Here is a 70,874-nt window from a genome sequence, read left to right as displayed (position 1 = left end):
AGCCTGTGGTTGACCAATTAGAATAATTGGGCCAATGGCTAAATAACAAGTATCCTATTTCAGGTTGGACCAATGAGAACATGCCACACATGAGGTCAGGACTGACATTCCTAACAGATGTTGAACTGAAAATGATTTCCATTGATAATTCCCTATTGACCGTTAGTACTCTATTGACATTTAGTACTCTTGACCTCACGTCCTCTGTGTTGTGTATTTATCTTTGAAATATTCTTACAGCACCGTTTGTCACCGTTATAGTGCAATTAATGTATTTTTTAGTATTGTGTTGTGTTATGTTGTGTAGTGTCTTTGCTGGCATGCATCTAAAAAAATTATTTCGTTTGGCCCACCAAGATTTATCACCACTGTATGGTTCACAGCAGCATCACCCTCTAAAATATATTTTGTTAAGTTATTTTTTGTGTTTGTGTGTTTGTGGTATATTGCCAATATACCATGGCTAAGGGCTATATCTAGGAACCCCTCGTTGCGCCGTGCGTAAGAAGTGTCCCTAGGGCCTTATTGCTTAAATGTACTATTATGATTTTACGCCAAAGTAAGTTCTGAAAAATCTGATATTGACAAGATCAGAGATGTACTGTATGTAACAAATGCATCCCTAATATACAGTAAACATGTATCCAAAATGAATTTGCTGCTGTCTTTTTGATGGGGGGTTTCACACTACTTTACTAACATGTAATTTGTCAGCACAGTAACATATACCATTTATCCAAAGTAAGTCGATACATTTTCATATGTTACCACAGTGGGAATTGAACCCACAACTCCAGTGTCACTAGTGCCATATACTTACTAACTGTGCCACCCAGAACCACTACAATAAATTAGTACAGTACAATACTTTTAAATACAATACATGATTACAATACAGGTGGAAGGTGTATGATTTCCATCCCCATGAGCTTGCAACCCCCTCTTAGGACATGAATGAAGCATGCGACGTCAGGCTTGGATTCGCAATGCAACAAAAATATCCTCAAATGCAACAATGAGGACATTTACTGCAATGTTATTGAGAAACTATGGCCAAATGCTCAAGACAGGCTTGATGCAAACTAGTGCCTGCCAAACATTATGTTTCTTTCATTCAATTAATTTGTTTATAGTACACCTATGTTGTAATTATATCTAAACATCAATACATCTATATTTTGTATTAATGATTGTGAAAGATGTCTTACAGTAAATTCTCTCTCTCTCTCTCTCTCTCTCTCTCTCTCTCTCTCTCTCTCTCTCTCTCTCTCTCTCTCTGTGCCTACATTTCACTTTGTCTGTTATCCTGTGAGTATGTGTTGTGGTGTATGACTGTTTGTTTGTTGGTGGGAAAAGGGGGTACAAAGCCAAGTTGCCCATGGGCATACATTACCCGTAGGAAGACCCCAGTTAGAACTGGGCGGACCACCCACTATATTTTAGTGGCTAGTTAGCTAGCTGTTCGTGAAGCAGGCTACACTAGCTTAGGGGTTTTTGGATATGTATTATTTATATCCTTGGGTCCAGCTCAGACCCTTTTTCCCACACCCCATTACCCTGTGTTTAAAATAAACCTGAAGTGTTTGAAGTATTTTAGTTCTCACTCCTTTTCACTGTTATGATTTGCATGAGATATGTTATGGGTCTCGTTTCCATCCCCCCTAGACTGCAGGGCCAAAGGGGTTCATAACAGAACTGGGGGCTCATCTGGGATCTGGCTTTACAGATACCAATGACGCTCGTGCAAATTATTGTGGTGGTATAGTTCAGTGTTGAGCGTCACAGCTGGGAATAGCTGATGTAGCATTCGCGTTTGCTATTTGTTGGCTCTTGTGTTTTAGTGGTAGTTCAAAATGGCTACTTTTGATTTGAAATCCTTTTTGGATAACCCTATGTGGGAGGGTTTTGACAAATGTCGTAGAGTTGATTTACTGACCTTGGCCGCAGAGTTTAGTTAAAGCTGAGGTTAAACAACTGGTGTTAAATGTTTTGTTGGAAGAGCAAGTGCTTGTGTTACAGCTGCCTGAGCCTACTACCCATGTAGAACGAGGGAGGAGCTAAAGCTCCAGCCACATGGCCCCGTTTTGATCCACTAAGCGTTACAGAGTCCAGGTTAAAATCCTTAGAGATACTGGTGCGGCGCAGTCGTTTATATTGTCTGATGTGTTACCCTTCTCCGACAATACCTACTGTGGTTCCAGTGTGTTAGTACAGGGTATTGAAATGGGTTTTGTCCCAGTGCCATTGAACTTTGTGAATGTACACTCTGAGTTAATCAGTGGAATATTCAGAGTGGGGGTACGTCCTATGTTGGCAGTAAAAGGTGTGACCTTTATAATGGGTAACGATATTGCCGGAGGAAAGGTGGTACCCGTATTGGATAAAAGTGACCACTCTCTCTCCAATGAGCTTGTGTTGGACCATTACGGAAGACAAAATTGGGTAACCATTTTCTGTTAATGGTTATGTGTATGGCAACAAGATACCCCGAGGCCATTCCTCTGCAAAGGACTACAGCTCCGGTAGTGAGTAAAGCCTTAATTAAATTATTCACGACATTCGGGTTACCTAAGGTGGTACACACTGATTAGGGTACCAATTTCCTATCAAAGCTCTTCAAGCAGGTGTTAAAGTCCTTGTCAATTACGCACCGTGTGGCAAGCGCATATCACCCAGAGTCTCAGGGTGCGCTTGAACGTTGGCATCAGACACTGAAGTCTATGCTACGTAAATATTGTTTGGAATCTGAGAAAGATTGGGATGAGGGAGTTCCTCTAGTTTTGTTTGCTGCTCGTGAAACTGTATAGGAGTCCCTAGGGTTCAGTCCGGCTGAACTAGTGTTTGGTCACACAGTGAGAGGACCAATGAAAGTCCTTAAAGAACAGTTTTTGTCCCAAGAGTTGTGTGTGTGGGAGATGAGAATGTGTTGGACTACGTTAGTCGCTTTCGTGAGCGCCTACACCAAGCCTGTGCTCTCGCAAAGGAAGCTCTGTCTTCCTCGCAGAGGAGTATGAAAAGACACTATGATAAAGAGGCTGTTTCTCGTCCACTACAGCCAGGTGACCAAGTACTGGTGTTATTACCTGTTCCAGGATCTTCACTGTCAGCTCCTTTCTCTGGTCCTTATTTCATTGAAAAGAAATTACATGAAACTGATTGTGCTTCAAACTCCTGATAGAAAACGCCAATCTAGTTTTTGCCACATGAACATGTTGAAAGCACACCAGACCCGACCCATCACCCAGTTAGATAGTTCAAAAACAGCGGCAGGTACTACTGTCTTCTGCTGCTATGATAGTGGGCTGTCATATTAATGATGTTGATGGAGATGGATTAGAGTTGCGCAATACTCAGCAGCAGTGCGTTAGATTGCCCAACTCAGAAATGCTGCTGTCTCTCCAGTCAGGTCTGGTTCATTTAACGGATGGACAGGCCGACGATATTGTGAGGCTTCTACACAGTTTTCCATGTCTCTTTAATGACGTTCCTACTCGCACAAACGTGTTGGAACATGACATTAATGTTGGAAATGCTGCCCCTATCAAGCAACAACCATATCGTGTCAACACTGCTAAGAGGAAGATAATGAGGGATGAGGTAAGATATTTGTTGGAGAATGACCTGGCTACGCCAAGTTCAAGCCCTTGGAGTTCTCCTTGCATTCTGGTTCCTAATCCTGATGGTGCATCCAGGTTATGTACGGATTATCGAAAGGTAAATTCTGTCACAATGCCAGATTCGTTCCCGTTACCCAGACTGGACAACAGTATCGACACTCTTGGTGCTGCTAAGTATGTAACTAAATTAGATCTTTTAAAAGGTTACTGGCAGGTTCCGTTAACCTCACGTGCTTCTGAGATTTCTGCCTTTGTTACCCCAGACAACTTCCTACAATACTCTGTCATGGCTTTTGGGATGTGGACTGCACCAGCCACTTTGCAACGACTGGTTAACTCCGTATTAGCTGGCGTTCCCGATTATAGTGCCTATCTTGATGATCTAGTGATTTATTCGTCTGAGTGGTCAGATCATGTTAAGTCTCTAAGGGTAGTATGTGAATGTTTGGCAGCTGCTTCTCTAACCCTGCACTTGGCAAAGTGCGAGTTTGGGAAGGCCACTGTTACCTATTAGGGCAAAGAGGTTGGCCATGGACAGGTGAGCCCTGTTGATGCCAAGGTCTTGGCTATAACTGCATTCTCCGCACCTACCACCAGACGAGAGCTACGCCGCTTTTTAGGGATGGTTGGCTACTACAGTAGCTTCTGTAAAAATGTATCTGCGGTAGTTGCTCCATTGACCGATTTGCTCAGTCCAGCTAGATCGTTTGAGTGGTCCTCTTATGTAATACCCCTGTACTTGCTGCTCCGGATTTTGAATGACCGTTTAAACTTGAGGTAGATGCTAGTGCCAGAGGTGCTGGTGCTGTTCTACTGCAGCAGGATAAGAGTGGAGTGGATCATCCTGTTTGTTATTTTTCTCGAAAGTGTAACAAATGTCAGGCTAACTATGCAACCATCGAACAAGAAGCTCTAGCTTTGTTGTTAGATCGGCAATACTTTGAAGTATATATTGGTTCCAGTGCCCTACCAATGATAGTATACACTGACCATAACCCCTTAGTGTTTCTAAGGGTATGTACAACCGTATGTACAACCAGAACCAGCGCCTTATGCGTTGTGCAAAATTGTGCACAACGCATAATTGTGCAAAATTATAATTTGGAGATCCGCCACAAAGAGGGTTCTGAAAATGTATTGGCAGATGCTTTGTCTCGTGTTTAAAAATTATTTTTGTATGTTTCGTAAGGTTGACTTTGCTTGTTAATCTTGTTGGGATTTGTTGTAAATACTTTGGTCGCAATCCTTATAGGGTTGCTCTTTTAAGGGTGGGAGTCTTACAGATATTTATTGTGTGTATATTTACTGTGTTTATTTGTTTTCTCTCCTTCTGCCCTAGTCACAGGTGGCAGTCGTCAGTCGCCAATCAGAAGACACACCTGCTCCTTTTCCCCTTACCCAATCACATCCCATTTTCCTTGGTTTAAAAACCCAGTCAGTTGTTTTCCCAAACATTCTCTCTCGAGATACATCTTTCTTTTGTTTTTGGTGCCTACATCTCACTTTGTCCTTTATCCTGTGAGTAGGTATTGTTGTGGTGTATGACTGTTTGTTTATTGGTGGGAAAAGGGGGTGCAAAGCCAAGTTGCCCATGGGCATACATTACCCGTAGGAAGACTTTGTCTAAGTACCCTAGTTAGAACTGGGTGGACCACCCACTGTATTTTATTGGCTAGTTAGCGAGCTGTTCGTGAAGCAGGCTAGACTAGCTTAGGGGTTTTTGGATATTTATTATTTCTTTCCTTGGGTCCAGCTCAGACCCTGTTTCCCACACCCCATTACCCTGTGTTTAAAATAAACCTGAAGTGTTTGACGGTAGGTTGAAGTTGTCTGGATTTATTTTAGTTTTCACTGTTCCTTTTCACTGTTATGATTTGCATGAGATATGTTACGGGTCTGGTTTCCATCCCCCCTAGACTGCAGGGCCAAAGGGGTTCGTAACAGGTTGTTTGGTGAAAGATGTCTCAACAAAATTAATGCCCAATAAAAGGTTTTGAACGTAAAACTTGCTGTATTACAAGTGTAACCTGTTTCGAGTTTTGTACTAAATTCACCACATACTTGTGAAATGGCACCAAAGCGATTGAAAAAACTGTAACACTCAGTGGGGGTGGCAGGTAGCCTAGTGGTTAAAGCATTGGGCCAGTAACCAAAAGATTGCTGGATTGTATCCCCGAGCTGACAAGGTGAAAATCTGTCGTTCTTCCCCTGAACAAGGCAGATAATCTCCAGTAGACTGTCATTGTAAATAAGAATTTGCTCTTAATTGACTTGCTTAGTTAAAGATTTTTTTACAAGAACCCCAGTGTTGGTGTTAATATCCAGAGTTTAGTATGATTGTCATTTTTACTCTGTGTTGAGTAAAACACTCAACCACATCCATCATTTTTCTCATTGCTCTAATTTGATTTGACTTACTAGAATCCCCCTTAGACGACGCCAATAGCTAGTCTCCGGGGTCCGACACATAATGAAAAATACATTACTTTACAAATGTAAAAACATTAACATGTAGTGTGTGTGTGCACATCTATCAGTTTCACATACATGTCAATACATACACACAAAAAGTAGGTCACATGGGGAAGAGGCCATGAGGTGTTGCTTTATTTCTTTTTGGAATCAGATTTGCTGAATGCGATGGAAGGTAGTTCCATACAATCATGTCCCTGTATAGTATTATTATAGACCCCTGGAAGAATGTCTGGAGTAAGTGTGTGTGTCACTGATGCGTGTAAGTTGACTATGCAAACAATTTGGAATTTCCAACACGTTAATGTTTCCTATAAAAACAAGCGAGGCAGTCTCTTAGCCAAGAAAGACTGGGATGCATAGTACTGATGTTAGCACTCTGATTACGATGAAGAGCAAAATGTTCCACTGTTAATGCCAGCTGCAGCTTAACTAAGTCCTTCTTTGCAGCACTTGACCATATAACTGGACAATAATCAAGATAGGTATGCTTTCACTAACAAATTAGACGTGTATGTGTGGGTGTGTGTGGGCACGGGATGAATATTGTAAATAAAGAATTTAAATTGATTTCTGCCCGAATGGGATTAGAAGTCACCACCATTGAACTATGAGACAACTGTTTTAGCAGACAAGCCACCAATAAGTCAGTGGTAGGGAAAAAAATACAAGTTGACAGGACCACCATTGTCATCGATTTCTTGTTACGATGCATATATAAACATATAATCCTCATAGCCTTCATGTTTATTTTTTTCTCGTAAAAGCACATAGATGTGTATGAAATGATAAGCAAAAACGTTGAATTTTGTCATAGCCTGAAATGTGCCTCACTTGCTTTGAATTTTGTGTAACGTCAGTAGTCTAGTCAAGGAAGCATCATGCAAAATACGCTACATGAACAAAAGTATGCGGACACCTGCTCTTCGAACATCTCATTCCAGAATCATGGGCATTATTATGGAGTTGGTCCCCCATTTGCTGCTATAACAGCCTGCACTCTTCTGGGAAAGCTTTTCATTAGATGTTGGAACATTTCTGCAGGGATTTGGTTCCATGCAGCCACAAGAGCATTAGTGAGGTTAGGCACTGATGTTGGGCGATTAGGCCTGGCTCGCAGTCATCGTTCCAATTCATCCCAACAGTGTTTGATGGGGTTGAGGTCAGGGCTCTGTGCAGGCCAGTCAAGTTCTTCCACACCGACTTCAACAAGCCATTTCTGTATGGACCTCGCTTTGTGCACAGGGGCATTGTCATGCTGAAACAGGAAAGAGCATTCCCCAAACTGTTGGCAGAAAGTTTGAAGCACAAAATCGTCTAGAATATCATTGTATGCTGTAAAGATTTCTCATCCACCAAACGTTACATTTGACACTATGCATTCGGGCAGGTAGCATTGTCCTGGCCTCTGCCAAACACAAATTAGTCCGTTGGACTGCCAGATGGCAAAGTGTGATTCATCACTCCAGAGAACGCGTTTCCACTGCTCCAGAGTCCAATGGCGGCGAGCTTTGCATTACTCTACCGGACGCTTGGCATTGTGCATGGTGATCTTAGGCTTGTGTGTGGCTGCTCGGCCATGAAAACCCATTTTATGGAGCTCCCTGCGAACAGCTCTTGTGCTGAAGTTGCTTCCAGAGGCAGTTTGGAACTCTGTAGTGAGTGTTTCAACCGAAGACAGGCATTTTTTTTTACGCACTACGCGCTTCAGCACTCGGTCCCATTCTGTGAGCTTGTGTGGCCTACCACTGTTGTTGCTCCTAGACGTTTCTACTTCACAATAACAGCACTTGACTGGGGCAGCTCTAGCAGGGCAGAAATGTGACAAAATGACTTGTTGGAAGGGTGGCATCTTTGACAGTGCAACGTTCAAAGTCACTGAGCTCTTCAGTAAGGCCATTCTACTGCCAATGTTTGTCTATGGAGATTGCATGGCTGTGTGCTAGATTTTATACACCGGTAGCAACGGGTGTGGCTGAAATAGCTGAATCCACTAATTTGAAGGGGTGTCCACATACTTTTGTATATATTTTATGTCTTACCTGTGACGTGTTAATATCAGTTTTAAATTCTCTTTGCTAGTATTGTTATTACGCGTTATTATTAATTACGCGCCCAAAAACAACTAAGAAATGGCAAAAGGTAGCTAGGCGTGGCCAAATTTTGGCAAACGTAAGGTATCATATCATGCCACGTTCATGTGCTAGTCAGAACTAGCTAGGAAACTCTGAAATGTCTGACTTACTAACTGGTTGTAGCTATACACGTGCCGCATTCTATCAGTTAGCAAGTTGGACATTTCTGAGTTTCCTAGTTCTGACTAGCATTTGAACGCAGCATTATACCAAAGATTTGTATAACTAACCCAAGATGGAAACTACAGGCTCTGGTCTAACGGAGCAAATTAATTGTGGTGGGCAGAACAAGCAAGGAGGTAGGCAGAGCCAAGCACGAGCTAGTGAGATCAGTGTTGCCAACTAATTTTCAGGGTAAATTGCTAGAGGCAGGTTGATTTGTTGCTAAAAGTTGCTAAATGACGAATGCGTCGTTACTCAAATTGACTGGCCATCTCGGCAAAAATATGATTTGACATTTGTTCAGGTACAGACTCCCACCCTTTCCTGTAAAATGTTGATTGTGACATGTTGTAAGTTGTGTTCAAGATCAAACATTCGTGACCAACTATATTCATTGGGTTTGGCTCTTCGAACCAGTGCTACTGCTGCTGCAGTCAGCCAACAATGATTTGCAATTAGCTGAAATTGCTGCTGCCCTACTGCTGCTGACGTCACTCACAATGCACTTTTGCAGCCAGGCACGTGGGTTGTGACTGAGTGTGTGACAGAGAAAATCGTTTTGTGTCATTTAGAGGGAAAATGCGTGCATTTTAGCGTGAGTCACTTTTTAAAAGTTGCAAAAAGTTACAAATACATTTTTAAAAGTAGCTAAATGTGTTGCTAGGTGCTGTTTGAAAAAAAATCGCCCTTGCTCTCCTTCTAAACAACGCAATTTTCTAAAACTTTGGCAAAGGGTAAAGTCTACAAAACGCAGAGCACTCTGTTTGTTTTAGTTTTGGAAACAGAAAACTGTAGGGAGATCAAATGTTTCGTCGATGAGAACTTGATAAATCGAACTCGCTTAATCTTCTACAACTGCCGGTCACTGGGCTTCCTCTCATCACCATATTTGGTAGTGAGTGGAAACGCCAACCGGATGCTTCACATTTATACATCCAGTGCAATATCTGATCTATGATCATACTAAATTTGGGTTGCACAATTTACGTACAGAATAATAAATTTAATGATAGGCAGGTTTTAGTGTCAGGCGGCTCAGTGGCCGCCCTTACAAAAGCAGATTGCAGTTTTGAAACTGCAGTAATTGCATTCGACTGTGTTTTTTTGACGCAGTAATTGCAGAATAACAGCAGTTAACTGTGGTTACACTGCAAAGTTACTGCAGTAAAAAACGGTGTTTTTTTGGACGCAGTATTTGCAACATACTTCCGTTATACAGAGATGTTTATATCATTGAGTATATGTTCATGTCTCCGCCCTAACAATGGGAGTCGTCCAGGCAGGCGACAAGTTTAGGTCCAAAATAAGCCCATTGAAACGCATTAGGCTTATTTTGGACGGATTTTGGCGAGAGTGAAACCTAAGCATTGCCCTAACCACAATAATGATTTTTGCGATAATTCTGACTTCGTGGCTGTGCTAACTAGTGGAAACCTTTTGAATATTGTCATAAAGGAAGTGAGCGTAGAATGAATACGGAAGCCGATAGTAGTCATTACATAGAAAAAAGGCAAAAATGGCAGCCGCTGAAAGTACTAGCTTGTCACCAAGTCAGGCAGAAGAACCGCCTAAACTATCTGATTTGTTAGATCGGGGATGGAAACTATATGAGGAGGTGGACACCACAAACGATCCCATCGCAGCTACCCATATCCAGGTTAAAATCAAGCGTGGGATAACGCAACTGGAAGAGGCAACGCGGATGGTTGCCCAGCTCGACTTGTTCAGGTTGCTAACGTTAGCTAGCACCTAGCTAACTATAGATCGCTATCTACTCAAGCTTTGATGACTAGCCAGATACCCAGGTAGCTAGTTACTATCATGTACTGGGCATGATTATATATCAAAGAGTATAGCCAACTAAATAACGAACAGATTCCACCTTAGAGTTGCTTGACAGTTTTGCCAGCTAGATACTTTTGATTGGCTAGGATAAGTCGTAAACAATCTATTTAGCTAGCTAAGGCAATGCAAATGAAAATGATGCTGCATGTTCATTCTTGTTCATTCTTCATGTTTGTTTTTTTAGCCGAAATGAAGAATTGGAGGAGGTAGCAACCACAGATCTGAAGTATCTGATGTTGCCTGTCCTCCTGGGGGCTCTTACTATGAAGCAAGTGAACCTGGCAAAACGACTAGAGCAAGTTCAGATAGCAAGATGTTACTTTTTGGACTTCTTGAAAAGATGTAAGGAGTATAACATATCAAAGTTTGAACTACCCAAAACCAATGAAAACTCTGCTGGCACACTGGAAGAAGAATCTGCAAATGGGCCCCCCAAACCTCCGGACTTGATTGCAATGGCGACAGTAAGAGCGGCAAAGATAGAAAGGTATCAGAAACATCTGCTTTTCAATTACAATAATTTTGACAATCGGAACACGCATTGTTTTGATTCAGCACTGCACAAGTAATATTTAGGCCTATGCTTTAAGGTCTAGTACCTGTCACGAGCCTCTTAAATAGCTGAGGGACATAACATATTTTAACAACTTAAACATCTCTCTTGTTTATTTTATAATGGCAATTCATCTGCACCCACATTGGTCTGATGACTCTTATTTATTGTGCTATACTCTGCAGATACACCCAGAGGAAGAACACAGAGGCCAAGCTATCAGAGATCAAGGCAGCAGTGGACAGTGGGCAGGCAGATGACGAGATAGTTAGAGACTTCTACCTCCTCAACTTGAGGAAATGGATTGTTGTATCCCTGGAGGAGATTGAGAGCATTGATCAGGAAATTGAGATTTTGACCAGGATGGATGTTCTAAAACAGGTACATAGATTTGAAGATGTAACTAATCTTATTCACCAATGACTAATTGAAAGGGTGATTTTCTGATGCTCTTTATATTTTCCATGTGCAGAGTTCAGCAGAGCCATCACAATCTAAAAGGCCTCCCATGAAACCCTTCATTCTCACCAAAGATGCTGTTCAGGCCAAGTAAGCACCTGCTCAAACTTATTTATTTCTCATTCTGCACATTTTTATGTAAAATATTTTTTTTGTTTTCCTACTCACAAAATAAGTACTCTGTCCAACCTCCCTTATGAAAATTAAATTACATAGCTACTTGCTTATTATATGACATGAAGTAAATAGTTGTAATTTTTAATTTCAGAGTGTTTGGGGCTGGCTATCCCAGCCTGCCTACTATGTCTGTGGATGACTGGTATGAGCAGCACAGGAAGAAAAATGCCCTGCCGGACCAGGGGATCCCTCGCAGCACTGGTAGGGTTAAAAGAGATGTTCAGAATTATTTTCTATTTACAGTTAACCGTATGTACATAAATTGTTTTGGGGAAAAGTCAAACGGTCCTGATCCATGTTTTTTTTTACACCTTTTCTCATTCACCAAATACAATTTGTCCCCCATTCAGAGGACGTTGATGGAGAAGAGCGAGAGCAAGAAGAGAAAGAGAAGCGGGTTGAAAATGATGACGAGGAGGCCTTGCAGAAAGCTAGAGACTGGGACAACTGGAAGGATACACATCAGAGAGGCTATGGGAACCGTAAAAACATGGGCTGACAACCATCAAACACAGCAACAGTGCCAACCTGGTCTGCAGTATTCATCTGCTCTTATTCCCTCTTAAATACATTTGAACAAGTTGCCAGTGTATATGGAAAGATGGCCTTGAAGAAAAGGCAGGTTTATACAATCCCAGACAGAAACTGTTCATAAGTGTCTGTTTATGGTCTCTTTTTCTTCTGATGCCGCATATCACAGTTTTCATTGTGGCCATATCAGAGGAACATTATTTAGTGGCAGCCATTAATATGATCTGTAGGCTCTATGCAAATATACAACTAAGCATTGACAACAAGGCCCAGTCTCTGTCGAGACAGCACCGTGCTGTGCTTAAGAAGATTAGTAAGTGAATTTGATGATATTGTCTAACAGCTGCTCCCAAACAGAGTAATACAGAGTATCCAGCGAAACTTAAACTGTTGACTTGTGAAATGCCCTATGAAGGTGGTAGTAACACTCTACAGGTACAACAAATTGATTGAATTTTGTCATCCATACTTCATCTAATTGGTTATGTTAGCTCATGTGCTTATACCTAGAAGATGTGCATCACAAGAAACTCCAATATTGAAAGATGTTTCCTCTGATCAATGTCCATTGTGAAACTGAATAATAGTTTGCTATGTAGGTATGATATGTAGCTACCACTTTTCATCTTGTTTTGCTTTTTGTTAAAGAACTGTGTTTGTGAAAGCCAATTTTCTCTTCTCAAAAGTATGGCTGACTCATTTAATTTATTTTCCACCTCTTACAAATGTACAGTTTGAACAGGCACTGGTTTTGACAGACTTGGTGGATTCCTTTGTCAGAGTTGATAACTCTTGGTCTATTTTCTCCACAATAGCAGGAATTCTGTATGGTCTCCACTGTAACAAGAAATTATTTGAGTGTTTTGTACTTTTTCCCCATTGATTCTTAAAGAAGTTGCTAGTGCATTGAAAATATGGATACGGTCCAGAATAAATATGATACAGAAAGCTGCTATGGTCAAGCAAATTGTTATTGGCACATCGATATACACACATACACAAAATGTGCATTAATCAAAATCATATATTGAACATGATTACTATTGCTCCCATCTAACTTAATGTCCTTTGGTGAAAGCATAAATTATGATCTCAAAATGTATTTGTTTTTCCAGCCAATTAAATGAATGTATTGCACATCCTCACTAAACTTTTATTTTATACCCATTGGACAACTGTGAAAAGGATGCCCAGTAGACCACCTCAATTGTGGGTCACCTAGTCCTCGCTTCATGATGTGTCTTCAGTGGGCCTAGCACCCTCTAGAGATGAGATGTTAATCTGTCTGAGGCTTGTTTAAAATTATCTCTCCAAAGTATCCCTCAGAATTGTCAGTTACATTTTTGACAGCAGGTGGGTATACAAGGAAAGGTTAGAATGTCTTTGAAAATACCACACACACTGATGCACACACACACCAAATAAATTATGAACAAACAAGCATTTATTTCTCTACTGTTATCTACAAGACTTACTCCCTCTGCATGTGGTTAGACTTTCTTTGTTTGGGTTTAGTAATTTTTACTCCATATTGTGTCAAAACCAGCCTTCACTTCCCTTGCAGTACAGTGCACAATAGATAGGGCAGGCTTCTTTGTGTCCACACAGATTCTTTCCTTTGCTGAGGGTAGGCGGAAACTGAGGCGCTTGATCTGAATTCTAAAGGGGCTTGTTGGATCTAATAAAAGCAGCTATTGTATGTAAATTATTCACACAAGAGCATATGACTCCGACTGTGCAGGGCAGTGGCTAGTGTGAGAGAAATCATTAGCAATGCAAACGCCTGGTGTTCTGGTTCACAGATTCACTAATGGGAAGAAATCCATCTATACTGATGGTAATTCAATTGTTTCTGGGCGTGTTTGTGCACTACTTCTACTGAAGGTAATTTCACGAATTTAATAATTTGTTACAGCTATGAAATCTAAATTAAGTATACACATTTTTTTGTCATGATTTACATGTTTGTGATTAGGTTTCATGTTAAAGGGGATGAGATCTCTCCCTGGTCATCTTTCTGCCTAGTCAAACAAACATTTGTACTGATGATCTGGAAATGTTTATTTAGGATTAATACTAATAAACAAAAAGTATCCTTATAAAAGTGTAATTGGTGTATTCACATTTAAAAGCACCAGTTGTGTTGTATTTCATTATTCTTCACTCATTCCTCTACATAGATAGCCTATTGTATGTGGCTTAGATTACCATAGCTGTGCTTTCCAGTGACAGCCATAATAGGCTGCTTGTGAAATATCTTAGAAAATCAGGGGTGCACACTGTAAGAATAAAGAAAACATGCTAATCCTAAATAATAACTATACTTAAAGGATTTATTGTGGAAATCTTAATTTAGCCATTCAATTTGCGATCTCATGTTCAAGAATCCTATTCCTTTAATCTTCTCTTACCATATCACCTCTAATTTCTCGTTTTATAAAAAAAAAAATCTGCCAATAACATTTTTTAAATCCTGAAATATGTTTTTTAATTTATATCTTGATTTGACTGAGTTAAAGTGAAATAGACCTGAACCATGTTGTCTGTAGACTCTTTTGGCATTGGCTTATCATAGTCTTTGTTGTGACTTTACATATTATAAAACATTTCATAAAAGTCCCCACTATGACCCCACTCTGTGGTCAGTCTGGCTTGGGGAGGGGCATAGATATACCATGCAGGCTGGTGCCAGTGTCAACATGGCACACTGGTCACATTGGGGCAGATACTCCCTTGCCAGTGACTTTGGGAAAATGGTCACCTGATGTGTAGTGCCAGACCAAAGGCTTGCGCTCTTAAGCCGCCCACCAACGTCAAGGCATGTAGAGAGGTTTGGTTTTCTACTGGCCGCACATCAATGTCCACGCTACACCGGCGGGTCAACGTTGTCCTCCACCCTGGGTGCTGCCTATGCCTCTTACACCTCCTGATGAGCTTGGTAACTTCCACCTCTCCAAGTCTCTTCTACTGCCATGGCAGGAATGACTAAAACAATGGAATTCAATAGATCTGAATTATAACAAGATGGAGAGACCTCAGTTGCCGTTGGCTTTGACGGATATGGAATTAGTCTTGGAGAATTCTGCTTTTTGAGAATTGATGGCTTTATGGAGATTTCCCAATATCTCAGTCGCTGACCAGTGCTGGTCAGACAGTGGTGTTGACTGGTGAAGCGAGTTATGTGAAATCTGTGTTTTTAGTATAAAAAAAAACGTGCAATTAGTGTTTGTATACAGAAATCTTGTGGAAATATCTTACATATATAGGGCTATTTTTCTATGCAAAATTACCAACAATTTACCAACATTATTGACCTCAAAGCTTTCTACAATTAAATAATTTTAATGGCGTCCTTGTTTTTCAGACCTGGAATCGAAAATGAACTGGGCGTCCTTTTATGCCGTCATCAGCGGTGTAAACAGACATTCCACGGGCATCGGTCGCATCTGGCTCTCTGTTCTTTTCATTTTCCGTATCCTGGTCCTGGTGGTTGCAGCAGAGAGTGTGTGGGGTGATGAGAAGTCCGGCTTCACCTGTAATACCCAGCAGCCCGGCTGCAACAGCGTCTGTTATGACCACTTCTTCCCCATCTCACATATCCGTCTGTGGGCCCTGCAGCTAATTTTGGTGTCCACCCCAGCCCTGCTGGTGGCCATGCATGTGGCCCACCGCCGACACATCGACAAAAAACTCTACAAGCTGTCTGGCCGGGCCAACCCCAAGGACCTGGAGCAAATCAAGACCCAGAAGATGAAGATTGCAGGTGCACTTTGGTGGACATACATCATCAGCCTCTTCTTCCGCATCATCTTTGAGGTAACCTTCATGTACCTCTTCTACATGATCTACCCTGGCTATAAGATGATCCGGCTGGTCAAGTGTGACTCGTACCCCTGCCCCAACACAGTGGACTGCTTTGTGTCCAGGCCCACAGAGAAGACCGTCTTCACTGTGTTCATGCTGGCTGTGTCAGGGATCTGCATCCTGCTCAACATCGCAGAGGTCGTCTTCCTAGTGGGAAAGGCCTGTAGTAGGCACTTAAGCAATGCTGGAGACTCAACCATGGGAGCATGGATCACCCAAAAGCTCTGCTCCTACTAGAACAAGCTAAATGGACCAACACTGTGTAACTGTAATTGGGCACATATGTTCAAAGCTCAAAGTAATGGCCTTAACAACATTAATTAATGAGGTGTTCACACTTTTTCTATACTTTTCAAATAGATATGACTCAAAGGACAATTTCAGTTTGGATATAGAACAAAATCCAGAAGAAGAGACTGAAGAAAAGTATGGTAAACTGATTTATTAACAGTCCCTTACCTTGTAACGTCTCAAATTTAGCTGAATTCAATATGCAGTCACCTTCGATATGCTCTGCAAGATTCAAGCAACTAAACCGACTCATCATCCATTCTGTATTATGATTCATAAATAGTTTTCAATTCCTGATAGACATTTTAATCACTGATAATGTGGTATCATTAGGACAAAGCATTGGTACCCCTGGTTTATTATAAATAGTAACCCAAGAAAACTGTCCAAGTGATGAATTTAACCAACATTTGGTGGTTGTGGTGGAGTATTACTAATAACTATGAGGCTATTCCAAAGCACTACTAATAACTACCTCACTTTCATAGTGAAATATCAAGTGCTTCAAGACATCCACATAGTGTTTTGAATGCTATGAATGAGACTGATTATGCATGTGTATAGAGTAAAATAGAATAGTGAATGAGAAAATGTGCTTAGTTGAAGTTAAAATGAAAGAACCAAATGATTAATTTTCATGTCTATCTCATTATTTTTCTTACTAGATTCTGCATTGGTGCTTTAAAACTATTGTGTGCGTGAGAGAAAGGATGTTTAGAATTTGTGGTACTGTAAAGTGTTTACTTCACATATAAGGGATTACAAAAACGGTAACAGCAAAAAATATTGTAATCAGATTACAGATACTTTTGTAAAACTAGATGATTCAATTAAATTAAATTCAGAAGAGATTTGAGAAGAAAAACATATTTGGCACTTCTCTGTTTTCTCAATGACATTCACATAAACATTGAAAAAAGACGCAAATGTAAGTTTGTTCCACATGAGCGAGTCTGACCAGAAGTCAGATACCACTATGATAACAAACCAAATGGGCTTGATGGATCGCTGTAAAAGAGCAGGAACAGGCTTTTGTAGGCTACAGTCCAAGCTATGTCTTCCAATGGTGCAACTTCTGTCGGCATCCAAAGATTATCTAACTTGAATAAACGTTTGGAGGTAAGGATGACAGCAGTGGTGTAGTCTACTGCGATACGGATATCACAAATTATTGTTATCTGCGTAGCGCATTGATGTGAATCACACTGCTGCTCTCTTATTTAGCTATTTGCGTTTTACGGATTGTGGTTGTTGTGGATGGCTGTTCGCAAATCTAAATGTGTATTTGAACCCAATAATGTTTGAATTCAAGAAGTTTAAGCTGCCTATCAATCATTGTTTTTGAAAACAGTGGACAGCCAGTGAAAAACTTCTCATCTCGGGGATTCGATCTTGCAACCTTTCGGTTACTAGTCCAACGCTCCAACCACTAGGCTACCTGCCGCGTTGCTCAAATAAATTCATGCTGATATTTTTTTTAATCAATAGACCTAATGGACACGTTCAAACTCGAAGACTTTTGATTGATTTAAAGGGGCAATCTGTATTTGGGTTTAAAATTATATATATCCATTGATTCTTGAAGAATATAACTTATAAATGCCTCATGAGTTTAGTTCAACTGTCACACTCCATGTGAATCCAAAATATTACGTTTTTCTCCAATGTTTGTAAACATTGTACATGTAAACAAATGCTTTATAGCCTCATAACATGGTTAAAACAATAATTGTATATCATGGGTGGTCAGTCCTTGCATCCATAGCTCTTGTCTATTAATCTGAGCATGGTTACATTTCTCCAGGCCCATTCCTCATCTTTTTACCAAAATTGAGGCGGGATGGCCGTTTGGTTATTGTTTCATCTGTGAATTTGCACTTTGAACAGCAGCATATTATCAAGATATCAAAGTGTCACCAACAAAAAAATAAACAATAGGCCTGTAGCTAATGCAGCATATGGCATTCATTTTTAACAAATAAATAGCACTTTTCAGTAGTGCTCAAAGCATGCAATTTCATGAGCGCAGCATTTATTTTTAAATTTAAATCAATGAGCCCAATCAGTCCTCCATGACAACAAAATCATAAACAACAGGGCTGGCTAATAAGTCCTTAGTTTTGGGGTTATGCTCAGGTAAAACAATTTGGCTAATCTATACTTCCATATTTCCAAGTCCTATTCTTGAAGATCAAGAGGTATAACATTTATTGGAATGACTGGAATTCTGATAAACTTTAGTTTTTAATGTAAAGATATCATTTACTTGTATTATATGTAGTAGAAAGCGATGGGTTAGAAAAAGCCTGCATAACCAACCCATAAAGTAAAATGTAACATCCATATATGGCCAGATATGTAAACTTTAACATTGATTTATCCTGCAATAGATGTGGTTCAATTAGTAACATACATTTTTGTCTTCTTCTAATGCCTCTTAAGGGGAAACTAATCTAAAAGTAGCTGAATGTAATCAGATTACGTTAGTGAGTTGGGGTAATCCAAAAGTTACGTTACTGATTACAATTTTGGACAGGGAACTAGTAACTGTAACAGATTACATTTAGAAAGTAACCTACCCAACCCTGATAGTATTTTAGTTCCTGTTTTGTTGTATACCATGCCTTGTTATGTTAAATGTCTTGCACATATTTGTATTACTGTAGCTAATATAATTAGACATTCCTAATAAAACACTTGAGTTATATTATGTGCAATAGCCACATGGAAATATTAACGAGTTAGTAGTACACGCAGCTATTATGAGTGTATTCTGAATGCTTTATGTGTGTTGTCTTGAGCTACAAGGTGACGTCACTACAAAGTCTTTATGTGATACATCAGAAAGCCACTGGAGAGCAGCACAAACATATGAAACTAACCAAACATCAGGTACTAAGGGCGTTTAGATTATCTGCGGTTATGATCATTTGACAGTGCCATTGAGTAAGAATTGGAAAGAGAAAAATCCAATCTATAGATTTTATTGATTGAAACACAATCAAAGAATGAAGTCTCGTGAAGCTTTTTAAAGTCAGAGGTACTGTATGCTGCAGTTCTTGTGAGCTGTCAGACCACCTGTGAGGAAATGTCTGACGAAGCTTCAGCAATTAAAACCTTAGACTGGCCGGGTAGAGTGCATGGTCCCAGGTTATCAATAGCGTAGCCTTGTGAAGGGTCAGTCTCTGAGGCTAAGAAATATTCACCCTGGGGACAGCTGGACCTAGCAGGGGCAAGTGTGAGGGCATTTCTCTTTTTCTGGAGCACATCAATAGAGACCATATATAGAGAGTCTATCAGATGTGAGGTCTGACTGAGAAGAGAGATATCTAATCACAATAGTTTTCACTGCCCCGTCTGAATTACTTCTCTAAATGTAGATGGCATTATTTTTACATGACACTTTCCTGTTAACAAGCTGATAAATACAGCAATTCTTTTTCACGGAAGTCATATGGTAAGCATTCATACTGTGCCTTTCAAAGTGCAGATTTGCAATGTACCATATGTTCTATGTTTTCTGTTTTCTCTGTTGATTTATCTTACCATGCAATTTGATGCTTAAGGGGTTATGATTTCATCCATACAATGAACAGTCAGTTTACCTAAAACAGAAAAAATGTTGTTTGGTTAAAGTAAATATAGCTAACTGCTTCTGTTTGGAAGGATGTTCTCTTGTTGAATTTACAACCACCACAGACTATGAGATTCCTGTCAGCCTGTTAACAATGACACTGGAGTATGTGCCAGTCAATGACAACCATAACAATGAAGGGAGGGCCCACCTTTATCATTTTCTGATGCTCTCCCGCTCCACACAGCCACAGGCCTTGGAACACTACCTTTCAACTCCAATTCACCAACCCCCCCAAACCCCCTGAGTGTGATAGCAAAGCCACTCCCTTCACAGTGAATTATATTTAGAGCCATGCCACGCAAGACTTAAACCCACCCACCCATTGGACTACTTAGACGCCACTCAGTCGTAAAGAAACATCACTTTAGCAGTGGGCCTTATAATTCTCAACAGAGAGTGAGTGTTCTCATCCTAGCTAACTGACACAGTGAAAGAGTGTGCTTACAGAGGTCCTATTGGTTACTTTTACAGGACACATTTACAGGACAAGAGCTGAAAACTCGTTGAAACCATTTGGAGACAAGAGTGCTTAACATTAGCAGTGTAGTATCATCACTATCAAAGGACATGGCCTTGTCGGGGACAGGAGTACCACAGTGTAGACTGTGATAGCGACCTAAGTGGAGACGCCACTACTGGATCTGCAATTTCACTGGAGATGAGCATTATGGGAAGGTGGGTCTTGACGCACTGTGTCTATAGAAGTTTCAACTGAAGAAACATACATTAGAAATCATTAACATGGTCAGTAATACGGTCAATACCCAGCTAGCACATAATGTTCTGAAAGCCATATGTTTCTTAGAAATTGGTGAAAGTGTGGGTGTTCTATGGTTATTTTGCATAACCAGTATTTCAGCATAACATTTCCTACTATACATGTTTCCTCATAAACATGAAACTTATACATGTATATATTTTTTGTTATTGCGTACTACCTTCCCAAAACTTCTGGGAATGATGCAGGATAGTTGCTTGGCTTTTGAACATTCTCAGCACATTTAAGGAACTTACCAAGAAAATAATGTTTTTTTGTCATTTCATTACTTTAACAGAACGTTTCGTAAAAGTTCAAAGATGGATTTCTTTTCAATTTAGTCATGTTCTCACTTTGTTCTGAGAACGTTAAGAAACAAAGTTTTTCTATGTGAATTTCAGTACTTCAGCATAATGTTTCCTACTGTACAGGTTTCCTCTCGGTTGTATTTAAAGTAATGTTCTCAAATTGTTCCAAGGAACATTAAGAAAACTTTGCATAAAAACCACAAGAAAACTTGAATAAAGTTCATAGAACATTCTATGAATGTTATTTAAAAACATATACATTCAGCTCTTCTCAGTATAAAAGAAAATTCATCTTCTTCAAGTTTTATTGGCAAATCGCAACCAACTGACAGGTGCATACACCGCCACTTACTGTACTGGAGTGTGAGGCCAGTCACAACCTATCTATATCACTATATTCTCTTAACTAACCCTGAATTCCTAATAAAATAAAATAATAACCTCACTATCCCCATCACCCCCACCCAAAATACCACCCACTCATTCCCTTCCAACCTCTCTGACCCTTTCAAACAACCTCTCCCTTTCTACATCATACATTTCACAAAATAATAATACATTCAACCATTTCCTCTATATTTAATTAGGCAAGTTAGTTAAGAACAATTTCTTATTTACAAAGACTGCCTACCCCGGCCAAACCCGGATGACGCTGGGCCAATTGTGGCGCCGCCCTATGGGACTCCCAATCACAGCCAGATGTGTAACAGCCTGGAATCTAACCAGGGTCTGTAGTAACACCTCTTGCACTGAGATGCAGTGCCTTAGACCACTGCGCCACTCAGGAGCCTGTACACCCATTACACATTCCAGTAATGCCTAAGATTAATGCCTAAGCAAAAGTGTTCTATCTATGCTTGGAGTTCCAAACAGTTAAACTAAGCTATTTGTTTTATTAAAAGTCTTATTGAAACATGTTCTCAAAACGTTAATAAAACCTCCCAGGAAAATTTTCAGGGAACCATAGTTCTCAGGACCAAAGAATGTACGTTCCCAGAATAGGTAAAAATGTCACTTCCGTTCAAAAAACTTATGGCTTCAATTCCCAGAACCAATGGGAAACCAGAAATGTACTTTCCCACAACTTCCAAGGAACCAAATGTGCTAGCTGGGATATTAGTCTCTGAATTTCTGAAATGGTTCAACTTCAAACTGTTATGAGGGAAGTCAACCATTACAGTGAGTGTAGCTGCAGTGCAATGATTAAACCATGATTAAACCATGGACTATGAGGAATGTAATTAGAGAATTCCTAGATTGATACAAGTTCTTGGCCATCCACATGTACAGTACACTGTCATGGAAGGCCCTTAGGTAACAGCATCCTAGTTTTTAATAACTTTAAAATCCCTGTATGGAAAGTGAAACTCATCTGGGAACCTGACCGCCACTTCCATAGGCAAGTCCAACTGGCATCAATCAGTATGTTTACTAAAGTGACACTCAACCCCTGGAAACCTATATCTAGGGAGAAGAGAGCTACACCCTGTCGAGGCCATATGTGTCAGTGCGTTTGTCTTGGAGCTCCTGCCTGGCAGTAGGATACAGTGGCCAGGCCACTACCTGCTCCAGTGCATACTATGGGTACAGTCAGTACTTAGTATGCATTCAATGGGTACATAGTCGCTAGTGAAAGTCTACACAGCCCTTGCACATTCTTCACATTTTTATGCTTTAAAAGGAAATCTAAAAAGGTAATATTTTCAAATATTGTGGTGGCAGCATCATGTTGTATGCTTGTCACCGGCATGGACTGGGGACTTGATCAGAACAAAAATAAATATGAAAGGAGCAAAGCACAGATAAAAAGTTAGAGGAAACCCTGCCTCAGCCTTCTGAATTCCGAACCTTGGGATAGGGTTTTATTTTTCAATGGGAAATTACACAAATGTTAATGCCTAAGACACACCAGAATGGCTTTCCAATAGATGTTGAGTGTTCCTCGATGGTCCAGTTTCAGTCCTACTTAAATCTGCTTGAAAATCAAAGACACGGTTTAAATATTGCTGTCCATCAATGGCTCCCAACCAAATGTACTAAGAGTTGTGCAAAGTTAGTAGAATCTTATTCAAAGTAGGTTGTGTAATTCAGTAGGATTTTGTCAAATGTAATTTTAAAGCCGCAAAATGTTAAGACTGTTGTGTAGACCAAGGTTATTATAGTTTTGTGTTTTTATATTCAGCTTTTTTATTTTTTTTTATTTTGAATTCAGTTTAGTTTGTTAGTTTTCAAACCTGGTTTGCTAGTTTTTATTTAGTTTGAGTTGTATAAAATATTTATATTTCGTTTTTATATTATTTAGTTTCAGTTTTAGGTTTAGGGACCGAAAGCATACATGGGAGGCTATGAGGCATTTGGGTTGTATCGTTTTTTATGTTTTTGGGGATGCCACTTCTTGCAACTGGGGGCCATTAATACATAAGGTGATGGGTCAGGTCATACAGTAGGTTAGGTAAGCCCTTCTCATGCTACATTGGAGTCATTCCACATCCCTTTTGATTAGCGTAGGAGATTTAGTCAAGTGTGAAAAGCTCTATCTAGAAACAGTTGATTCTTGCTTGTGATACGGTTTGGAAAACTTTAAACACAACTTAATTATCATTAAAAAATAACTTTACAAATACGAAAGATACATTTACTGTTAGCTGTTTTACCGCAGAGGTTTTTTGTGTAATACCGCTTTGAGCCGACATTCTGTCGCCATTACCTCAGGAAGTGCAATGCAAAACACATCTGTGGGAATCTGTGTTAAAACGGCACACAGTAAATGTATCTTTTGTCTTTGTACAATAATTTTGGGTTGATGTGAAAGTAGAATTTCTGAGGTTTCCAAAATCGTATTGCACACAGTGATTATTAACGGTTAGACAGTGTCGGGACAGTTGTAAACGTTTGCCCTGCTCTGATCTATTGTTCAAATGAGAACCCTATGGCTGTATGGTCTTGGGTTCTCGAGAGCTATGGTTAGGTTTAAATTACAAAGTTAATCTCAAAGTGACTTGGTTTTAAAAGGAATAGAATGGTGCAAAACGATAAGGTAGAAGGAAACTCTCTCTCGCCCATGTTTACACCAATCCAATGCTTTTTAACCGTAGTAGTACATGTAAGAAGAATCAAGTTGGCTACCTACCTGGTTTCCCCCTTGTTAGCTAGTGATAGTTAGCGAAAGTAATGCAGAGCTAGGCCTTTTTGAAAGAAGGCCATCTCGTTGCCGCATTTACCAGCCAGATTCAGTAGCTTGAAAATCCCCCAAAAGCTTGAATGCCCAAAGTTGAGAATTTGTATTTTATTGAATTGTATTTAGTTTTGGAGTCAAACATAACAGTTTCAGTATAGTTTTTGTATTTCAAACAGGTTTGAAAAGGATTCTAGGATTTCTAGAAAACCAGGGATTTATTGAAAGTTCGTTCCTGGTATTTGCAACCCTAGGTCAACTTGAAAGGCGGTTTCTCCTCAGGGAAACAGGTGTTATGTCCTGCTGTTGCCTGTGGTGTGTCCATTAAAGGAAGGATCCGCAGCCACTCCGTTAAATGAATAATAAAAACAGAGGGAACTTTGAGGAAATGATTTCTTTCAGAATAATTAAGGTAAAACCAAAAAAGATGCACACTGCACCCTGAGCTTTTCTACAAGACGTTTCACAAGCATATGGCAACACTCTAGGTACATGACCAACATTATACTCTTCATGTTCTTCAGAACGTCTCACATTTTCGGGATTAGGACTCCAGTTTATGAAAAATAAACTGTGTGGAAAGGACAAGGCCATAGATTGCTAACTTGTTAAAGCATGGGAGTTACTTTCTCTGTAGAGAAATTATGGCAAATTATTGCCAGGAAGCACCAATCTCACTTAGTTGGCCTCTGCAGGGACAAGATTAATGTATTGAACAAATGTTTTCATGCTAAAAGAAACAGAACCACAGAAACTTGGGGCAGAACCTAATATATAAAAGTGAATCTGGTTAATTTACAGAAACACTAAAAAAACAAAAACAAACAAACTACAATCACATTATTGAGCTGTAGAGGTCTGTTTAGCCACAGTAAAAATACTTGGCTCTTATCTTTAAATGCAAGCTTTTACAATAAATAAAAATGCATCAGTATAGGTTAATTTATTATGCCACCCTGGGTGTAATAATATAGTATGGTTGAGGCATTTTCCTTAAACTATCTAAGTTATTATGCAACGGTTTTCAATCCAATTGTGATGTTTGTCTGATGCAGTACATTCATTTATATTGTTTTTATTCTGATTGCAGGTTCCTGTTTCAAATCTCTCTGTAAGACTGAGCCTATGAGTGAGCCACTATGGCGGACTGGAACTTGTTGGGCAAGCTTCTGGAGAGTGCCCAGGAGCACTCCACTGTAGTGGGCAAGGTCTGGCTGACCGTGCTCTTCATCTTCAGGATCCTGGTGCTTGGAGCTGCAGCTGAGAAAGTGTGGGGTGATGAGCAGTCTGGCTTCACCTGTGACACCAAGCAGCCTGGTTGTCAGAATGTCTGCTATGACAAGACTTTCCCCATCTCTCATATCCGCTTCTGGGTGCTGCAGATCATCTTCGTGTCCACGCCCACTCTCATCTACCTGGGCCACATCCTGCACCTGGTGCGCATGGAGGAGAAACAGAAGCAGAAAGAGAAAGACTTGGCTGAGCAACTGGCCATCCACAATGACAAGCAGCAGCTGCTGCCTGACGCCAAACCCAAGAAGCCCCCCGTCCGGGACGACCTGGGCCGCGTCCGCCTGCAGGGGGTCCTGCTGCGCACATACGTCTTCAACATCATCTTCAAAACCCTGTTCGAGGTGGGATTTATCATAGCTCAGTACCTGCTCTATGGGTTTGAGCTGAAACCTCTGTACACCTGTAACCGCTCACCCTGTCCCAACGTGGTGAACTGCTACATCTCCAGGCCCACAGAGAAGACGATCTTCATCCTCTTCATGTTGGCAGTGGCATGCATATCTCTGGTGCTGAACATAGTGGAGATGTATCACCTGGGGTTCACCAAGTGCCGCCGGTACAGACACGTCCAGACCCCATGTGAGACAGGGTCCAAGGCCCCCAGCAAGGCAGTGGTGCCTTCTGTCCCAAACTATAACTACTTCCCTAGGCACCACCCAGCCCCTGAGCCCTACCATGCAGACCAGTACATCATGAATGAGCCTGACTCTGCCTACCACCCTTACAACAGCAAAGTGGCTTACAAGCAGAACAGAGACAACCTGGCCGTAGAGATGAACAGTAAACCAGAAGGGGGTGACACCACAGAAAGGAAAGGCTCCAGTTCTGCTCCAGAGTCGCCTTCAGAGAAACAACGGCGACCCAGTCGATCCAGCAAGCACAGCAATAGTAAGACCAGACTAGACGATCTGAAGATCTGAGGGACAGTTATGGCGCATTTCCACCACTGGGTTTTATAGAGGTGCTTGGCCTAAAGGTTCAAACTTTTGTGTTTCCACCTTTGAGGTGGGGGGGGGGGAAGTATTGGGCCATGGACCTACTGACTTGTGTCCAGAGTGGGACTTCTGGAGATGCATTAAAATAATGGTTAACAGTTAACGTAATAATTGAGCCATTTCCTTCTCAAAAGCAAATGAGTTTTCAGAGGTTGTTGATTCTGCTCTGCACAAGTCCTCATTGTAGCTTTGGAAACTATTTCCGTAGTATAATACCAGGGTGTATACACAAGCGTAACACCTCATCATAGTCAAAAAGTGTCACAGTCAAATTTGTACAATATACAATATACATTGTACCAGAATAGACAATGTGCCTTTGATGGAAAGCATTGTATCAGGAGAGCAAGGTTAGGGAAGGAACAATATGGAAGATAAGATTATTTCCTCTTCAGACATTCTTGATCAGAATGGACCATATCTGTATTATCTAAAACAATATACAGTGGGGCAAAAAAGTATTTAGTCAGCCACCAATTGTGCAAGTTCTCCCACTTAAAAAGATGAGAGGCCTGTAATTTTCATCATAGGTACACTTCAACTATGACAGACAAAATGAGAGAGAAAAAATCCAGAAAATCACATTGTAGGATTTTTAATGAATTTATTTGCAAATTATGGTGGAAAATAAGCATTTGGTCACCTACAAACAAGCAAGATTTCTGGCTTTCACAGACCTGTAACTTCTTCTTTAAAAGGCTCCTCTGTCCTCCACTTGTTACCTGAATCAATGGCACCTGTTTGAACTTGTCAGTATAAAAGACACCTGTCCACAACCTCAAAGTCACACTCCAAACTCCACTATGGCCAAGACCAAAGAGCTGTCAAAGGACACCATAAAAAAAATTGTAGACCTGCACCAGGCTGGGAAGACTGAATCTGCAATAGGTAAGCAGCTTGGTTTGAAGAAATCAACTGTGGGAGCAAATATTAGGAAATGGAAGACATACAAGACCACTGATAATCTCCCTCGAGCTGGGGCTCCACGCAAGATCTCACCCCGTGGGGTCAAAATGATCACAAGAACGGTGAGCAAAAATCCTAGAACCACACGGGGGGACCTAGTGAATGACCTGCAGAGGGCTGGGACCAAAGTAACAAAGCCTACCATCAGTAACACACTACGCCGCCAGGGACTCAAATCCTGCAGTGCCAGACATGTCCCCCTGCTTAAGCCAGTACATGTCCAGGCCCGTCTGAAGTTTGCTAGAGAGCATTTGGATGATCCAGAAGAAGATTGGGAGAATGTCATATGGTCAGATGAAACCAAAATATAACTTTTTGGTAAAAACTCAACTCGTCGTGTTTGGAGGACAAAGAATGCTGAGTTGCATCCAAAGAACACCATACCTACTGTGAAGCATGGGGGTGGAAACATCATGCTTTGGGGCTGTTTTTCTGCAAAGGGACCAGGACGACTGATCCGTGTAAAGGAAAGAATGAATGGGGCCATGTATCGTGAGATTTTGAGTGAAACGTGGCTGGGTCTTCCAGCATGACAATGATCCCAAACACACCACCCGGGCAACGAAGGAGTGGCTTCGTAAGAAGCATTTCAAGGTCCTGGAGTGGCCTAGCCAGTCTCCAGATCTCAACCCCATAGAAATTCTTTGGAGGGAGTTGAAAGCCCGTGTTGCTCAGCAACAGCCCCAAAACATCACTGCTCTAGTGGAGATCTGCATGGAGGAATGGGCAAAAATACCAGCAACAGTGTGTGAAAATCTTGTGAAGACTTACAGAAAACGTTTGACCTCTGTCATTGCCAACAAAGGGTATATAACAAAGTATTGAGATAAACTTTTGTTATTGACCAAATACTTATTTTCCACCATAATTTGCAAATAAATTCATTAAATACCTACAATGTGATTTTCTGGATTTTTTCTTCTCATTTTGTCTGTCATAGTTGAAGTGTACCTATGATGAAAATTACAGGCCTCTCATCTTTTTAAGTGGGAGCTTGCACAATTGGTGGCTGACTAAATACTTTTTTGCCCCACTGTATACCAGATTTTACATGAATAAGAAACCTTCTAAAGTGGGAATTTGAGGGGTGAAAACAGACTTAAAAAACAGGATAGTTCACCTCATTTGTCAGGGGCCAGTAACAAAAACCTTCTGTAGAGGCATATGATCATTTTGTTTAATTGTTCAAGGTAGTTAATTCTCATGAAACATTTCACTCCTCAAACTGTAACTTCAACTGAAAAGGATGTCAGATGCCATGTGTTGTGCTAGAAACAGAGGTGGGCTCCTGTTATGTTACTGTACAGAACAATCCCTTGGTCAACCGACGAGACCCAAGTCTGACTTGCACAACTCCCAGAGGTAAAGGACAAGTGCCATAATGCTAACTGGAGAGGGTTGCCAGTGAGTCTGACTGCAAAGAGAGAGGCCAATCGAAGTACAAATCTTCATAAACGAGTTAGTTTGGGTATGCAAACAGTAATTGTTGGAGGTTCTCTCTCATCAGCCAAACATTTGCCATGCACAGTATAATATTTCAGTGTTCCAAAACAAGTTGTTTCCTTATAAACCCATAATATGCCGATTATTCTGATGGGAAATAATACCAAAGCAATTGCTCGTCTGTGTAATGCTTTTGGCACAGACTACCCACTAGAAAGCTTACATTTGTCTGTTAAGATAAAGCATGCATTTGATTTTACAACCATGAATAGTGAACTGTTGTTTATGAAGAATTTGTACAAGACATTCATTCTTGATTCCTTCAATTAGAAAAAGACAGAAAATAAACTTTATAGTACATAATCAACTTTTCTCAAGACATTCAGGACATAAAATGCATTATACCGTAAGTTTGTAAATGAAAGACAATTAAGCAGGATCAAAAAGTTTAAAATAAAAGATTTCTATCATGAAGTTAGGCTTCTTTTGTGTGGTTTAATGAACGGTTGGTTATATGATTGTAACAATAAGGAATTATGAGGGGCAATATATATACACATTAGCTATGAAGTAAAACGTCTGCCATGACTATGAGTTTCTTGATACTGTACATGTGAACATCTCCGGCAGCAATAAATGGTTTCCACCTCACTGGCCACAGGGTAAACACAGATTTAAAGTGTTTAAGTTGAACATTACTGTTTATGTTATCAGTGTATGAACATTAAGCTTTTGAATGAAACAAAATCCAGTGAGGCTGGCATAGGGAGTTAAATGCAGTGTCAATTAAATAGTTTTATGAACTAAAGTAAAGTACTTTTATACAGCTGTTCTGCACACTTCATAACAAACAAATATATGGGTTTCCAATACAAACCAGACCTTTCAACTAGATGTCTTTGACGATGCCCAAAGTACCTAAGCGTTCCAAATACATTATCTGAACTGAGGGTGGTATACGGCAGTGCTAATATAGTTTCTATACAGATCTAGCTACAATGGTAATTCTATGGGGGAAATGCTCAATTAACTATTTGTGTAGGGGTGATATAACAACCATGGAACAACTAAATTGTAGTTAGTACAATGCCAGGTTTGTGGGTCCTGTGTGGCTCAGTTGGTAGAGCATGGTGCTTACAACGCCAGGGTTGTGGGTTCGATTCCCACGGGGGACCAGTACGAAAAGGTATGCACTCACTAAGTCGCTCTGGATAAAGCGTCTAAATTACTAAATTAAAAAAATGGAAAAAGTAACTTGTGCTAGCGGCTTCCACATCAGCATCAATATATAAACTTGTTGCGTGGCTGTCAGTCCATGTCTCCCTGTCCCGGGTGCTCATCATAGACATCCTTGACAGCCAGGATCCTGTTGAGCATAATTCCCAGCCTGCCCTTGTCCATGGGGATGTCAGAATACCAGCGAGGACTCTCAGCCATACATGTGCTCTCTGGCTGCAGGTAGAACGCACTGCAGCTGCTCCGCACACCATCTGAGCTGTAGGAACACAAAGACAGACACCATATGTGAATCTAACAAAATAAACTATACAGTTTAAATTTATTCATTGCAATGTATCAAACCCATTCAGAATCTATGACACCCAGGGATAGTCCTTTAACTGGCGTTTCAGTTGTGCGTACCTGGCCAGTCTACATTGCTTACCATTTGGAGAGGTAGAACTCAAAGAATTTGACTGGGCATCTGAGAGGGTTCAACCGGTTCTCTTGTTGCTCCAGCTCAGAAGGCTCATCCCGTTTCCTCTTTCCCAAGCCGCCCTCTGTGTGTAAACAGAACAGAGTACACGCTCACTTCACTTCCCTTGGTGTTTATTTTAACACTTGGCTACAGTTAGTGCCAAGCTAAACTGATTAAGCTGATCGCCAGACAGTTATGGGGAACAGTTTAGTTTTTTATGTCACTGTCTGTCATACTCTAAAAATTTCATTAAAATGAATATGATTTTGCAATGGACAGGGTCTTTCCTACATAAAAAGGCACTTTTGGCTGTCATGAAGGTCACAAGTCCACATGTTTCATCCAACGTTGATTTACATCTAAAACACTTTTATATCTTTTACACTCGTATATCATGTTGCACAACTCAAGAGTTGCTCCTTTTAGCTTCCTGGTTTTCCCAAACAGTGGCAGGCCAGGGGTTGGCGTTTGTAGTGTGTATGGCCAGGGCCAGTTCTAAGACGCATACCATGGTACACCTCCCATGCTTAGCAGCTCTTCAGAGAACTCCACTTTGCGGTATAAATAGCTGTCCGACACACTGCAAATAGCAGTATGGACCAACCGGGGGGGGCACAACAACTTCCTTCTCCTACATCAACAGCTCTCTCACTGTTATTTGGAATAGTTAAGACAAGCACTCATAGAACACCAACTGTCAACAGGTGACAATGTCACACTAAAATCCTCTTTTTAATTTTATACATCAGCATAAAACCACCAAAGTAGTACCAAACTGATCCATTTCAAACTGACCTACAAAGCCAGAGGAATCTAGCTAGTGACACTGATATCCAGAGAATGGTCAGGCCAAGTTGAAAATAGACCTACGTTAAAACACGTGATTATGTTTCAGTCAGAACATGCCAGTAATCAGAAAAACACTGAGTAGGATGGAGATGTGGGTCTAGGCTAACCTATATGTTTTAAATAAACAACTGGCACAAGGACAATTTCACAGGAGTTGGTCTCCAAGCAGTACAACTCATTAGCACCATGTTATTTGATCGCTGGAAGACAGTTTATCTTCAATGGAAGCTCTTTGGAGGTCAGCAGGACCATGTTTAGGAGTGGTGGTCCTGCCTAAGAGAATTGCCCATCACCATCTAATTGCATTTAAAAAAAACTGTAGTGATAAGGGGATTTAATAATAACCTTATAACCTGGGTTTAAGACAAATGTCAACCATCATTCCTCAGCAGATAAAGGCAAAGATCCTACAATGCATACATACAAATTAAATAAATTACTGAAGTTGAAAATATGTTTTGTTGGAAATAGCGTATGATATCTACAAGCACAGTATTTTTAGGATGTTTTGTAAAATACATTCTTACCACTAAACTGGACCTCATAACACTATACTAGACTTTCAAACATTCTAAATATGAACGCAAAGATTTAATTTCACCTAGTTGGAGATATTCATGTAAAATGACTCCATACCCTAGCCCTGGTCAGGCCCCCAGTCATTCAGCTGAAATGTGGTACAACTCAAGATAGGCAACCTGCTCCCCCCACCCCAAGCTGGGGTCAAGACCCATGACCCAAAGCAACACAATCTCTCATTGGTTACTGGGAATGACAACTAGCCAATCATCCATTGGGCTAAGGAGCATATTAACACTTCTCATTCACTGGGCTTTGTTATACCAAATCAAATCTCAGACATGAAAATGACAAATTAACGCCAATGTTGTGTTGTGACTTGTACCATAATTATATATATATATATATATATATATATATTTTTAATTCACAACAGCTGTGATGGAGACATGTAGTTTCGGTACAATTTTATAAATGCTGACAGATAATTTGTCCATTCGACATGGTGGGATCTTTTTAATGTTGGTATAATTAATTATGCGAGAAATGGCCGTGGAAACGCATTCATGTGTGAATATTGACATAATAACCATCATATAGAAGTAAACTTAAGAGTCACGCAATAATATGGTGTGTGGTCCTTTCACTACAACTCGGGAAAGCATGCAGTTTATTAGGCTACAGATGAAATAAATTATGATGAACTTTACAGGGTGGTTAAAGTGCACGGTGATCTTAATGCCCCTTTCTAATAAATATCGAGGGTCTTATTCTGGTAACATGATGATCAATGCTTTACTGCCGCTTGACAAATATTCTCACTCTTATCCATAGCAATCTCATCATGTAGACTAGCCTACCTGCACTGTATCTGAGAGCTGTTGGCTACAGCACACGTGCCAAGACCAGAGTAGGCACAGTTTGTGACAAAACTATCAGTAGAGTTGAAAATGCAATGGAAACACATTGAACTTTAGATTTTTATTCGGTACATGAAAATTTAAGCGGAAAAGTATGTTGTGTCCACTACGCCATCACACACACACTGACTTATCTGCAACAAGTCTGTTTGGTGGAAACACAACACTGGTGGGAAAAAGCACATTTTCTTTATGCAGATTTTATCATATTCGCATATATCAATTAGATAGAAACCTGGCTAGTCACACAAACTCTTACCTTTACTTGTTCTCTTGTGTTGTGATTTTGGGTGGTAGCAGACACTAGACGACTTGACCATGCCATGTGGTGTAGACCTCCTCTTGGCCTGGCGCGTGACTGTAGAGAAGGAGAGCTGGAGGTGCTGCTCCACAGTGGTCAGACCAAAGTATTTGGTGTTGAAGAACATGAGAGTGTTGAGCAGGACAAAGGGAGAGTACACACCCAGCTGTTTACACTCCCACAGGTGCTCCTCCAGGACACGAGAACCGAGACCACCTGCACCCAAACACATTACTTACACCCCAAATACAACACAAACAAAATGTGTGAAAATAAAATAGAAATATGAACTCACCATTAGGTGACATGGAAGGTAGCCATTGGCTGACAATCTTATTCAGCTCCTCAGCGAAGGTGACATATAACTGGTCTGTGAATATATTCACCATCCGGTTGTTTTCAAGGAGATACTGGAAAATATACAAGACAAGACCACTGTGCTCAAATGTTTTAGTTGAACACTGTATAATAAAAAAATAAAATCATGTAAGATTTGAATAAGCCCCTCTTCCACAAATTGCAAATATTAACTACAAGACCTGTTGAATCCCCAGACAGAGGTAAAATACACTGTCAGGTTTGTAGCACGGCCCTCTAGGATGAACAATGTCTTGGACAAACTGCGACAGGCCATGGTTCAGTTCCTCAGGACTACACACGAGAAGGTCTAATGGTTTTTCTATAAGGGAGAAAATTACAGGCACTTTATTATCAGGATTACATTGAAACATTACAGCCCATTTTACTCAAAGGAGATCTATCAAACTCAAAGCAGAGCTATCAAAGACAGGTACATTTAAAGTTCCAGTCAAGAGATATCCTACGTTTTCTGTAGTCAGTGTCCGAGTGCTTGCTTTGGGCCCATGACCTCCAGGCTTTAACCCCAAGGGAGCTGTTCAAACCAGCGCCGAGAGGCTGACTGTCCAGGGGATCGTGTAGGGTCATCTCTGACATGGCCTGACGCTTGGGTCCCTGTGACACAAAGCCTATATTAGACATCACACTGCTATGACCTGTTAAGGGGTAGCTACTGTAGTTGGTTAGTTAGTTACTCATATTCTCTTCCGAGTACACACATTACATAAATTCTACACGTGCATTGATCATTAAGAATTTGTCTGGTCCAAGAGACCGCCAAAGCGCAAAAGTAAACATTTCAGTATATATGTCAAATACTCTCTTGTTTTAAGGACACTGTTCATTGGTAAACAGTCCATCTTGTAGGTTTTGTGACTGTTGCCTTATGTTACATGAGCTGTATGTTGGGGACCATGCCTGCCTGCCTTCCGCCAGGGATATATTTGTTATTCAGCCATTTCACCTTTGGGACCCTGTTGCAGCTGTCTAAGTATGCAGAACATGAGCACTTTTCCCCAGTAAGTCTGACACCAAGACATCTCATGTTGGTGCCAGCTTTTTCCTGATGTCCAGCATCCTATGCGATTCCACTGCGTCTCTCAAATAAGTTGAACGTTTATGACACTATTTCATTCAATACAAAATGATAGTCATTGTAAGATCTAGAAAAAAACAGACAAAATACACTTGTATTATACCTTCTGAACAGTGACGTCGGCGCTCTGCTCTGCTGAAGTAGCATGAGGCGGCATCCCACAGTCAAAGAGGAAATCAACATTGGGGTTCAGGTCCAGGGAAGCTAAAGAACACAAATGAGAACCGACACAAAATATATATATCATAGACTGTTGACAGAGTGTGTGCAATTATAGTGTACGTTTACACATCTCAGGCAGCAAAGCAAACTAATCAGACCAGGGGTCTCCAACCTTTTACCGCATTAGAACAACTTTAAAAAAACGAAACATCTCGCGAGCTACTCCTTTTTTTTATAGCATTCAAATAGGCACATTGTTCTTCTCTTCTCCCCTGCAACTCTTCCCGGGGTCCTGTAAGTCGTTGGGGGCATTTCTACTAAGCTAACATGGAATATGGATCATTTATCTATTTGATTTGGAATTTTGAGACCCCTTTAGGGATGAAAAAACATTGATAAAATATAGAATTTGGCCTTTACTACTATAGCCCACAGAAATGCACCGAATAACACATTCAAAAATAGCAACAAAAAAATATATAATGATTAAGGTTTTGAAGTGTCTGTCCTATATCTAGGAGATAAGAAACCTCAGGAAATATGTTTTTTGGACACATAACCCCACTAACCCCTTGTTTTTGTTGGCACAAAATTACCTCCAAACTTCCTTTCATTTGTATGGGTTGCCTTCAGCCACCATCGTGTTCATGAGTCTCCCCTTTCCATAGTGGGGTCATATTAGTTTTTAGCCAAAACGGTTGACACGACAGACAGAAGTTGGCACATCAGCATTACCGACTTCAAGCAGAATGGAGAAGACCATCGTGTTTGTGAGTCTCATCTTTCCATAGAGTGGTCATATTAGTTTTCTAGGCCAAACCGTTTGAGAAAACCGATTTTCAGGATGTCTCATGGTTTGACAAACACCGATGTAGCTTGGCCACCTTTCACCGCAGATGCAGAAAGGCCGACATGTGCGACTGCAGTGGATTAAGACAAAAACCCATGTAAAAAAAAATAAAAAATCTAGCTTAAACTGACAGATTTTTATGTTTTTTTGTTGTTGTGTTACTTAGATTGAAGCACAGGTGCATCAATAGACTTAAGGATTTAATAAAACACTAAGTGGGCCCCTATCAAATCTGTGTACCAAATTCTGTTTTATATTTTCCCAAATTATGTTCTTGGTTTTATTTTTTCTGTTTTTTTATATTTTTTAATCTCAAAATTACAATTGTTCATAGAAAACAATGACATTGGATGTTCGGAGTCCATGTCAATGCTTAAATCAAACCAAAATAACATTTTTAGGTCTGGAAGAAAAGTAATACATTTGGATTGAGTGCAATGGGCCTTTAATTGCGAGTGAGGAATGTGCCGTCTAGGATGGTTCTGTACCGCTGCTGCTCATTTCATGGCAAAGTTGGCAAATAACAAATGGTATACTAACTCATGAAATACTTCTGCCAGGTAAGCCTGCTTTGCAGTTAACATTTAATTGAGAAGGTTCTGGGGAAAGTATTTCTTTCAACCCAGTAGACGGTATCACATCACCTGGCTACACACAGAGTGATAGACAAGCTCGCGCACCACACAGACAGGGGAAATATTACTGGAAATGAATTGGCAGATATTGTGCTAGGTTTGTCTTTTTAAGCCAATAGTTGCTAACCAGGGGTGGGATAATGTCAATGTTGCATTGATTAGATAGTAGCAAGGAGCTTGCGGCGTCTGATACTTGGGCGATTTGTTTATGACAGTTTGCGGTGGAACGTGCATGTAAAAATGCATGTACTTTCAGAATTGTTTGGCGAGCTATCAACCTGTATGAGACCCCTGCATTAGACATGACATATTATAAAGCTTGAACCTGCCTTTGGTGAGCTCATCTACTGGGTCTTGACCTGGCTCAGTCAGTACATCAGCCATATTGACAGCCATGGAGAGGATGTCATCTTGGGATGAAGAATCAAATAAGGTGCAGTCCCTCAGCAACGGGCCTGCTTTCTGATCACTGTCCAGATCTAAATAAACACATATAGCCACCATATAGTTACAATAATTATATCTAGAACATCAAAGGCAAGTTGACTAAGTAGAGAGAGATCCGGAGGAGCCCTTGCCTTTATTTTCCTCTGCTATCATGTCTGCCATGGCCAGAATGTCAGCCTCCAGTGGATCAGATGGGATCTGGAGTTTCAGGTCATTTATGTATTCCACAAGTTTATCGATATGATCCAGTGTGACAGGTAGGAACATGGGGACAGGGATCTAACAGAGAATAAAAAGAAAAACAATAAGCAGACAAATAGGACAATCACTCTAGAGAACCACAGATTGCAGCCGTGTGTAGGCACCCATAAGGAACACGTTTGGCTGGAAACAAAGAGTTACTCTAGACTCTAAATTAATGACGATAAGCCTAGAGTAAATTTTGCACAATACACAACAGGACCTAGACAAAACCAACTCACCGGCAGAGGCAGGGCCATTGGTATGGGAGTGTACTGAGAGTACATATTCAAAGGTACAGGAACAAACACAGGTACAGGGACTGGCAACACCACAGGTGGGGACTGCAAGAAATCATCTGAAACAACCAGACAACATTTATTAAAACCATGAAGGTGCTTTTTTTTTGGCAATTGCTAATATAATATATAATTGTTGGCCTGATTTAACATAAAGCTCTTAGCATATGCATAGGGATATTACGTTTAAAGCTAGAATCCTTAGCTGCAATATCCATTTTTGGACTTAGAAATGAATGATATATACACCTATTGATTCTTAAAAGAATAGATCTTGTATGTATATATACACGTATATATATACATATATGTATATATATGTATATATACGTATATGTATATATATATACACATATATATACACACATATATATATATATATATATACACACATATATATACACATATATACATACACACATACATATATATATATACATACACACACATATATACACATATATATATATATATACACACATACATACACACACATACATACACACATATATATATACATACACACATATATATATATATACACACATACACACACACAAAAGTATGTGGACACCCCTTTAAATTAGTGGATTTGGCTATTTCAGGCACACCCATTGCTGACAAGTGTATAAAATCGAGCACCCAGCCATGCAAACTCCATAGACAAACATTGGCAGTAGAATCGCCTTACTGAAGAGCTCAGTGACTTTCAACATGGCAACAACATAGGATGCTACCTTTCCAACAAGTCAGTTCGTCAAATTTCTGCCTTGCTAGAGCTTCCCCGGGCAACTGTAAGTGCTGTTATTGTGAAGTGGAAATGTCTTGGAGAAAAAACGGCTCAGCCGCGAAGTGGTAGGCCGCACAAGCTCACAGAACGAGACTGCCGAGTGCTGAAGCACGTAAAAATCGTCTGCAACCGGCCCCCATTTCAGCATGACAATGCCCCCATGTACCAAGTGAGGTCCATACAGAAATGGTGTCTTGAGATCAGTGTGGAAGAACTTGACTGGCCTGCACAGAGCCCTGACCTCATTCCCATCGAACACCTTTGGGATGAATTGAAATGCCGACTGCAAATCAGGCCTAATCGCTCAACATCACTGCCCGGCCTCATCAATGCTCTTGTGGCTAAATGGAAGCAAGTCCCCGCAGCAATGTTCCAACATCTAGTGAAAAGCTTTCCCAGAGGAGTGGAGGATGTTATAGCCGCAAATGTGGGACCAACTTCATATTAATTCACATAATTTTGGAATGACATGTTTGGCGAGGAAGTGTCCACATACTTTTGGTCATATAGTCTACAATGGGCTGAAACGAACCACCTACGATTCCCCACTTGGCATCTTCCTGTCATTGTTGCTAGCTGACCATTCAGAATCATTGATTGCTGCGCATCATTTTCGTTATGTTGTCAGCCAACCAGTCTACAGAAAGGGACATGGGATTACATTCGCCATTACCTGTCTGGCAACTCTGGGACTTCATCTCAGGTTTACATGCAACACCAGTAGTGGCCATCATGGGTTTACACATGGAGGATTTGTTCCTTTGGGAGAGAGGTAGAGTGAAGGGAGGAGCAGGCTTGGCTACAGTCCTCTTCAGGCCTCTTCCTGTGGCCTGAAATAACAAACATTGACATAAATAAATGTTTGGATGTTCACTCAGCAGAAATTTGAGAAAAGTAGCTCTTTGCTTTATTTCAAAATCGAATCACATTTTTTTTCAAGCAGAGAATACATTTGTATGCGTGGTAAATTTTATTTTTGTGTCCTTTCGGTAGCATTTCCCCCCAACTTTTGGAGCAGCAAGTCAAAAAGCACACTTACTTCACTTGTCTTTATAGCTGCAGGGGGAGGTGTAGACTCTGGGGAATGAGCTGTAAGTCCAGTAAACATATACAAGTTTAACAGCGAATTACTGAGACTAACATGTGTTTACATTTTACAGATATTTAGGGAAATCACAAAAACAATAGCAGTAACTTTGTAACATTATGTCAAACAGTGAAAATCAAACAAACAATTACATTACAACACAGCATACTTAGAAAAAACAATTCCCATGTATGGACTGGGTTTATGATAAATACAGTATGGGTGTTGTGTTTGCATGTGTTGGTATATGTGAAGCAAACGCACTGCTGAGCAGGCTCCCAGGGCCCTGCTTGGTGTCTAGGTTGGGCTGGTTCTGTTGGCTATAGAAGCGTAGGAGGCACGGCTGGTCACAGTAGTGTTTGATCTCTCCCCTCCAGTGGATGGTCTCCAGGAGCTCCCCCTGACGCTTGCAGGCATGGCACTGTGCTTCCTAAGAGAACACACACAGCTCAAAACACACACAAAAACCATACATACAGCACATACATTGTAGCCTGGTAACAGAGGACACTGCTAACACAATTTGATCGCAAATCATGCACATTCTGGATTCATTCTGTCATGATGACAATATTGTGCCAGTTTAGCCCATACATTCTGAAGCTATCATTCCTCAAACAAAAAGTGTCTATATTACCATACAACAGACAATGCAGTGAAAAGAGGGTGAACTGAATGCAGCCTGTGTACCGGCAGCCATTTAAAACTTCTCCGGGTCAGTCATATGGTCATGGTGTAAATATGGCATTGTTATTGTTCGGACATACTTTCAGGTACCACAGGAGGTATTTGCTTTTACAATCTTCGCTGCAGAAGTCCCATGTGTTGCCATCCTGTTCCTCCGTGACCGCCCGTGAGCAGGTCTGAGAACAGTATGTACAGGTTATACAGCACAGGCCCAGTTGTTGAGCAAAGTCTTGCTTGTACAGTAGAATGCAACCTTGGTAAAAAAAAAAAAAAGAGACAACAAAAAAACATAAGTCTCTGCCTAGAGACACAGTAAAGTGTTTCCATGTAAATCGACAATCTATTGCATATAAAAATGAGCACAGAAATGCATGCATCATCCTAACCGTCACTGCAGAAGGTTTTCTCCACCCCAGAGAACTTTATCTTCTTATGCAGCAGTTTCTCTTGGTTGCAGTGCTCACACACGGAAACCACACCATTCAGACGCTTGTAGTCCTCACAGCACTCCTTACAGCAGAACTGATATATTGAGTCCTGAAAGCAAGCGAAATAATAATATATTCAAGCCTGGTGTAACAAGCGCCATTATCTCTCAACTGAGCCATACAGGACCACACAGAATCCTGGATGTACTTCTTGAAGTAGTCTTGAAAAAAATACGTTTTCACTAAACCACTTTTTTTTTGGCACAATGTATGTAAAATGCACATTTTGATTACCTGCCAGTCTAGGATTTCTGGTACCCCACTGAACATGTTATGACAAGAGAGACAGTTGAAGTAGAGGTCTCCATTGGGACTGTTGCTCTGTGAAGAAGAGTATATTTCTTAATTGGAGATTTAACAAGAGAATGAGCAGCAAACATTAAGCCAAGGCAAAAAAACAACAAGCAACCCCACAGAACTAGTATCAAAGAGGGACTCAAGAATGTCTCAGCCCATTCTCAGAGATTTTATTGCAAGGTTTTTGCAGAAACAGACCAAGCCCTAATTCATAGGTTCTTCGGTAGAATAAAGGCAAAAGCTTTCAAAGGGTGACCCTCTCCACACTAAAGAGCTTAATGATGAGTTTTTATTTTAACGGGCTCCAGAAGTGAGGCTGAACTCCCCACTGCAGCTGCTTGGTCTGCATTTTAACTAGCATTTTCTGCTTAACGGGCACCTACGGCCAAGCCTGTGCATCACACTGTAAATATTAACGGTTCCCCTTTTTCACTTTTAGAATCCATCACCAATTTTTTTTGTTGAACAACTGAGGTACTCAAATTTACGTTTAACACAAAATAAAGTGTTGTATAAACATCTGGCAGACCATGTTGTGACTAAATACTGGACAATGCATCTGTAGGTTGTAGTGTTGTCCAAACTCTATTAAGGGTATGGATTTATCCAACCTGAAATTTGCTCCAACAGCTAGGGCTACAGAAGACGTACACGGCCTCATTTGTTTTACAGTAGTAAGGTTCAGAGGGGCTTCTTTTGCAGGAACTGCAGGCTTCACTGGGCACTGGAAAAGAAGCAGATGTAATAATAGTGAAAAGCCATTCAAAGTCAGACATCACGTTAATACATTCAGATTAAGCAAAGGTGAATTAATACAGTAATAAACAAGAAGAGTAGAATGTACCTGTGTCCCCAGAAGTTTTAACTTTATGTGAGGCGATACAGCACAAAGAACAGAAGTGTCTGGTCTTGCCATACTGATCCACTTTAGACAGCATTTCAAAATTCTTACACAGAGTCCTACACCACTGGCACGAGAGCACCTTAGTGTTTTTCTGAAATCAAAGACGACACTGATTAAACACAAAGCAGACAAATCACTCTCGTATCACTCAATAGTACAGGACTGTACATTCAAGAAGAGATAAGCACCCACCATCTTATACAGCCTGAGACAGGAGGAGTTGCAGAACCTCCTCTGTTGGCCCTCATGCAGTAGGTACTCAGCCCGGGAGGTGAAGGTGTTGATGTAGGTGCCACACGCGTCACAGCAGCTGGTCTTTAGGCCCTTGGTGGCGCGGAAACGGTTGAAGCAGGCATCGCTGCACATCAGGTGAATCATGTTGCCCATGGTTACCTCATGGTTGATCTGAGGCAGAAGAGGGAAGGAAGGTAAGAAACTCGGGGCTGAATTCTATCAATCCTAACTTCAAATAATGCCACCCTTTTTCATTTCCCATTAGTCGACCAAAATCTTGTAGTTGGTTATAATTTATTCTGCTGCCTGCTCATAGCATACAAAAAGACTCAATAGCAGCATAAACTTGTCGATATTGATTTCAAAGTTTGACAGAATTCCTGTCTCATGCAGACTCCATAATCCCAGCATAGATCCAGTTACACACAAAATCTTTTCAATTATGAAATATCAACATGAGGTGACAGTGGAATGTGTGTCACTAGGGTTTAAGTATTCTTTGTCACTACTTCTGGGAAAAGCCCATGACGTGACAAACACTTCACATACACTACATTGACTGAGCTCGAATTGAAGCGTGCTGATCAGATCTCTAACCAGCATTTCCAACAGAAAGACAACTTTAAAGAAGGTATACCATAATCACATTATTGTGTGGTTTTGCAGTGCTTGGCATTAAAAAGTGCCTACTTATTTTTAATACATTTTATTGTACAAATTGACAAATGACTAACAGATGGTGGGGGAAACTCAAATCAGAACAAGTAAGGCTTATGCCAGCTTTTCAAGGTAAGCATAAAATGTTGACTTGTTGCTAGAGTAGACGCTGCAGTCTTTAAAATAGCTTCAATATAATGTATGACTAACAAAAATGCCTACAGCATTTTAAACCATAAGCAAAGCATTGTGGAAGTGTAGTCATACGGTGTTAAAGGTCCAATGCCACCATTTCTATCTCAATATCAAATCATTTCCATGTAACAATTAAGTACCTTACTGATTGTTTGCAAATAAAATAGTCAAGCAAAAATTATGATAGGACTGTCTGGGAGTGGTCTGAGTGGGACGGGAAAACTGAAAAATAACTGGTTTCGGCAGAGAGGTTTGGAACTCTTGTTGGTCTATTTAAATGGAACTGACAGCGTTTTAGCAACACCAAATCCTATTAAAATCTGTTCATACACACACCCAGAAAGAATACGAAGCTACTAATCTAGGACAAAAGGGCTTCTCAACAGTTTTACCCCCAAGCCATGAGATTCCTGAACAGGTAATCCAATGGCTACCCCATCTATTTGCATTGTGTGCCCCCCACCAACCCCTTTTTTACACTGCTGCTACTCTCTGTTTATCATATATGCATAGTCACTAATTATCCATTCATATACATACTACCTCAATTGGCCCGACCAACCAGTGCCCCCGCACATTGGCTGACCGAGCTCTCTGCATTGTGTCCCGCCACCACCTTTTACACTACTGTTACTCTGTTCATCATATATGCATAGTCACTAACCATATATACATGTACATACTCCCTCAATCAGCCCAACTAACCGGTGCCTATACGTAGCCTCGCTACTGTTCTAGACTCGCTACTGTATATAGCCCCGCTACTGTTATTTTTACTGTTGTTTTTATTTCTTTACTTACCTATTGTTCACTTAATACCTTTTTTGCAGTTGGTTAGAGCCTGTAAGTAAGCATTTCACTGTAAGGTCTACACCTGTTGTATTCGGCGCACAAGACAAATAAACTTTGGTTTGACTACTCAGATATGGTCATTTTCACATTTTAAAACATTGTGTTTGGTAATGACGTTTGTGAATATTCTATAGCAATATGGGCTCCAGGGTGGCGCAGCGGTCTAAGGCACTGCATCTCAGTGCAAGAGGCGTCACTACAGTCCTTGATTCGAATCCAGGCTGAATAATATCCGGCCGTGATTGGGAGTTACATAGGGTGGCGCACAATTGGCCCAACATCATCCGGGTTTGGCCGTAGTTGTAAATAAGAATTTGTTCTTAACCTTTTTGTTCTTTGTTCTTAACCGCAGCATTTTCACTTTTGGATGAATAGAGTGCCCAGAGTGAACTGCCTCCTACTCTGTCCCAGATGCTAATATATGCATATTATTATTAGTATTGGATAGAAAACACTGAAGTTTCTAAAACTGTTTGAATGATGCCCGTGAGTATAACATAACTCATATGGCAGGCGAAAACCTGAGAAAAATTCAACCAGGAAGTGGGACATCTGAGGTTTGTAGTTTTTCAAAGCTTGGCCTACCGAATACACATTGAGATATGGATGAGGTTGCACTTCCTAGGGCTTCCACTAGACGTCAACCGTCTTTTGAAACTTGAATGAGGATTCTACTATAAAAGGAGGGGCTCATGAGACCTGTTTGAGTCAGTGGTCTGGCAGAGAGCCTTGGTCTCATGACGAGAGCTCCCAACAGAGTTACCTCTCATTCCAGTGCTTTCCTGAAGACAAAGGAATTCTCCGGTTGGAACATTATTGATGTTTTATGTTAAAAACATCCTAACGATTGATTTCATACATCGTTTGACATTCTAAAGGACTGTAACGGAACCTTTCGAGTTTGTCTGGATGAAGTGCCTGCGCCTCATGAAGATGGATTACTGGGCTGAACATGCTAACAACAAGTGGCTATTTGGACATAAATGATGGAACAAATCAGTCATTTATTGTCGAACTGGGATTCCTGGGAGTGCCTTCTGATGAAGATCATCAAAAGTTAGTGATTAATTTTATCTATATTTCTGCTTTTTGTGACTCCTATCTTTGGCTGGAAAAATGGCTGTGTGTTTTTCAACTTGGCGGTGATCTAACATAATCAATCATATGCTGTGCTTTAGATGTAAAGCATTTTTGAAATCGGACACGATGGGTAGATTAACAAGATGTTTATCTTTCATTTGCTGTATTGGACTTGTTAAAACTTTTTATGGCTGCAGGGGCAGTATTGAGTAGCTTGGATACAAAGGTGCCCATTGTAAACGGCCAGCTCCTCAGTCTCAGGTGCTAATATATGCATATTATTATTAGTATTGGATAGAAAACACTAAAGTTTCCAAAACTGTCAAAATATTGTCTGTGAGTATAAGAACGGATATTGCAGGTGAAATCCTGAGGAAAATCAAAACAGGAAGTGGCTTCTATTTTGAAAACTCCATGTTCCATAGCCTCCCTTTATTGGATTTAAAGGGATATGAACCAGATTCCTTTTCCTATCGCTTCCTCAAGGTGTCAATAGTCTTCAGACATAGTTTCAGGCTTTTATTATGAAAAATGAGCCAGAACGATAACATCGCGTCAAGTGGTCATACGAGTTTTGCTCGCGCAACAGAGTTTGGATAGGTATTGCTTTTCCCTCTCCTACTGTGAAAGACATTTGCGGTTGATATATTATCGATTATATATTTTAAAAACAACCTGAGGATTGATTATCAAAAAACGTTTGACATGTTTCTGTGGACATTATGGAAACTATTTGGAATTTTCGTCTGCGTTGTCGTGACCGCTCTTTCCTGTGGATTTCTGAACATAACGCGACAAACGGAGGTATTTTGGATATAAAAATAATCTTTATGGAACAAAAGGAACATTTGTTGTATAACTGGGAGTCTCGTTAAGTGAAAACATCCAAAGATCAAAGGTAAACGATTCATTTGATTGCTTTTCTGATTTGTGACCAAACTTTCTGATGCTAGGAGTACTTCATGTTTTGTCGTGCGATCGATAAACTTACACAAACGCTTGGATTGCTTTCGCTGTAAAGCAGAAATTCAAAATCTGACACGACAGGTGGATTAACAAAAGGCTAAGCTGTGTTTTCCTATATTGCACTTGTGATTTCATGAATATAAATATTTGTAGTAATATTTTTATTTATTTATTTTTTTACCTTTATTTAACTAGGCAAGTCAGTTAAGAACAAATTCTTATTTTCAATGACGGCCTAGGAACAGTGGGTTAACTGCCTGTTCAGGGGCAGAACGACAGATTTGTACCTCGTCAGCTCGGGGGTTTGAACTTGCAACCTTCTGGTTACTAGTCCAACGCTCTTAATTAACCACTAGGTTACCCTGCCGCCCCATTTATTGAATGTAGCGCTATGCTATTCAGCGGTTGTTGATGACACTCCCGTTAGTGGGATTGCAGCCATAACAAGTTAATATGTGAAAGTTACATATTTCTAAAAAATATTTTGGAATTTTGCGCGATGCCTTTTCAGCGGAATGTTGTCGAGGGGCGCGCTAGAAAGGTTAACAGACTTGCCTAGTTAAATAAAGGTTAAATACATTATTTTTTTAAAATTAAAAAGCAGCCATGCGTTTGGACAATTAATAGACATTGCAGTAAATAAAACCTAATAGAAATATATGTATTGTCCAGGACTGAACTCTACAGACTGGTGCACCATAGCCAATGTGCACAACAGTAGGACTATATGCAAATAAGCCATTTGCCACACGGGCCTGCCATCATTCACTTTGGACTGGACTGTGTGCTTACAGGCAGTAGCAACAGTGAGACTTAAGTTTATTAGAAAGCTTTCGCCAAAAGCCACCTGAATGGATTTCTGCAAATATGTAAACATGACAGGAGTCCTCTTACATTTGTGAACTTTACAGCCCTATTGATCAAACAACCATGAAAAGGTAGGCTCTTTCCCCCTCAAGTGCCTATGTACATCAAAAACAACCAGATCAACAACTAATGTTAGCCAGAGCGAGATGAGCTAAAAATCTAATGAGGGAACAGTAGATAAACCCTCAAACTTTTTCAGCTTGTAGTTGGCCGTCAAAATTGCACAGATAAACGATGCGGAAAAAGTAACCTGCTCACCATTCTTCAGCTTGCCTGCCAACCCACGTTTTGACAACTGAATGGGAACTTGCCTGCCTGCCCACCCATTTGACTGAAGCCAAATACATTTGATTGACAACTAAGAGATATGCTATGGCTGGGAGCTCATCATCTAAAATGTTATGGCGAAAGCTTTGGTACCTCACGCATGTGGTTGCACACGCTGCATCTTTGGGCAGGGGCACTTGGTTTTGGGGGCTGTGTCGGGCCCTTCTCCAGCCGGGCCTCATACAGGGAAAGACAAGTGCTATTGCAGAATTCTTGGAAGGACTGTGACTGGCCAACCTGTGCAAGCATGGTGTCCTTTCTATTCCCCATGTCCCTAAAATAGAAGACACAAACCTTGAGGTAAATTTCACAAATATTGTTGAGATCAAAACGACGCACAACGTTAAAACTTACTTTACTATGAAATAGCATGAGGAATGTTATAAAATCCACTGTCCTTACTGGAAGGAATAGCAGAAACTAAGAACACATTCATTGAATATCTATTGAGAGGCTTACCTTTTACAGAAAGCACAGGGCTTTTTCTTGGGGGCTTTCTTGCCAAAGGAGTTAAGGCAGGTGGAGCTGCAGAAGAGCTGAGGCTGACCCCTGCGCTGGTAGGCAGTCTGTCCGCTCTGCAGAATCCCACTGCAGTTGGCACAGAGGACCCTAGTAGGCTGGCGAGGGGGTGGCGGCCGGGGTGGAGGGGGTCCTCCAGACCTCTGAGTGTACGCAGGGGTAGAGGCAGGACCAGACAACTTCGGGGAAATGAGGCGGGGGGGCGGAGTGCTCTGGCTCCTTTGGGAGACCCTGGTGGAGCGGCGGAGGCCAAACCGTGCGGGGTCAAAGTCTGTGTCCCTCGGATCATCAGCTGCATCGTCAGAACCGCTGTCCGTTAGCTGGTCTGCAGCAGAAGACAACGATCAGCGTGATAATCATATAATTGGAAAAATAGTCCTACATGATAGTTGAGACCGAGGTAAAACGAATTAGCTAAGCAGATTTACAAAAGACGTTTTACCTCCATCAGACATGTTTTGCGTATTTTTCCTCCCTTCTCCACGATTAGGACGACCTCTCTTTCTCCCCTACAATAAATGAGAAGAGTAACTAACAGTAATTAACTTAATTTTACAGAAAATGTTTAGAATTCATGTAAAGTTTTTTTTTTTACCGTAGTCTTTTGACCATTTGGATCTTCGACGGCGACCTCAGTTTCAGGTTGTTCCTCAGCTGAAACACAATCGATCATCAGTAACTAAAGGCTGTTCATGACATAGTAGATGCAGACTATATGTAAACTGACATGGCTATTTGAAGACGTGATTGCTAATCGTTTCTCAAAGATGTGTAATTAAGCCTAAATCAAGTTTTGCATTTCCCTTTATCCATCTCAAACTATTTGTGGCACTGAGACTTCTATGTATGTGTGACATAAGTTAATAAACTTATGAGCCTAAAAACCTAAAGTTCGTTACTACACACCTTCACCTGGTGTCAATGGCTGGGCCCAGGATGATAGTGGGGACATACCGCCCCCCACAGGCTGTTCTTTCTCACTCTTTTTCTCTGCTGTGCCCTCTACCTTTGGCACCAATCCATAGAATGATAAGGCTTCCTCTTTGCCTGGACCATCCTCAGAGTGTGAGCTCTCTACGCTGACTATAGAAGGCATATTTGGATCAACTTCATCTTGAACAGATGCAGTGGGATCTTCATGCACTATGTCCATTTGCTCCTCTCCTGTCTCTGGCATCTTTGTCCCAGTTACAGTCGAAGTTCCCTCGGTGACCTCCAGTCTGTCTGTTCCAGGCTCAGCTCCCATTTCTGACCAGGCTTCTGTGTGACCCTGCCTGCCCCACTCATCCTGACTGAGGCCTGTGGCTGAACCGGAGGGCTCTTGGAAGTCTGAGTGTTCTGGCAGGCCTGTGGGCTCTGAGGGTTTTGAAAGGTATGAGGGTTCTGGATAGACTGAGGACTCTGAGAAGCCTGAAGGTTCTTGAAGGTATGAGGATTCTGGAAGGACGGAAGGTTCTGGAAGGACAGAGGGCATTGGAAAGACTGAGGGTTCCTGAAAGTCTGATGGTTCTGGAAGGACTGTGCGGCTGTAAAAGTCCTCCACCTGGACTTTGGACAGTTCCAGTGAGTCTGGGTCCCCCAGGATGCTCAGACTGTCCTGAGTTTTCAGCCTCTCTCTTTCAGATTGGGTGAGAAAGGTTGTCAACTCGTCAATGGCCTGCTGCTCCCCACTGTGTCCCTCTGTTCCCAGTGAGCCAGAGTAGGCCACCTCCATATCAGTCTGTGCAGGCTGCAGGTCCATATCATTCTGTGCAGACAGTAGGTCTACATCAGTCTGAGCAGGCAGCAGGTCCATATCACTCGGTGCAGACAGTAGGCCTTCATCAGTCTGAGCAGGCAGAAGGCCCATATCAGTGTGCCCAGAAAACAGGTCCATATCAGTCTGTGTGGATAGCAGGTCTAGATGTACATTCTCATTGGCCATTTGAAAAGTGGCTGAGGTTTCTGGATGCTCTGAGGGTTCCATACTGCACCTAACATCACAATTTAAGAGAAACGAAACAACAAAAACAATGGTTTGCTTCAGTCTCACATGACAACCGATTTGTACTCATGTCAAATCAAATGTGGTGGTAGGTTTGATAAATTACAGCCACAAGTTGCTAGTTTATTGTGGATCCGCTATTCTAGACCACGAGATCACACAAGTGAAGGCATATATCTAGTTAGCTAGCTAGGTCAATTTATCTAAAGTTTGGTACTCGTTAGCTAGCAGTTGTCATTAGTTACCACAGCCACAATGGAATAATTACATTTATGGCTAAACCCCGCCTATTTATACAATTTCTCGTAAAATCTGATTATAAACCTAATCATAACCACACTGCTAACCTTATTCCTAACCCTAATTTAAGCCTAAAAAGTTCATTTTTGTTTTCATTATTTTTTACGATATTGCCATTTTTACTCTGTGGCTGTGGTAACTAGTAATAACCCCTAGCTAGTTTGGCTATGGCAACGTTGCTGCCTTTTGGCGCGCCTCACCTGGCGTCTCCATTTTTGCAAGTTAGAATGCTAGCTAGCTAATGCTAGCTATTTAGCTAACTACCTGGAAAGCTAGATAGGTACATGTTAGCCCATTATTATATATAGAATCTCAATACTATCTATACAATAGACATAACTCGCTACTTGCATGGTAAGCATATAATGTTTTATGACTCTGCAAAGAGACCGCTAATAACGTTACTGGCTAACGTTAGCTAATAGCTAGCTAGCTTCCAATACGCTATCTGCTAGCTAACGTTACGAAGCTAACGTTGCCTTATGCAAACTAGCAGTCAAACTAAATCACTAGCTAACTAATTCTAATACAGTAACTTTATTAAAATATAATATTAATGATTCAAACATAAATTATGATAGACTTCTACAAAGTATGGTGCATTTACCTGCAAATATGAAATGTTGCTGTAGCTAGCTAAAATGTTGCATGCAACCACCACCAAACTGCGGTGTGTGGCTAGTTTCAAGCTACAACTTCTTCTTCTTCTATGGCGGTCTGCAAACAGACGTTAGAAGTGCATAGCGCCACCTACTGTACTGGAGTGTATTGTCAAAAAACAATGGTCAATGATCAAAACAAACAAAAACACGAAACCCTTCTACCTAATCATGTACTACTAAGAACATGAAAAAAAGAGCCCTTCTAACAAACCCCCGTCCCCGTCCAGCCTTTTGAATCGTGTTCCACTGACCTTTCTTTGGAGGGCATATAAATGCCAACCTAAGAACATGAAAAAAAGAGCCCTACTAACTTCTAACAAACCCCCACCCTGTCCCGCCTTTTGAATCTTGTTCCACTGACCTTTCTTTGCAAGGGCATATAAACCGACCGTAGTGCTCGGGAGTCCCACCTCTTCTACATGTCTATAAAAATGATCTTAGCCTCTACCCAATATAGCACAAATATCAATTATATCTAGTTTAAAGCCCATTTGGCAACTTGGTCTACAAGTCCGTTCCCTCCCACACCTGAATGGGCTGGGACCCAGCAGAAACACACTACTACAACCACTCTCTCAAGTCTCCTTAATAGAGTCAATGCCTCCAATAGTAGATCACTCATATTAAAGTTACCAGAGGATAAACTACACAGTACAGACAAAGAATCTGAGCATAATACAATTCTAATAGGTTGAGCGTCCTCACCCACTGGAGAGCAACTACCATTGCCAACTGTTCAGCATACAGACAGAGTATACAGACAGTCCATCTGTTAGTCTTCTACATATCTGCACATCAAATTCAGCAACGTAAACTCCCGCTCCCGTGTATCCACTATCAGGATCCTTGGAACCATCTGTAAACACTTTTTAAATTAGCATGAAAGCTACTACTAATGTCATTTTCAACCAATCTTTTCTCTTTTCCACCAATGTTAAATCAACAACAGGTGTCGAAAGTGACCACGGAGGGAAATCCACAAGCTACAGCTTTCTCGTGAGCTCTCTACGCTACAGCAAATGAGCCAATCACAATTATCAAAGGCCCTATCTGACTATGGTCATTTGGTCCTGTACCTAGGGTCATCTTCATGTCAGTGAGATTTTAGAAGAGTTTTGTAGACCTATTTGCTTTTCTCACGCACTTCCAGTATTCTGACTTATGGAGGATAACTAGTCATGGGTGTTGGTAGCAGAGGCTGACAACCACCCTGTCAAAAAATGTAGCAGCAGTCTCAACATGGGAATAGGGGATAATGCGGGTATCTAGAATCAAATAACAATTTTAAAAATTGGTCACATACACATGGTTAGCAGATGTTGATGCGAGTGTAGCAAAATGCTTGTGCTTCTAGTTCCGACAGTGCAGTAATATCTAACAAGTAATCTAACAATTCCCCAACTACCTAATACACACAAATCTAAAGGGATGGAATAAGAATATGTACATATCGATATATGGATGAGCGTCATAGGCAAGGCGCAATAAAGAGGGAAACATGGTAGGTGTATCTCTCTACGTAAGCATAGCAAACTATGACCTGAAGAAGTGGTTCAAACCCGTCCTGGCTGTTCCATTCATTCACTTGGTCTATTTGTAAAACAACTCTTTCATTCAAAGAAACAGATTTGATGTCTAAGATTATTTTATTACATTGTAACATTTTATTTCATTTCAAGATGTTTGACATTCACATAAAGTGCCACTTGTGGTAGGCACAGGCAGATCAAAAACTACATAACATTCCATAGGATTCATTTTCCTCCAGAACCGCCCCCCAACAAAAACAGGCAGTATAGACTTAAATTATATTTACGTTAGCTGTGATTATTGTAAGACCATTAATTGGCAACCAAGCAATTACATTTACAATAAGTAGGCCCAAATACATTTGTGCTATGAGAGTCATCTTAAAGCGTAAATAGCTTAAAGGTAAAATAAAAGGTAAAATATAGTTCCACTGGTAATACGCAATTATCCTATGTATTGCATCAAGTTGATAAAGATCTGACTACACATCTAGAGCATAACCAATAAAGCCTATACACAATCTCTTTATTTCTAAATGTGAGTGTAGTCCACAACAATCTATCATGACAAATTGAGAATTGTGGCATTTCAAAAGGTAATTGCCCTGCAAATATTTTAATAGACTTGTTCACAGGTGAATTTAACTTCCCACTCAAGTCACCACTAATGCAATGTAAAGAGTAAACTGCTAATTTCCAACACTAACACTTGTTCTCCAATGAATATGGGCTCTTATAACTTTACTATATTGATTTTTTTTTTAAACGCAGAGTAGCTACCTCTCTATGATATTTTACAATATTGTGCTGTCAAGTAAAGGCTTTAAAGTGACAAATACGTATATTCATCTTAGCAGCTATTATAACAAGGAACAGCATTTTAGAAATATTTACTAAGCCAAGTGATTATTGGTGTGGGATAAGGGGTCTATTTATGAGACTATAATATAACAGCAAGGTTTGATTTTGTACGCAGATGGCACTGAGGAAGAACGCTCAAATACAGAAAATACAAACCATGTAAAAGTTGCTCAGCTGTCCTTTTCCTGACAGACTAATTTTGAAAATAAATAAACATTTATAACTGCTTATGTAAAATATGAATATCCATAATACACAGAGGACATTGAAGCAGGTTCTTTCAATAAACAATGACAAAAAGTCTGCATTTTACAGTCCACATCAAACCAAGAAATAAAGTCATTCAGAACCAACTGTGTCGCATTTGGACTGATTAGTTATCATAAGGTATCCATGCCCATGCACAGTTTCATGCTTTAAAGGACTTCAAAAAAGGAAAACCATATACAAAGGAATGTTTAACAGGCCACACTACCAGTTACACCTATCAAATCATTTCATCTTCAGTCTCACAAATATAATCAAACAAGAATTTCCTTTTACAAGACATGATAAAAAACATATGAATATAACATTTACTCTGAAAAATATTTAGTAATCCCTTTGAAAATCAATTAAACTATACAATATCAATCAAAAGAAAACAATCATAAGACATGTTTATTGTCCATTCCTCTGTATATCAAATGATATATACATTACTTAATTTCCCTTGAAGACTCAAGACAGATAAAAAATATTGCACAATGTCCTCCTTTGTCAACATTGGTTGCCTCAACTGCAACTATCCAATTTGTTTTTAGTTTGTGTCCTGACAGTGATTTGAAATGGCAATTACAACATGCTCTTCTTCCCTCACTCATGATACTTCAACAAAACAAATGGAATCTGACGTCAAAAGCATAATATAGGTTGTAAAAAAACTGAAATTTAGAATTCCGACAATCATCCTTGGGCCTTTAACATCCTTGGGCCTTTCCCATCGTTTTCAAAAGCCCCTCTCCACAAAATTAACAGAAATAAATTAGCCATTTCCCGTCATTACAAAGTAAACCCAGAAATACAATAACATGGTGATGTCTCTTTCATCTCTCCATTCTAGGTTTCATTCATTGCATAATTATGGATGAGCAACAGTAAAGGTATCATATACAATTATCTTTCCCATCTACATGTGCTGGTTTCATGCAATGATTGACTTCCATTGTTGACTTCAAGTGATTACCCTGGAGTGTTGCTGCTCCCTACATATTCCACACAGGTCAACTGATCACACTTACCCCAATTTGAAAGCCTGGTGTTTCTAAAAATTAGCCAAGCGATTTAAGGCTGCATGAGAAAAAACACTTTGGCACATAGAAGCAAGATGCTTGAGCAGGTTTGCTGGTGTGCAGATGACAGGACTAAAACAATGAATCTACCAGATACGACTGGAATCTATAGGCGTTAAAAGGTGTGAATGTATTCTCTACGAGTGTATTCCTTGCGTTTGGTTACAGTGAACAAGGTTGGCTTAGAATCTACTCCTGTTACCTAACCAGGCGGAGGAAGAACAGTAGAGAATGGTGAACAGAGACTTATTGGCTTTGAGAAGTTCAGAACCACAGTGTATCCTTCAGTTCACTTGTTTGTCTTAGCTTTCAACTGAGCACCCTTGGCATGGTCCAGTCGGGCCTGAATGTCCACAGGCCTCTCAAAGAAGCGCACAAGGACAGGCTCGTTGAGCAGCGATGCCAAGATCTGCTCAAAGGCGAATGACCACTCCACCTCCTGTGGGATGGAGCCTGCCTCCAGAGTGATGGTAGCGCAAGGGGTGTCTGAGCTTCTCTCAGGGGTGCTGCAGGCCTCCCTGTTGAGTAGAGCCCCCTCTGGGGCAGCCTGGGTGGGGCTAGTGGGCTCCTGGAGCCTGCGCCCTACTTCTTCCATCCTCAGCAGAAGACTGGTGACACGAGCCACAGCACGGTACAGAGACTCCTCTTCTGGGTCACCATGGAACAGATTGTAGAGCGTTTTGGAGAACTGGATGAACTGAGCCTGACACCAAAAAAAAGGATGAATACAATTAAGATTTCGTCATTGTGTTTCTTTTTGCATAAAGTAATGACATAACATGTGGATTAAATTGTTCAAAGTTGATCTGTTGGAAAGATATCTGCATTGCATATTCACCTGATTGACTAAATGTTAACCTAGATATGGGTGTATTTACCTGGTTAATTCTGGGTAAATCCTTGATGCTCTCCTCTTTCTTTAGTATCTCATCTTGCCATTGTTTCAGGTAGGCCTGCAGATCCACTTTCCCTTTGCCTGTGGAAAGTGCAGTTTTCAGACACAAATGGGTCATGTGTACAACGATCATCTGTTTAAATTAGCAATATTGTGAAGAGCTTGGTAAAAGAAAAAAAGAGACAGGCCAAATAAATTACCTCTTTCAGGGCTTTTCCTGATCACGCCATCTTCTGGGAGATCAGACACTACATAGTGTAAAGTACATTCATATAAGTCAAAGGAAGTCATACAGTAACTGTAAAGTACATTTTGCTATTCTAAACCATAACCAGTTAGAAATTATATCATATATAAACCTTGTCTACAAGAACACATATCTAGATCGTAGTGAAACAAATTGTACATGAAAAAAGAGACCAACTTAAGAAATTGTTAAAGACAAACAGACAGATGAGCATTTACTAAAGAGAAAAGCACAGAGAAGCCAATAGTGAAATGGTTATAGCAGAGAAAGAAAAGAGCAAAGCAAGCTGACCAGTCAATCGACTCAAGTGGGATAGGTCGTCAGTCATTGGAATAAAGTGAGGAAGTCTTTGGCCTTTTGAGTGGAAAGGACTCCCTGTGAAAGCTAGAAGAAGACATTGTCTGTGAGAGCATGCAACATTACTGTAGGGACAGACGTAAGAAACAGTTAACAAAGAGATTAGTTGGTGAATAGAAGAGTGGCACGAAATATACAGTACAGTTGAAATTAGAAGGGCACAGTCCACAGCAAAACTATACTGGGAGTACGGTTGCACATTTTGGGGAATATTCAGAGGTGGAAACTTTCCGTGGGAATTAATGGAAATATATGCAAATTCATATTAATACCATTTAAAATGTAGATGTTTTTTTGCATTGGATATATTTACCATATCATATGGAGACAAACATAATCCTTCTACCTTATCATAAGTAGACATAATTGCAAATTATTAAATCCTTACAATAGGAAAAAAAACAAAAAATTAGTTATGAATTGAGCTTTAATGAAATGAGTTGACTCTTCACATGGGATGCTTTCACTGAACAACAAAAGGGAATATTGAATGATCCCCAATAATCTATCACATCTCCCATTTATTTTTTTAAACATACATCTGTAAAATGATAGTCTAGAAACTAAAGCTTTGATTGTCTTCCTCTCAGGTTTCCATGTCTTCTCCCTGGACCTCCTCAATATCCACCTCTTGAACATCAGACTGAGGCCTTATCTTCACTGTCACTTTCCAACCTTGAGGAGGATGGCTCGTTGTCAGGCTCAAAAACCTCATAAGCCTTGTTGATCTCTGCACCAGACAGGATGCTCTTGTCAGCATACTTGGGGTCCAACATGTACACTGCCGCGAGTATGGGCTTCAGGCAGAAGTCTTCACGTTTTTTGATGTATTTCAGAACTACAGTTTCCTCTGCTTGGAGCAACTGTGAAGTGGGCAGGGCAGTACGGATTTCTTCTCTGCAAGCAGAGTCTGAACATCAGACAGGATGGCATTGTCTCCCTCAATCCGTGCAATGGCTACTGCTATAGGTTTCAGGAGTTTCAGGCTTCTTACCACTCTCTCCAAAAAATACATCACCCAGGAGGATCCTCTTGATGGGGCTGTCCATATCAGCAGACTGTGATTTGGCCATTTATTGGAGAGACTCCTTCCCCTCCAGGAGACTGTCAAACATGATGACAACACCACCCCAACGGGTGTTGCTGGGCAGCTTCAATGTGGTGCTCTTATTCTTCTCACTTTGCTTGGTGAGGTAGATTGCTGCTATAACTTGATGACCCTTCACATACCTAACCATTTCCTTGGCTCTCTTGTAGAGTGTATCCATTGTTTTCAGTGCCATGATGTCCTTGAGGAGCAGATTCAATGCATGAGCAGCACAGCCAATGGATATGAGGGTAAGACTCCTCCACTTTAGACCAAGCAGCCTTTATGTTCGCAGCATTGTTTGTCACCAGTGCAAATACCTTCTGGGGTCCAAGGTCATTGATGACTGCCTTCAGCTCATCTGCAATGTAGAGACCGGTGTGTCTGTTGTCACTTGTGTCTGTGCTCTTGTAGAATACTGGTTGAGGGGTGGAGATGAAGTAGTTAATTATTCCTTGCCCACGAACATTCGTCCACCCATCAGAGATGATTGCAATACAGGCTGCTTTCTCTATGATTTGCTTGACCTTCACTTGAACTCGGTTGAAGTGCATTTGCATCCAGCAAATGAGTAGATAAAGCATATCTGGTTGGAGGGGTGTATGCTGGGCGAAGAACATTCAGAAATCTCTTCCAATACATTTGTCTGACTACGTTCATCCATTTCTCTGACTACGTTCATCCAAACTTCTGATTCCAGGAGAACCATGAGCTGTTGCTATCGATAAGGTGTCTGATTCATCATTTTCACCTCGAATAGAAGTAGAGGGACTTTTGTCAGAGGTTGCTTGTTGTGAGCGCTGAGGGAACTTTACACACTTGGCCAGATGATTCTGCATCATTGTTGCAATCTTCCCATATGATTTGGCACAGTATTTGCAAATGTACACAGCAACTACAACTGCGACCTGGCGAATTTGGAGTTAGATGAGTTTTTTATTCTAAATGATGTATTCAAGCAGAAGGAATACAGATCAAAAGTATCATGGATGTAGAATGACAAGTGAGAGAGAAGGTGCTTATGCAGTTTCTGGTGATCTTACTTACCTGGTGGCTGATGAAGCTTGAACAGGAATTTCAGTTTGTTGGTAAAAGTGCCACTGTACAAAATGTCTGCAGAAAGAACAACATTTGCATGAAAGGTTGCATGAGTTTGATGCAGAATTAGATGTGACATACCGTTCACACAGATAATGGTGAAAACGGAGGATGGGCACAGCGATCATAGACCTGTAGCAATGCATCAGAGCACTGGTCTAGCCTTACCCAGGGCACAGCAGAACTCTTTGAAGTTGACAAGGCCATCCTGGTTCTCATCCAGCAGGCGGAAGGCCCAGAGGAAGAGGGCATCGTTGTCGCTGCAGAGGGACCAGGGCTCCAGGAGGGAGAAGAGCACCCTGAACTGATGGAAGCCCAGCTGGTACTGCTCCAGATAGGCCAGGCTGGGGTCGTGGTGTAGCAGCACTGGGCTGTTCATCGTCCAGTAGCAGCTGAGGAAATGTTGCCTCTGGAAACACATTGAAGTACTCAATTTCCAGCAGTTAAATCTGTCTTTTCAACAAATTTCCATTTTTCATGCCAGTCATGTCAACTCTGTGTCTATGAGAAGGAATATTAATGCATGTAGTGTACAGTATGCAGCAGTGATTATGATACCTTGAACAATGCATAAAGGTTATCAAGCTGGGAAGCACTGAACTTTACTTCTTGTGACACTACCCGTAGCTGAGGAAAAAGTAAATATCAATTAATCCTACATCATATTGTTGTAAACAATGCCAAAAGGTTGCAATGGAAGTTTGAGGATGTGCCACTCACCACATTTTGTTTAGTCGTATCCTCTAATGTTTGGATTACATACAGTTTGTTTCTTTTCCGCATGCGCTCTACTTCCTCTGATTTCATGTCTCCATATTTCTATAAGCAAATTAAAAAGGCTAAATGACAAGCCTGACATTGAGACATGGGGTCAGTCCTAGCAACACTGACCGTTACAGTACCTCATAGGCTTCTTTGATGAGATCACTGATGTCCACCTTGGAGAGGGATGATGCTTTGTCGTTGTTCCCCACTGAGTTTTGCTGCACTGTTTGTGGTAGAGGACTGTCCTTATTGGTCACATTATCGAAAAACCTGCCAGGGCAAACAGAGCAGCAGTTAAGTAACATGAACAAGATGGGCATTCCTGTAGAATTAACTCACTGTTTTGGAGATTGTTACTTCACAATCCATCATAAACCTAATACAGTACTTTGAAATAACCAATTCAGTTGACCTTCAGATCTCGCCCTCTCTGTGTTGACACTCACTTGCTGAGGATGGTGACTGCCTCAGCGTCGTCATGGGAGCTAATCAAACCCTCCATGTTGTAGTCGAGCACAGCCAGGCCCAGCTGCAGGATGGCTTTGATGCCGTCGTAGAAGAAGCAGTCGACCACGTTGACCGCACTCTCTATGGGCAGGACACTGATAAACAGGGTGAGGAACCAGGACAGGGACACAGAGGAGAAGAAGGTCAGGTCTGTCATGTGCTCCGTCAGCTGGGTGAGGTGCATTCGGATCAGCTCCTCAAACACCGCCTGGTCCACCAGGGCACCTGAGGAAATACAAAATATTTGTAAACAGGATTTATAGCAGTTATGGGAGAAAGTGTAAGCCAGGTATTCAGTATCAAACACACATACACACATATATTTAACGTGATGCAACACTGAAAATTATATTGTTATTCAGCTGCGTCTCTCACCAATGATCCTGCGGTTAAAGTAGTCAGGCAGCATCCTCTCACAGACAGCCACTAGCAGCCAGAAAGCCTCCTCCTCTTTAGCATAGAGCAACAGGACCGACGTCAGGATGTTCATGGCCTTCACAAGAGAAAAGGAGGATAGATGTAAAGATGCCTATGAGCTTTTTGAGAGAACGAACGCAGGGAAGTGTTATAGGGGTTTCTAGCTTAGCACCTGGCAATATCCGATTTTGGGGTTCCTGTAGGCATATGCAGTGAGAACTCTGCGCAGGGCAGAGATGCCTGTGTCGCTCTGGAAGGCAGGGTGCTCTGGTAGGGAGCGGTGCAGGTCTCTCTCTATCTCATCAGTGGCAAGGGTGCTGGTCCCCAGAGACTTATCCACTATCTCACTGTAATACCCAGGGTTAACGGCCATGTCATTGACTGCACCTATGGTACCAAGGCAAAACACCACACCATATTTAAATAAAACACATATTGCAAAACATTAAAGATACCAAACTTTTACACATCAGTGAAGGAGACATATGAGCCAAATAACAGTGAAATAGCCATATCAAACAGAACCTGAGAAGAGCATCCAGAGCTCTCCTCTTAAGGCCTCAGGGACACCACGCACAATCAGGTCTCGTGTCTTCTTGGTACAGAACATACTGGTGCCACGGCCATACTCTGAGAAGTGGATGTTCCATGACTGCTCCTTCATCTTCTCCTTTAGCTGTCAGGCACAGAGATTAAACAGCGGAATAATAAATGAGCTGTCAAGGCTGAGACACCTAGACAGTACAAGGAGAGCACATTCTCACACTGGGTGGAAAAAACAGCACTCCTGGAGAAACCAGAAATTGTTTATTTCTTCATATTAGGAGAGAAGGTCATATTTTAGAGTAAAATCCCACCATTTTGGGATCCAGGTTTTCAGCATCCTGGGGGTGGAACACAGTCATGAGGGCCTCATTGCTGACAGTCTTGCTGCTCTCCTTCTGTCCCACCATCATTGCCACCTCCTCTGGGTTGTCCTCAAAGTGATTGATGAGGTTTTGGCACTCCCCTCTGATGCCCTGCAAGGCACAGTGAACCCACAGTTTGTTTTCAATGGCAGCAATTATAGCCTGGCAGATATTTTTCATTTGGTCCAGTTGGTTACACACTGCCAAATGTCAAACGAACTAACATGTTCATGCAAGTATATTGTTTATTGGGCAAAAATGCTCATGTTAAATCCATCTATGATCATCATGGAGCATCACTTGTGTGTCCCAGCCAATCGTTATAATACTTTAGCTTAGGTCTTCCAACAACATTTGGGAGGAAAATAGTGCAATAGTTGCTCTAACTACAACGTGCAGTGAATGTATTCAGTAGCCTATATCCCATGTATAGCCCCGGTCTAAATCTAATCTGCATAGGATGTGCTCATAAATGTGCTGCTACTCACAAAATGTTTCAGAGAAACCAAGTTCTGATAATGCGTGCATTTGATCAAATGCTCATTGTCAAACAACCAATAATACTGCACATCTTTGCTTCTTTTCCTGTGCTTGGTCCAAACTGCGTTCACACCTGCAGTGAAACACACCACGGTACGAATGCAAATGGACCGAGATCACCCTTTTTGAGAGAAGGTGCATTGTTTGGTGCGCTCCCGAGTGCAGTTAGAGTGTTCACACCAGTTCAAATTAACCGACCAAGAGGGTAAACGCACCAGAGTGAGGAAAAAACGGTTTAACCAATTTGATGTGAAAGCCCCCTTAGACACAGTTGGAGGGTTGCAGACGGACTGGAATTGTCCCCTTGGGGCAGAGACCTAGCAGTAAGAAGGTCCAAAACAGGAAGTTAGTCACCTCAGTTGATGCAGAGTGTTGAGGACTGGCAGTCATCCCACACCTCCTCCGTATTGCATTGCCGAGACGCTCAAAGTCCCGAACTTCAGAGAACCTCAGAGCTCTCTTACCCCGCACACACACAGTCAAAGCCCTGCTGCTACGGTCCGGTTTCTCCACACCAATCACCTGCAAGGATAGGTGTTTGGGTCAACAACATTGAGCAAAACCACTGAGCCACCAAGGTTATTAAATTAGTTTAGTGTCAAGGTAGTGTGATATGTCTTGCCTCTCTCATGGGGATGATGACGTGGCACTGGCTGCCATCCTGGCTAGCGAAACACAGGTAGCTCTCAGACAGACAGATCTTCCCAAGCGTGTTGAAGTGGCTGAATGGAACCCATAGGAAGCTCTCATAAACCTCCAGCAGGTTCTCCTCTTTAGGCAGCCTGAAGAAGGCCCGGAATTGCTCATTTCTAGCATTAGTTTCCAAGCCTCTGAAGGAGAGCAAAAAAGGAAAGTAATGAAAAAGGGAGGACAGCTTGAGAGCATGGAGGTAGTAAACAAAAAAAAATCAATATCATCTCCATTCACTATGGTGTCCTGAAATAACTTGTCAAATATGAGTAAAAAAAGAACAGTGACAGGCAGTATACCTCTTGGTGATCTGTAATGGGTCTGAGAGGGAGGGCTCTTCCTGGAAGGTCTCCTTATCAAATAGGCGTTTGATGGAGTAGTCAGCAAGCTGCTCCATGATCAGAAAGGTCTCACTGAGGTGTAGGAACATCGAGAAGTAGTGGTCCTCCCCATTGGCCAACACATGAATGCTCTCCGTCAGAATGACATTGGACGTTTTCTCCAGCCTCCAGATCTCATTCCACGAGACTACAAGCTTCACTGAAGTGGAAAAAGATTATCTTTAATGAGTAACTCGCTGCCCTTCTGTCATGACATGGAATGATAATACTGTATCCAAATACAAGTAAATGGATGAAGCCTGACAGTTCCTGCATTTAAGTGACTGTTAGTCAACAGTGAGGGCTTGTTCAGGTTTCTGTCTCGTCTCACCCTCAGAGCCCAGCAGATATGAGTAGAAGGACAGGAAGTTGGTGCTGAGGTAGAGCCAGCCCTGGCAGGGCACGCGGCCCCTCCAGTAGCTACAGGAGTAGTAGGTGACCAGCTTCTCCTTCTGAGGGAGGTCAAACCATTTCTCAAACCTCAGCAGTGCTTCACGGAACTTCTCAGGGTCGTCCTCCTGCACGCCTGACACCTTCCCTTCCTCAGCAATCAGTCCCTTTATAGAGAGAAGAGGAGGACAACATATATCTCATGGTCACTGAAGGAAACAAATATAATTAGCAGTCTAAACACATCAGCATGCCATCTCCATTCTGTAACATTTATGTCAAGGCATAGAAATTTGCATCATATTGTTTCTTATATTCACATTTTTATTACAAACCTACTATCATTTTCTTAGCTTTCAATAAACAGTCAAAGGTTTTCATATCAGAAACAGTGATCAGTGAAAGACCATAATCACCACCAACTGTTTTCAAAGAGTAAGCGCTTGCTGCATCAGTAGGCTTCACTATATGAATACATCATTAAGTCTGTAGGAGGCCTCCATCTCCCTGTGAGAGTGGCAGAGATCAACAATAGTAGTGTCTGTGTAAACTGTGTGTTTAATTATCTGTAGCGATTACTTACTCTGATCTTGCCCTGCACAAAGCTGGTGATGTCATCGCTGGAGTCAAACACAGACAAGGTTCTCATGATGTTCTTCTCCAGCCACTCCCAATGTTGGTTGATCTCCTCCTTGGTGCCACCTAATCACAGGGAAAACTCAGTCACAATGCATGACTAAGCCATCTATTGTCACAAAATGGGAAATGAGTGTTGACTAAAATACAATCCGAAAAGGTTGTTATTACATGATTGTAGTTTTACATGACTGTAGCCTTTAATGTTTACTTGTGGCTATTCTGACAATGGGGATAGTTGAGAAAATGTAGAGCAAAAACTCTCACCACATGCTATTGACCAGTAGATCTGAGAGTCCGGTGTCTGGTGTAGAATGCGAAATGGAGCGACCTTAGACGTGGAATCCATCATCGTATCAAGAGTTCCAACCAGAAGACCTGTCAAAAAAGTAAGCAACAATCATACTTCCCATTAACAGTCAGACATTAGACATGCATGATAAGACATTTTAAAATCATGAGGCAATTTCATGCCTATTGATTTTACAGTATCTAGCAAACAAAACAGCCCTCCCACCTGGGTTATCAATCATGTAACATAGAATAGTGGAAAACTCATTGTGCTGATTATCATCACATTCAAGTGTCCTGCCTGTCGTGGTTCAAATCAACAGTGTTGTGTTACCTATCTAGGACCGTAGTTGCCTTCATATATTATTAACAAGGTCAGAGCTAGGCCTTTACTGCTATCCCGGCCCGACTGCATCAGCAGCATCTATGGCTGCTGGGCTGGGGGATCATGACACAGCTGTACAGTGGCCTTAACCTCACCCCCAGGTTAATTGCTACCAAGAGCTGGCTGGTGGACTAGACCACATCTATGAACTGATGACACAGAGTTCATTTCCCCTGTTAATCATCCATTATAAAAGTTTGGCAGAATTGCTACGTAAAAAACCTGTGCATCTGCAAGGGCCCAATTAAGTGAGCAGGTATCCCTAAATAATTGCCTGCCCTCTGCCCTGTGGCCATTTGAGATTTACATCTGGATACTTCAGGATAAAAAGGTCCTTGAGTTAGAGGGGGCTTCAGGGGAGACGTTGAACAGGAGGAGAGCAGACCCTGGGGGGCCTCCACCATCATTAGCCCAGTCAGAAGAGAAAGCTATTGTGTTCCACTTCATCAAACCCATTACTTACCTGTAATTATAGCTCTGATGTTCTGAGGGACAGAGCTAGATGGTGTTCTCAGTGTCCCTCTTTTTTACAGAGACATGTACCATTACTATCGGTAGACTACAGCCACTGGCACCGGCAGCTTCAATAGACTAGAAGGACACCAGATTGCCATTTTTTGTTTTAGAGATGTGGCAAATGTGAAAGTTAGCTATTCTGTTTCAGTCAAGTGGATTACTGTGATCAACAGCTGATAATTGGCTTGTCAGAGGCTGTGTGACCATGTGCAAGAAAAACTACTATTATTGGGAAACTACTATTATTGGGAAACGGACAACTGACATTCACTGATTGCATTATTGCAGACAAGTTAGCCTGCCTACTCACTCTTGGTGTCATTTATTATTTTTTTACCTCGTTTACATGCACACCAATATCCCACTATTATTCGGGATACTCAAGTATTCTGTTTTGTATTGACGGGTATAAACATATCCTGTTTACAATAACCCCGAAAAGGCTTGTATCCCGGTTATGAGAAACCTGGATAACATGCCTGGGATATACTGATCATAAACGGGATACTGTGGCATGTAAACATCTTATCCTGTTTGATGTTTTTTGCAGTTTACACAGGCTCAGTTTCCCATATTGTGTGATGTTTTTATCTGATTGTTAAACAAATCACTTCAAAAAGTAGGCTACCTGTGCAGTTCAAACCAATACATTTCTTAATTTATTTTGCTGGTAGGCTCCTCCGTACTGAACCGTTTCTTCTTAGAATCTCCGACATTTGGTAGGCCATATTATAATTTTGGACATTTGGTAGGCCATATTATAATTTTGGACATTTGGTAGGCCATTTGTCAACTATAGTTAGATACATGTAGCTTCACTTCTGTCATAACGTTTTGCCCTAAAAGAGTAAATAAAGTAGTGCTCACCAGAATAATGTCTTCCATCGATAGAATGAATGCAATAGTAATCTAACACCAGTAAAGTTGTCTGTTTTGTTTAGGGTCCAGGGAGAAAACTCCAAAACAGCGGAAAGATTGGTCATGTGCAAAATATTTAATAGAAACCTGGAAATTAAAAGATCTCAGTTCATCTTGGGCACATATTTTATGTGGTTGAAATACTGTCTGCTTGCATAACAGTGTCAAAGATAACACATGACATGTGCATTTGCATTTTCTCAAGAGATGTTGAAAGAAATAAATAATATTTCTCAACTCCTGTCCCAAGAAAAAAATCTACATTTGTTGTAGAATTTTACTGTAAGAAATTAAATATTATTTTATGCTAAATGTGAGAGGTTATAGGCCTACAATCAGGGGTCCATATTTCAGTTACTATTCCATTTACCCCATATGAACTGAAATGAGGACTATTCTGTTTATTCATGGATACAGGGATAGTCGTGAGCGGGATATCAAAGGTGCATGTAAACCGCTTATCCCGAATAAGATAAGACTAAGCGGGATATGAGCTACTATCCAGAACACTGGGCACATGTAAACGTGTTCACGGACTGCTGACTTGCATGTTTAAGGAGGATCAATGTGTTATAAAATAGGGAAGCATTGATCTCAAAGATCAACAAACACTATTTTCATGATGTAGAATAGGATCATCCCATTTCAAAAGCTAGGAATCAGTAGACCAGACAGGGACTATGGAACGGATGAGCACTGACCTGGCTCTTCTGCCTCTCTAGGGCATCATGCCTGAGTACATTATCATACAGAAGTGCTGTGTGCCCTCAGTATAACCTACTGCTCCACCTATAAAGCTAAAGCAAATGTCAGCAACCCAATATGACACTACTGTGTCATTTTGTGTGTGTGTGTACCAAATCAACAGACATCTCTGACAGCATCATCAAGTGTTGTGACAGTGGTTTGCAGCCTAAACAGAGGCAATTTTCTTGATGGCTTAGTTAGTGGTAACAAAGTAAATCATCTGTATCGTAGGCAGGCTATACCATCTTCAACCTTTTCTTGCCTAGGGACACCATCCCAGGAAAACCAGCGACCCAGGGAAGCCCATCATACGTTCACGCAGGTGAATGATAATGGCAAGGAGATGTAATCAACATTTTAAAATTAATAGATTTGGTGGATAGTTTGGAATAGGACTCCAACATTGCCTATTAGCTAGAAAGGAAACTCTAAACACATTTTCGCTAAGAGCAGCTGTGTAAGTAAAGGTTAGCCATGTGTTGGCCAAAAAAGATGTCCAAGTCAAGAAAGCTTACCAGCAGCACTGGTAGCCTATTCGCACTGGTAGCCTATGTCAGTTACTCCAGTGAGTGTAAATGGCACCAATTAGTGTCATTTGGTCAATATTAGGAGTGGAAAAATAAATTAGATCTACGGTAGGTATGTCATTTAAAATGTGTTTATTCTGTTGTTGCTAGCAATATTTATAATTGTGGGGGGGGAAATCCACACAAAAAAAATCTAACATTTTGGCGAACCCCTGCAGTACCTACGCAGGCCCATTGGGCGCTGCGAACCCTCGGTTGAATATCCCAGCTGTAGTAAACTGTTAAATTGCAATTCCTATTGCAATCTAAACTAACGTTTGGGGTCCAGCCTGTCCATTCGACACGAGGATCTGGAGAACTGTCTGCCTCCCACCCCTATGTTTACATGACAGAATCTGAAGGGAGACGTTAGAAAAGAGACCGGAAATATTAACTATTGTCCGATGGCATGCACACTTTGCTAGAATGGCACTGGGTTTTACCAGCCCAGCAAAGAACAGAACACATACCTGTCAAACCTCCTCCTCCTTCTCCATATCCTCGCCTCCTTTGTAATACGAAATATTCGTTGCCTTTTTCTGCCACCCATAACTTTAATGCATTTTTCAGCAATATCTCTTCAGGTTTAAGCCACATTTTAATTCACATATATATGTTGAATCAAATGTGCATGTCAAGCTGTTCATTTCGATTGCAACCTTTACCCATGGACATTTGTTTGTGTGAGCGCTGAGCAGACCCTTTCCCACGTCCACAGAAACCTTGCCAAAGTCAACGATACAAGGGCTTCTGGGGATTGTAGTTTCTTGACGTTGGTGCGTGTATGCACAAGAATGAGCTCGCTTGATACTGTTGACGTGATTTCCCATAGTCCTTTTCGGTCGAAAAGTATCAAATGTCATATCTTCAAAGTACTGCGACATAATAACTAGAGCGTCAAGCACAATGATGTATATACAGTGTAAACAAACACCAGTGTTGTAATACTCGAGACCGGTCTCGCATAAAACCAGTCTCGGACAGTGAGGACTGGTAATTTCTTCCAGAAACCAGCCGAGAACAGCGGAGTAAAAAAACGAATAATTATCCGCCTCCATTCAGTCCAGTGTTGCCAACTTCTCAGTAAGGAAAGTAGCTATTGGCTGTGCTAAAAGGCGCTAAATGACGCCGTCGCCTAATTAGCATAATTGGCCATGTGCATGTAATTGTGATGGACGCTGAAGGAGAGAGGAATAACATCGTGGGAGAGACAAAAAAGTGAGTACAAAAACACCCTAAATATGTTTAGAACTACAAATGAACTTTCTTCTGTCAATTCTTGTTTTTTTTTATGTCACAATTCCAACCCTCCTCCTTTATCGGGGCTTGGGACCGGCAAAAGTGACCCAAAAGAGACACTCTGGCGGAGTTACTTAGTTTTTTATTTTATTTTTCATTTAATAAAAATAAAAAATAAATGTTTTCTTAATTTGGTTTGGTTTTTAACCTTATGGTCCACTTAGGAGCCTACAACAAGTCACAGTAAAACATGAACATTTTTAACCATACATTTTTTTTGTATGCAATCTACTTTAACAATCTAAATGGACCAAAAAGAGACATAGAAAAAACTGTTAATGGCAATGTGAGAAAATGATTCTAACTAGTCTGGCCCTAATTCAGGTTAATTGTTTTTTTTCTTCCAGACCCCCTCCACACACACACAGAGGCTGTGCTGGCTCACAGAAAGAGTGGGTCATCGTCATAATGGTTAAGGCTCTCTATACCAGGTTCAGCAACTGAGGGAGCTGACTTAAATGAGTAAGCAGCTGATGTGCCAAAAAGCTGCAAAACATTATCAGGCAGCTGGTGCTCATAGCAAGCCTCAGCAGACAGCTTCAGTCCATATCGAATGTACAGGATGGAGTTAAGGGTCTGCAAGGACATCCGATTTCTAAGTTTGCTTTTTACCACACTCATCTGGCTGAATACTCTCTCAACTTCGGCTTTCTATTCAGCAACAAAGCCTCCTTCACTCACGCCGCCAACCTTACCCTAGTAATGCTGACTATCCTACCGATCCTCGACTTTGGCGACGTCATCTACAAAATAGCTTCCAATAGACTACATCCAATTTGCTGAGTAGAGTATCACAGTGCCATCCGTTTTGCTACCAAAGCGCCTTATACCACCCACCACTGCAACCTGTATGCTCTAGTCGGCTGGCCCTCGCTGCATATTTGTCGCCAGACCCACTGGCTCCAGGTCATCTATAAGTCTATGCTAGGTAAAGCTCCGCCTTATCTCAGCTCACTGGTCACAATAACAACACCCACACGTAGCACACGCTCCAGCAGGTATATCTCACTGGTCATCCCCAAAGCCAACACCTCCTTTGGCCGCCTTTCCTTCCAGTTCTCTGCTGCCAGTGACTGGAATGAATTGCAAAAATCGCTGAAGCTGGAGACTTACATTACCCTCACTAACTTTAAACATCAGCTATCTGAGCAGCTAACCGATCGCTGCAGCTGTACATAGTCCATCTGTAAATAGCCCACCCAATCTACCTACCTCATCCCCATAATGTTTTTATTTACTTTTCTGCTCTTTTGCACACCAGTATCACTACTTACACACCATCTGCTCATCTATCACTCCAGTGTTAATATGCTAAATTGTCATTACTTTGCTACTATGGCCTATTTATAGCCTTACCTCCTCATGCCATTTGCACACACTCGATATAGACTATTTTTTTTCTATTGTGTTATTGACTATACGCTTGTTTATTTCATGTGTAACTCTGTGTTGTTCCTGTCGCACTGCTTTGCTTTATCTTGGCCAGGTAGGTCGCAGTTGTAAATGAGAACTTGTTCTCAACTAGTTTACCTGGTTAAATAAAGGTGAAATAAACAAAGAAAAACATTTTAAACTTCAGCATTCAAGTGTGGCAAGGACAGCACAGACACAGCAGCCATTGCAAGTTCTTGAAACGGGTTGATATCAGCTGCATCCCTGAACTTCCAAATATCAATCCAGAAGCCCAGTGTGTTTTTTGTATCATTCCATTTACTGAGATGGATGGCACACCATGGGTGCGGCAGGGAGCCTAGTGGTTAGAGCTTTGGACGAGTAACCGGAAGGTTGCAAGTTCAAACCCCCAAGCTGATAAGGTACAAATCTGCCCCTGAACAGGCAGTTAACCCACTGTTCCTAGGCCGTCATTGAAAATAATAATTTGTTCTTAACTGACTTGCCTAGTTAAATAAAGGGAAAATAGACTAAATTGTCCAGCAATTTTTTAAATATTTTTCTATTTCTCCAGGGCTCTTATTGTGCTTTAGAGTTTCCTCCACATTGAAAACTGACATGTACTGCAATGCTTCGATGTTGTCCGGAAGTCTCACCCTCAACTCATTAGTGAGGGAGATTGTGAAGGCTACACACCTTTTTCGGACATTGTTTTCATCCTCAGGCGCAAGGTGGAACTCAGCTGCCTTGACTCAAAAATGTAACCAAGGTACGGTTTGGGGCTTATGTATCCATCGATTGGCCCTTTGAGTACATCAACATTTGCCAGTGAATTCAGCAACCTGCTGCTCACAGACTTGATCAGGCTAACCAAACTGTCAAGTAACTTAAGAGGATCTACTTGCTCTCCCTCAAAAGCCTTGATGGCCAACTGTACCTCACCCAGCACTGACTTAAAAAAAAGTCAGATACAATATGTTTTGAGGATCACTTTACATGGAGTATAAAACCTCAGCCATGTAGCAGTGTTCACTGGACTTGGTGACTGCGAAATGCCTAAGCTCCTCCCACTGGTCCAAAATGTGTGAAACTGCGGGTCCAATGGAGAGCCAACGTGTGGCACACACCTTGGTTATCTGTAAAGGTTTCTCCTCACAGTTGATGGTCTCATATGGTCTTGTAGGCCTCCCTGCGCTTTGGAGACACTGAAAACCAGTTATAAGTCTCTCGTACCAAGTACTCCACACTACAGGGGATGGTGTCATTGGAAGCATGACTTACAGCAAGCTCCAGAGAGTGGCACACACAGCGAATAAGAACCAGATATTTGAGCCCATACTCCTCCTTCGGCACTTTATGGACCCCATTGTTAATCCCCGTCATAAGAGGCATTGTCAGTCCCTATCCCCAGGAGTTTCTCTTTTTTAAGACGACACTTCTCGAGGAAAGCCACAACAGCACGGGCTATAGATTTGGCATCTCCTCCCTCCAACTCAACAAGCCCCAGAAATGTTGATACAATTGTCTGCTTGGTGTCACTAAAGTACCTTATCACAACCCCCAGGTACTTAGAAACACTTACATCCGTGCACTCATCGAGGAGGAGGCTGAAACACTGGTCACCCACATCTGCGACCAACTTTTTCAGAGTATGTTGCTAGAACACCATTAATAATTTCTGTGCATTTTGAAGTGGGTAGCAGCAGTGGAGTCTGAGAAAGCAGCTCTACATTCTTCTCCAATGTGATCACATGCCAGCATGGAACAGTGTTCAGCGATAGCTAATGTCATGGTGCCTTTGCCTTTTTTGCAGAGTTATTTTTTTTAACCATAAATGGCAGCTTGTTTTGGGTGGAACTGTTAAGGCTTTGCCTTTTGAGTATGTTTTTGAGTTGGCATGTGTTTTTTTACATCACTAAGTTTGGCGTAGAAATCAGCCTTACAATACAGGCAGTATGCCCGTGTATCATCTTCAATAAACGGCTTCGACCAGCCTTTGAATTCAGGGTTTGATTCCCACTCCTTTCTGTATTTTTGAGTGTACAGTTTAGACAGACATGATGAGCAAGCCAGCTAGATGTTTAGCTTATGTCACAGAGAGGCACACACAGTGGACAAGGTGAGTAAGTGACTGAGGCTGTGTGAGTCAAATGCAGTGATTTATTTTGTGCAGTG

The 70,874-nt window shown here is 41.1% G+C and overlaps 5 protein-coding genes and 1 non-coding gene across 11 annotated transcripts; 4 read left to right on the top strand and 2 right to left on the bottom strand.

Annotated features, from left to right (window-relative positions):
- Positions 1-9,855: 9,855 nt before the first annotated feature.
- igbp1 (immunoglobulin (CD79A) binding protein 1) lies at positions 9,856-12,899 on the top strand. Its single transcript, XM_021623192.2, has 6 exons — positions 9,856-10,114; positions 10,416-10,718; positions 10,970-11,165; positions 11,257-11,333; positions 11,512-11,621; positions 11,771-12,899. The coding sequence occupies exons 1-6, from the start codon at positions 9,903-9,905 to the stop codon at positions 11,917-11,919; spliced, it is 1,047 nt and encodes a 348-aa protein (XP_021478867.2). The 5' UTR covers positions 9,856-9,902; the 3' UTR covers positions 11,920-12,899.
- A 182-nt stretch (positions 12,900-13,081) lies between these two features.
- On the top strand, positions 13,082-16,734 carry LOC110537274 (gap junction beta-1 protein). 3 transcript variants are annotated; one of them, XM_021623194.2, is made up of 2 exons: positions 13,082-13,835; positions 15,316-16,734. In XM_021623194.2, the coding sequence occupies exon 2, from the start codon at positions 15,330-15,332 to the stop codon at positions 16,050-16,052; it is 723 nt and encodes a 240-aa protein (XP_021478869.1). In that variant the 5' UTR covers positions 13,082-13,835; positions 15,316-15,329; the 3' UTR covers positions 16,053-16,734. The 3 variants fall into 3 exon arrangements, with proteins under 3 accessions (XP_021478869.1, XP_021478868.1, XP_036793182.1); XM_021623193.2 differs by lacking the exon at positions 13,082-13,835 and adding an exon at positions 14,750-14,889; XM_036937287.1 differs by lacking the exon at positions 13,082-13,835 and adding an exon at positions 14,902-15,127.
- Positions 16,735-20,072: 3,338 nt separating this feature from the next.
- Positions 20,073-26,825, top strand: LOC110537272 (gap junction alpha-3 protein). The gene is made up of 2 exons (XM_021623191.2): positions 20,073-20,418; positions 25,074-26,825. Exon 2 carries the CDS (start codon positions 25,123-25,125, stop codon positions 26,194-26,196), a length of 1,074 nt encoding a protein of 357 aa, XP_021478866.2. The 5' UTR covers positions 20,073-20,418; positions 25,074-25,122; the 3' UTR covers positions 26,197-26,825.
- Positions 26,826-28,400: 1,575 nt separating this feature from the next.
- LOC110537271 (zinc finger MYM-type protein 3) lies at positions 28,401-50,042 on the bottom strand. The gene is made up of 25 exons (XM_021623190.2): positions 49,893-50,042; positions 47,908-48,974; positions 47,597-47,655; positions 47,444-47,510; positions 46,942-47,326; positions 46,576-46,756; positions 41,497-41,709; positions 41,245-41,395; positions 41,012-41,124; positions 40,338-40,424; positions 40,002-40,152; positions 39,696-39,868; positions 39,193-39,358; positions 38,881-38,930; positions 38,515-38,671; positions 36,995-37,110; positions 36,644-36,791; positions 36,395-36,544; positions 34,522-34,622; positions 33,790-33,937; positions 33,505-33,644; positions 33,261-33,375; positions 32,924-33,181; positions 30,344-30,458; positions 28,401-30,175 (listed from the first exon to the last, which is right to left on the bottom strand). The coding sequence occupies exons 2-25, from the start codon at positions 48,965-48,967 to the stop codon at positions 29,989-29,991; spliced, it is 4,491 nt and encodes a 1,496-aa protein (XP_021478865.2). The 5' UTR covers positions 48,968-48,974; positions 49,893-50,042; the 3' UTR covers positions 28,401-29,988.
- trnav-uac lies at positions 29,781-29,856 on the top strand. Its single transcript has one exon. It is a non-coding gene; the product is annotated as a tRNA-Val (tRNA).
- Positions 50,043-51,574: 1,532 nt separating the features above from the next.
- On the bottom strand, positions 51,575-67,083 carry LOC110537270 (TBC1 domain family member 8B). 4 transcript variants are annotated; one of them, XM_021623187.2, is made up of 21 exons: positions 66,479-67,083; positions 62,853-62,963; positions 62,533-62,651; positions 61,891-62,116; positions 61,479-61,719; positions 61,112-61,319; positions 60,844-61,011; positions 59,899-60,060; positions 59,567-59,717; positions 59,214-59,428; positions 59,000-59,117; positions 58,564-58,849; positions 58,255-58,387; positions 58,073-58,171; positions 57,911-57,979; positions 57,521-57,761; positions 57,302-57,367; positions 55,102-55,194; positions 54,764-54,811; positions 54,547-54,644; positions 51,575-54,371 (listed from the first exon to the last, which is right to left on the bottom strand). In XM_021623187.2, the coding sequence occupies exons 1-21, from the start codon at positions 66,603-66,605 to the stop codon at positions 53,958-53,960; spliced, it is 3,393 nt and encodes a 1,130-aa protein (XP_021478862.2). In that variant the 5' UTR covers positions 66,606-67,083; the 3' UTR covers positions 51,575-53,957. The 4 variants fall into 4 exon arrangements, 2 of the variants coding, with proteins under 2 accessions (XP_021478862.2, XP_021478863.2); XM_021623188.2 differs by lacking the exon at positions 55,102-55,194 and having other exon boundaries at positions 66,479-66,630; XR_005034929.1 differs by lacking the exons at positions 51,575-54,371; positions 54,547-54,644; positions 55,102-55,194 and having other exon boundaries at positions 57,521-57,759; positions 66,479-66,630.
- Positions 67,084-70,874: the final 3,791 nt, after the last annotated feature.

The sequence above is a fragment of the Oncorhynchus mykiss genome, chromosome 12 (assembly GCF_013265735.2).
Source record: "Oncorhynchus mykiss isolate Arlee chromosome 12, USDA_OmykA_1.1, whole genome shotgun sequence".
Classification (NCBI taxonomy): Eukaryota; Metazoa; Chordata; class Actinopteri; order Salmoniformes; family Salmonidae; genus Oncorhynchus; species Oncorhynchus mykiss.
The sequence above is the reverse complement of the archived record's forward strand: the minus strand, read 5'-3'. Positions and strand labels throughout refer to the sequence as shown.

Coding starts and splice junctions, on each gene's coding strand:
- igbp1 (XM_021623192.2), top strand. CDS start 9,903: ATGGCAGCCGCTGAAAGTACTAGCTTGTCACCAAGTCAGGCAGAAGAA. Junction 10,719..10,969: donor AGAGCGGCAAAGATAGAAAG/GTATCAGAAACA, acceptor TATACTCTGCAG/ATACACCCAGAGGAAGAACA. Junction 11,334..11,511: donor AAAGATGCTGTTCAGGCCAA/GTAAGCACCTGC, acceptor TTTTAATTTCAG/AGTGTTTGGGGCTGGCTATC.
- LOC110537274 (XM_021623193.2), top strand. CDS start 14,862: ATGCCTCTTACACCTCCTGATGAGCTTG. Junction 14,890..15,315: donor TACACCTCCTGATGAGCTTG/GTAACTTCCACC, acceptor CTTGTTTTTCAG/ACCTGGAATCGAAAATGAAC.
- LOC110537272 (XM_021623191.2), top strand. CDS start 25,123: ATGGCGGACTGGAACTTGTTGGGCAAGCTTCTGGAGAGTGCCCAGGAG.
- LOC110537271 (XM_021623190.2), bottom strand. CDS start 48,967: ATGGAACCCTCAGAGCATCCAGAAACCTCAGCCACTTTTCAAATGGCC. Junction 40,153..40,337: donor CAGAAATCCTAGACTGGCAG/GTAATCAAAATG, acceptor GCTTGCTTTCAG/GACTCAATATATCAGTTCTG. Junction 39,869..40,001: donor GAAAACCTTCTGCAGTGACG/GTTAGGATGATG, acceptor TTTTTTACCAAG/GTTGCATTCTACTGTACAAG.
- LOC110537270 (XM_021623187.2), bottom strand. CDS start 66,605: ATGTGGCTTAAACCTGAAGAGATATTGCTGAAAAATGCATTAAAGTTA. Junction 59,718..59,898: donor AAAACCTGGATCCCAAAATG/GTGGGATTTTAC, acceptor TGTGCCTGACAG/CTAAAGGAGAAGATGAAGGA. Junction 54,812..55,101: donor CCACTTGAGTCGATTGACTG/GTCAGCTTGCTT, acceptor TACACTATGTAG/TGTCTGATCTCCCAGAAGAT.